Source organism: Staurois parvus, unplaced genomic scaffold (genome assembly GCF_062004578.1).
Source record: "Staurois parvus isolate SC_StPar_1 unplaced genomic scaffold, SC_StPar_1.0 ptg000371l, whole genome shotgun sequence".
In the NCBI taxonomy this organism is placed as follows: domain Eukaryota; kingdom Metazoa; phylum Chordata; class Amphibia; order Anura; family Ranidae; genus Staurois; species Staurois parvus.
This window is the reverse complement of record NW_028318167.1, coordinates 6,819,820-6,886,651: the sequence shown is the minus strand read 5'-3', so window position 1 is coordinate 6,886,651 and position 66,832 is coordinate 6,819,820. Positions and strand designations below refer to the sequence as shown.

The following is a 66,832-nucleotide window of genomic DNA, read 5'->3' as shown; positions in this document are numbered from 1 at the left end:
ACCAGGGGCGGACTGACCATTTGGAAACTCGGGCACTGCCCGAGGGCCCGGGGTCAGTAGGGGGCCCCATGAGATGCCCCTGGTACCTTTTTCATAGGCTTTTTTGTGTTTGGGCAAGGACACAGGGGCCCCATGATCTCCTATTGCCCGGGGGCCCCATGAGTTGTCAGTCCGCCCCTGATCTGAACCCAATCCTTTCACTATGAAAAAGCTTCACTGATGTATACCTTGCACTTGTGATCCCTTCAGCATACATTTTCATGAGTGTCGAATATTAGTCTAATTTATGAAGCCTTACCTTTTCAGTGCAACCAAGTCTGATGTCATAGTTGGTGCTATGCATTTTTTTCATGTTTCTGGATTTCTGTTGTAATTGGAATCTGTGTGATTGAATTTTATGCAGGAGTTTTTTATTACTTACCAAATACTTGCTATTTGTCTGTACCTACATTTATAATTCACTATACTCTGACTGAACAAGAAAAATCTGTAGTTTCGGTGCTCTATAGATCTGCAAACAATCTGAAGCTCCTATTACTGTTCTCTGCATATTATTTAAATATATGGCATATCAAGATTGGATTTAGCATTAGGGTAACCATACCCAGGCAGATGTCTCCTAAAGAAGGATAGGCAAGGGGGTCACATAATGTCCGAGTGACAGTGGTTTTTATCACTATCCATGGCTCCATTAGAGAGCTTTCCCTCTTGCTAACAGTCCCTGGGACAATGGTTTCACCAAAATCTGCAACAGCAACACAGAAGAAATGCTGTTGATGAGTAGGGTAAGGCTAGAACCTCTGTCAGCTCTTAATTTCTATATGTGTCGCTGTTGCCATTTTCAGTCATTGTCTCCTGTATTCACTGTCACCATAAGTGAGGGGAAATCTCTCTATCCGAGCCCTGATGGCAATAATAACTGATTATAAAAACAATAGTGTTGCACTAACTCATAACATAAATAAAATCACTAAATCATTATAATTATTATTATTATCATTATGAAAGTTCAAGCGGTCAGAAATCGGAAAAAGAAAAACATTTAATTTAAATTTGATTTAAACGATTACTGGACCAATCAGGTTTTTAAGAGGCAAAATTCAATTATTGACAGAAAAAAGGGAAAAAACCTGCGTTACACCCCAGACAATACAATATGTGAATAAATTTCTGAAAATAGTGAAACAATTAGTGAACTGCTGCTACTCTTTCCCTGAACACCAGAAAATACAAAACATATAAAAAATGAGTGCGATGTACACTAAAAAAATCATAAACAGTAATACATCAAATAAATACTGCTACATAAAAAAATGTGCATAAATTAATTGAAATGATATAAGTCCACATTCATATATTAAATAATTAAAAGTCCCAAAATCCAATAACACAGTGCTGTGTGCTAAAGAAATCCTCCAACAGAAAGTGCATAGGTGTCCACCAATGCTTGACACAACAGAAAAAATCAGCCTCTTACCAGACACTTTGATCTCCAATCAAGAGATCAAAGGAGCAGATGGTGTTCAGATCCCGCACTCACACCCTAGTTAGCCATATCAAGGAGATGAATAGAAGATGAATGGACAACTGCAGGTTTACTTGAATGAATCCATCACATCAGACAGCTCTCCACATCATGCAAGGAAAGGTTTAAAATAGAAGAAGAAAACTTCATAGTGCGACCCGATAAACCAACAAAAAATTTACTAAAGTATTGCACTTACATAGATAAGATGCATAAAGGCAGTGTAAACATTTAAAATTCCCGCGGTGTCAGACCACCGGCCAGAACAAGGTGATGTCACAGAAAGCTCCGCCCGACACGCGTTTCTAAAAAATGGCATCCTCTGGGATTGGAGAACATTTTTCTCCAATCCTAGAGAATGCCATTTTTGGAGAAAGGCGTGTCGGGCGGAGCTTTCTGTGACATCACCTGGTAAGAGGCTGATTTTTTCTTTTGTGTCAAGCAATTGTGGACACCTATGCACTTTCCTTTGGAGGATTTCTTTAGCACAGAGCACTGTGTTATTGAACTTTGGGACTTTTAATTATTTAATATATGAATGTGGACGTATATCATTTCAATAATTTATGCACATTTTTTATGTAGCAGTATTTATTTGATTTATTATTGTTTATGATTTTTTAGTGTACATCGCACTCATTTTTTATATAAAAGTTCAATTATTGAAGGACAGGTTGCATTCACTGATACCATACCACCCCAGAAAAAGAGGGGAAAGTACGTATTGAGCAAGGGGAGGTTAAGTCTCCTAATAGAGGCCCACCAATTAAGCCGGTGTTGCTGCAGAGTCAGCACCAGGGGCGGACTGACCATTCGAGCACTCGGGCACTGCCAGTCAGTAGGGGGCCCATGAAATGCCCCTGGTACCTTTTTATAGGCTTTTTTGAATGTGGGCAAGGACACAGGGGCCCCATGATCCCCTATTGCTTGGGGGCCCCATGAGTTGTCAGTCCGCCCCTGGTCAGCACACTGGCAATTCTATGTATAGGATACCAAAAAGATCTTTGAAACCGAGAGGCCCCAATGGGTTCCAAGGAAGACCTTATTGGAGAAACCAATGGAATAATTACAGACCCCATCCTATTTTTAATGGAGGGCCTAGGCAATCATATAGAAATTATGAGAGAAGTCCTTATTATGGATATACAGGTGAAAATCAAAAAATTAGCATATCGTGCAAAAGTTCATTTATTTCAGTAATGTAACTTAAAAGGTGAAACTAATATATGAGATAGACTCATTACATGCAAAGCAAGATAGTTCAAACCGTGATTTGTCATAATTGTGATGATTATGGCTTACAGCTCATGAAAACCCCAAATCCGCAATCTCAGAAAATTAGAATATTACATGCAATCAATAAAACAAGGATTGTACATAGAACAATATCGGACCTCTGAAAAGTATAAGCATGCATATGTACTCAGTACTTGGTTTGGGCCCCTTTTGCAGCAATTACTGCCTCAATGCAGCGTGGCATGGAAGCTATCAGCCTGTGGCACTGCTGAGGTGTTATGGAAGACCAGGATGCTTCAATAGCAGCCTTCAGCTCTTCTGCATTGTTCGGTCTCATGTCTCTCACCTTTTCTTGGCAATGCCCCATAGATTCTCTATGGGGTTCAGGTCAGGCAAGTTTGCTGGCCAATCAAGCACAGTAATCACATGGTCATTGAACCAGGTTTTGGTGCTTTTGACAGTGTGGGCAGGTGCCAAGTCCTGCTGGAAAATGAAGTCAGCATCCCCATAAAGCTCGTCTGCGGAAGGAAGCATGAAGTGCTCCAAAATCTCCTGGTAGACGGCTGCATTGACCCTGGACTTAATGAAGCACAGTGGACCAACACCAGCAGATGACATGGCTCCCCAAATCAACACAGACTGTGGAAACTTCACACTGGACTTCAAGCATCTTGCAGTGTGTGTTTGTTGTTCAGGAGCAGCTTGACAAGAGGAATACGACATTTGAAGCCCATGTCCAGGATCCGTCTGTGTGTGGGGGCTCTTGATGCACTGACTCCAGCCTCAGTCCACTCCTTGTGAAAGTCCCCAACACTTTTGAATGGCCTTTTCCTGACAATCCTCTCCAGGCTGCGATCATCCCTGCTGCTTGTGCACCTTTTTCTTCCACACTTTTCACTTGCACATAACTTTCTATTAATGTGATTTGATACAGCACTTTGGGAACATCCAACTTCTTTTGCAATTACCTTTTGAGGCTTTCACTCTTTATGGAGGGTGTCAATGATGGTTTTCTGCACAACTGTCAGGTCAGCAGTCTTTCCCATGATTGTGATTCCTACTGAACCAGACTGAGAGACCATTTAAAGGCTCAGGAACCCATTGCATGTGTTATGGCTTAATTAGCTGATTAGAGTGGGACACTTTGAGCCTAGAATATTGCACCTTTTCACAATATTCTAATTTTCTGAGATTGTGGATTTGGGGTTTTTATGAGCTGTAAGCCATAATCATCACAATTATGACAAATCACGGCTTGAACTATCTTGCTTTGCATATAATGAGTCTATCTCATATATTAGTTTCACCTTTTAAGTTGCATTACTGAAATAAATGAACTTTTGCACGATATTCTAATTTTTCGAGTTTCACCTGTAGAAATTTTGAGAGAAGTCCAAAACCTGTGTCTAATAGGTATGAGGCCTTGAGGTAGGAGGAGATATACAATAATATGCCTGGACAGTTAAAGATGTATAATAGGTTCATTGATGATGTCAGCATGTTATGAGAAGGGTAGAAAGAAGACTTAGCACCATTTCTTGAGCGGTTGAATTCAAATAGTAAGAGTATTGTTTTTACTTGTGTGATAAATGATATCAACTTCCTAGATTTGGAAATTATGTTAGAACAGGATCGTATACAAACAAAAGCATTCTTCAAGACAGTAGATCTTAATGGATATATACTCCTGAGTAGTTGTCATCATACCTCCTGGCTTATGAACGTCCCTAAGGGACAATTTGTTAGATTAAGGAGAAATTGTACTAGAATGAAGAATTAACCATGATAAAGCTAAAATTATTGGCCAGAGATTTATTGAAAAAGGTTATGATAAGTATTTTATACAAGAGAAGATCTATGAGATGGAACACTTATTCAGAGAAGATTTAATTAAGGACCACCCTGGTAAAAATCAATCAAAGAAATGATTGCCCTATTATTTGGGATTTTGGTTTACAATATAGAAAGATAGAGAGGATTTTCAAGAAACACTGGTCAATACTTTTGGCTGATAAGCATTTATCTAAGTGGTTACCAGCACAAGCCAAGTTCTTGTATAGAAGAGCTCCTAGATTACGAGATCGCGAAAAATGAGGTTAATACCCCAAAGAAAAATGATTTTTCTTTTTTCACTGGGAAAGGTTTATATATTTTGTAATATTGTAACTGGAATAATGTGTGCTAGCAGGGTGAAAGGTTTTCTGCAGTGCACAGTGTGCCACATGCATGCAACAATGGAGCAACAGCTCCAGGATGGATAGCGCTGCGACGGATGTGAGCGGGTTGCCCTTCTGGAAACTCGAGTTAGAGATCTGGAGGATCAAGGTGCAACACTGGGCAGAACCGGCAACCTTGAAAGGGGTCTTCTGCTCTCTGAGCAGGTAGCTAATGGTATTGATGTGGAGGGCAGAGGGGCTAATCAGGATTATCAGGTAGAATGATGGGTTACTGTAATGAGAGGGAGTATTAGGTGCTCACAGAAAAGGAAGGCTGGCCCTGGGTTTTTTGCACCCAAAATGATTGGCCAAGTTGGGTGAAGAAATGGGGGTGGCAAGCTCAGGGGCAGCAGCCCTGGATGTCACTGCTATCCCTAACAACCGGGAGGGCAGACCATTTGGGAGGGTTGGTAGACAGTTGGTGGTAGAAGGGGATTCTGTAATCAGGACTGATAGAATAAATTGTTGCCAGGATCGCCTCAACCGAATGGTTTGCTGTCTCCCTGGTACCGGGGCTCGGCATGTGGTGGACCGGGTTGATAAATTACTGGGAGGGGCTGGGAATGACCCAGCTGTCTTGGTCTATGTTGGAACAAATGACAGAATACTTGGAAGGTGGAGGTTCCTTAAGAATTAATTTAAAGAACTAGGCGGCAAGTTGAAGGGTAGGACCTCCAAGGCGATATTCTCTGATATATTACCAGTGCCATGCACAACTCAGGAAAGACAGGGGGAGATTAGAGAACTCAATGCATGGCTAAAGATCTGGTGTAAAAGGGAAGAATTTTGGTCTCTAGAGCACTGGGCTGGCTTTTCATAGGGGTGCAACCTATATGCTTGAGATGGTTTGCACCTAAATGGAAGGGGGTCTTCTGTCCTGGAGTAGAGGTTTATTGGAAGGCTAGAGGAGTACTTAAACTAGGATCAAAGGGGGAGGAAGAATTAGATTATAATGAGGTAGACCGATCAGATGGGGGTCAGTACTTATTGGTGGGTGGAATGTGCAAATATGGGGGGAGGGCTATGGCAGATGATAAGAAGGTTCCCATGTTACAAACAACCAGTGGATTTGGTACAATTTGTATGAAAAATATGCAAAATACATGTGCACAAGGTGTCAATGGATTAAATTGTTTAATCACCAATGCTAGAAGTCTGCCAAACAAGGATCGTTGCTGATCTCCGATCATTAGTGGTTTAGGAAACAGAGATGATCAGTGGAGAACATGTTCTCCGCTGATCATCTCAGCACACAGATGGCCAGTGTATGAAGGAGCGAAGTCAGCCCTTCACTGGCGATCTGTGTTCTCCCTCCAGATTCTCCAGCCCTTAGGTGGAGAATCGGAGGAACCGCAAACGAAGCAGTGGTAATTTACAACTGCTTAGTAAACGATGTTTGACTGATGTCTTACTGTAATCTCGCAAGATTATAGTAACAGCAGCCGCTTTCCAGCATTTAAAGCGTTTGTAGATCGTTTCTCCCTTCATTCGGAGAAGCGATCTACACCACTTCATAAAAAGGCATTCAGAGGAGAACTGTCTCCTCTGAGAATGCCGGAGAACTGAGCAGCAGTCATCAACCGAAGCGGAGTTCGCGAACCGAAGCAAACTTTTGTGAACTCTTCTGTTTGCGAACCAAGTTGTTCGTGAACAGAAGCGTTCGTGAACCGAAGTATTACTGTATTTATTCTAATAATAGTCAGGGGGACAATCCAAACAGTAGACAATTTTGTCCCCTTGACGTTTATCAGACTGAAGTTATATCTGTACCTGTTAGCAGTGGTCCACTGGTTTAAATTTTTGTTACATTACACTACAAGCCAGGAAACTGTGAAGATCCTCTGGGGTGCAGAAGCTGCCTGCCTGGAAAGCAGATTATTTACATCAACATCAATACTTTAAGATAACAATACCAGTGTGATAACACAATGGGCCCCGGGCTATTTTCCCATTTACCATAGCAATAAAAACTGACAGGTGTCATAAACTTTTTTATCTTTTAGAGTTTAAATGTCATCTTTATTTTTTGAGAAATCTCTTGGAGGTTAACTGTAATATCATGTGATTAATAAAAGAAGAGTAATTACTCCTACTCTTATTGCAACTACATCTTTTTTTTTTATTAAAGTTTCCAGGCAAGAATTTTGTAAAAACTCTTGGGATAAGCACTTAATCGTCTATTCCATTAAAGTAAAGAACCTGTAGGTAAGATCAATTTACCCCAGAAGAGATTAAGGCAAGGATATAATAGGGAGTTGGGTGGCAAAATTGTGTACAACAGAGATATCCCTATGTGCCCAGTTGAAGATTTGTGTCCTTGGTGCTGTTTGCTTCAATGTTCAATATACTGTAATTTGTATTCTCTTTAAATTGATTTGGGAGCATGCATCTTATTGTAATTATTAAATGGAAGGCAACACCACACATCATATTGTCCATCATTACTCATTTGTTTATTTAATGATCATTCCATATACTTGAATACATTCACGAAAATGTTATCTATAACTCATCAGGTGGAGTGGTGGAAATATAACTCATGGTTCTCAAAGTTCTGTGGTCTGTAGACCAAACCATGTCACATATACAGCCATCCGAGACTTCTTCCAGTTCTTAGCAAGAAAACAAAATCATCCCCTATTAATATAATCCTATACACAGCGCAAAATTGTGCGCAATTACTCACAGCACACACATCCCTATGTGTCCAAATAGGCCAGTTGAAGGTTTGTGCACATGGTGCTGTGTTTGCTTTAATGTTCAATATAACTTATATACTCTTTAAACTGATTGGGGTGGGGCAGGTAATACAACATACAGGCCAAAGTGAATCCTATGTAGTCTTTTCAGGTCCCCTGCTGGTGCACTTGGCTCCTTCCTCCTGCTGAGTGCCTCCATAGACATACAGCGCATGGCTCAGCCCCACCCCCGTTCCCTCTTCACTAGCCTTGAATGTCAGCAGTGGGAGCCACTGCTGTTACTGAGCCAGTGAGGAGGGAGACAGCCGGGAGAGCAACTGCTCTCATGTACATCCCTGGGTTGAGATCAGACTCAGGTAAGTACTAGGGAGGGTTGGGAGAGGAGCTGCACACAGACCAGGGGCATATTTACCATAAGACAAACAAGGCATTTGCCTAGGCCGCATTTTTTAGGGGGGCAGCACCGCCTCCCTAGAAGAAGGGACGGAAGAAGGGACACATGCGGCTTGGGGACCAGATGGGATTTGAGAAAGGCTGCGGGCTGCTTGACTCTTGTTCCTGGGGATGTCCATAACTGTGAGGGTGAGTGTCTTTCTCTCTCTCACTGGGAGAGGAGTGGCCAGCATATGGGGGTGATGGTAGTGGAAGGTTCTCTCGGGTGGGAGGGGCAGGGTTATTGTTGGTCAATGTCAGGCTCTCTCCGAGGGGAGGGGGGGTGTCAAATTTTGTGTTGCCTAGGGCAGCACAAAACCTAAATACACTAGTGACATAGACAGTTATTTGTCTTCATGCATAGAATGTATAAAGGTAAAAAACTTCAGTGTTTAGAACCACTTTAAATGGAAGGCAAACCACATATCATATTGCCTATCATTACGCATTTGTTTACTCAACAAACATTCCGAATGTTTGTATACATTGACCAAAATATTTTCCATTGGGTTCAAATAACCCTCCATGTGGAATGGTGAAGAGATATAACTCATCATTCTCAAAGTTCTGTGGTCCGTAGACTAAGCTATGTTACACATGCAGTGAGCCATCTGTTACTGCTTCCATTTCGAAGCAAGAAAAAGCCATAGACTATTAATATAATTCTGAACACAGTAACTGCTCATATTGAAATAATCTTTTTGAAAAGCGCTAACCTTTTAACAAACAGAACAGCATACTTTGCAAATGTGTTTATATGTAAAATGTCCGTTTCAATAAGTGAGCACTTTTGTTGAGCAATCAATAAATGATGTCTGGGTGGACAACTTAATTTGCTTGCCAAGTTTGATTTTCAATCATTGTTCTTTGTTTTTGTTTTTAATTGTTATTGTATTTTCACCTTTTCCTTCCTGCAGCTTTACTATGATGCCTCCATGCCCTCTATTCCTCTATTACGCTCTTTGTTTAATTTGGACAAAGGTAGTATAAATATGGCAATCGGAAACCCAGATCTAAAGAGATTCAGGAATAGCAATATTTTTATTGCATGGGTATGATTAATCATAAGTTTGAATGAAAAGAAATTCATGATTAAATCTGAGCTCCAGCCAGATAGAAGGAGAGAGCAGAATGATACAGTGAGGTTTATTCACTGAAGCTGGAAAGTGCAAATCAGGCTGCATAGAAACCAATCATTTCTAACTTCAGCTTGTTCAATTAAGCTTTGGCAATAAGACCTGGAAGCTGATTGGTTTCTATGCAGAAGTGAGCCTGATTTTGCACTCTCGAGCTTTAGTAAATAAACCTCAAAGATGGGTTCATCAGTGTGTTTCTTCTCCCTTTACTCTCTAGTTACCAGCTTCGGGAGGGACAGGAACTGTAACCATTAATTAACTGCAGTGAGAGAAAAACATCATGGCTCTTTCCCTGCCAAACAGGACTGTGTTGTTTGGCAGAGCTGTGCAAGTAGCTGATTTACTAAAACTGGAGAGGACAAATTTGGTGCAGCTGTGCATGGCAGCCAATCAGCTTCTAATGTCAGCTTGTTCAGTTAAGCTTTGACAAAAAAAACTAAAAGCTGATTGGTGTCTATGCAGCACTGCACCAGATTTTGCACTTTCCAGTTTTAGTAAATCAATCCCAAAGTCTATTGACAGGAAAAAGTGCTACAATACATTTTTTTCTTGTGAATTAACCTGGTTTTCAGAAGTTTAGCTTTAACCCACAGTTATAACATTTCATTAAATGAACTGGCACAACCTAATAATTTTAAAAATAATTACCATTAAAAAAGATTTACAATAAAATGTGTTATATCATCACAATACTTATATCTGACTTGCAATTAACTGTTTTTAATGTTTAATGAAGGTATTAGAGCTTATAGTTTCTGTATGACCTGGTGCCTTTCACATGAGATGTCCACAGCCTGATGTATGCAATTATGCACATTTACAAAAAGATCAGCATTGGTAGTTTTTCCTATAGTTATACAACTTTCTGCAATTAGGAAAGTGCCAATATAGCTGCCCCTTGGCTTTCACTTGTTTATGAGTCTGTTTGGTAAGTGCGGCGATTGTCTCCGATTAGCTGAGTTTTCTCGTTAGCATTTGTTGGCTGCATCACAATAGGAGTATAACCATCTAAAAAAACAAGCAGAGAACATTTAAAATATTTTCACTTGAAAACATATTACATTTTATTTGATGAAAGTATGGAGTTTCAGTCCCATCTAAACTAACTAATAGGTAAAGCAGATCTAATTCCATTCACTAAAATCTCATGTATGCTTTAGCATGTTAAAGGATAAGTTGACCTTTCCTAACATGCTACATGTTACACCTGTATTCAGGGTGTAACATGTAACATGTTACTGATGCAGAAGCCCTCCGGATCCTCTCCCTGCACCCGCTGTCACAATTTAAATTAACTGCAGCCGTGCGAGGCACCGCCCACTCGACCACGTCATTCATTCACAGGGTTCTGTGAATAGGAGAACTACAACTACCTTCAACCACTGCGACCGATGGCTTGTAGATTTCAAAGAACTACCAGGGTGCTAATTAGTGCTCTAGGTACTTCGTTGATGCTTGCTACAATTCAGTAACTATCTGACCATATCTTAGCCAGTCTGCAGAAGCCTGGGATTGCATCTGTGATCTGCTGATTGTGGGTGAAATGCTTTACAGGCTCCTATTAAAAAATATAATACATGCACTTTTTCTTACCTGCAAAAAGATGTGCATTTATTATTTTGTTTTACAAAGGTGAACTTATCTTTTCACTTCATTTAAAAATAGTTTTCACTTTTTTTAATCTTTTAAATCTTCATCTCTTATTCAGTGTCTGGTGATCCTACTATGCAGGTCCTTGATCAGGCACTGTTATTGTGTAATAACTGTCTCCCATTTGTGCTCCCTGTCACTGGAACTACTGACGCACATTGCACAGGCTTAGTCCACTACTGTTAATCTCTTCAAGTGAGTAAATCAGAGAAATGGGTGATGGAACAGGTACAGTATATTTTCACTCTGTTCTTTTAATTGGAACCCTTTTTTCCTTGGCTACAAAGCTTCTCTAAGCTAGTCACACACATTACAATGTGATTACAAAGTTTCTTTTAGATTTACTAATAACTATGTATTGTGAGGGCCTACCAAACTGGATATAAACTGAATGAATGTTTTTGGTAGGCCCCCACACTAAATAGCAGTTTCTAAATCTAAAGAAGGCTGGGAAACAAATGTAACCAGCTTTGGATGTACAAAGGTTTTTCAGACAGGCCTTAGGAATGGCCACGTACATGTTTTCCCATTTTTAAAATCATTCTACATCTGTATTGTGACCTGTATTAGACCAATGGGACTTAATATTATGCAAAACTTTATCAGTCCTATTCAGTAAATTAGATTCCAAATCAGGGGCGGACTGACAACTCATGGGGCCCCCGGGCAATAGGGGATCATGGGGCCCCTGTGTCCTTACCCAAACTCAAAAAATCCTATGAAAAAGGTACCAGGGGCATCTCATGGGGCCCCCTACTGACCCTGGGCCCTCGGGCAGTGCCCGAGTTTCCAAATGGTCAGTCCGCCCCTGTTCCAAATTTCAAACAGCCCATACATTTGAAAAAGTTCCCTAAAATCAGCTATTCCAAAGTAAGTGTGAAAAATTAAAAAGGAGAAGAAAGGTAGTGCTAAAATTATTTTGTTAACAGTAAAAAAATATACACTGCTCAAAAAAATTAAAGGAACACTTTTTAATCAGAGTATTGCATCAAGTCAATTAAACTCCTAGGATATTGAACTGGTCAGGTAAGTAGCAGAGGGGGTTGTTAATCAGTTTCAGCTGCTTTGGTATTAATTAAATTAACAACAGGTGCACTAGATGGGCAACAATGAGACAAACCCCAAAACAGAAATGGTTTTACAGGTGGAGGCCACTGACACTTTTTTCCATACTCATCTTTTTTGACTGTTTTTCACTAGTTTTGAATTTGGACCCTACAGAGGTTGCAGTCCAACTCCTCCAGGATGGCACATCAATACATGCCATTGCCAGAATGTTTGCTGTGTTTCCTAGAACAGTCTCAAGAGCATGGAGCAGTTTCCAGGAGGCATGCATTTACTTTAGGAAAGCTGGACAGAGCTGTAGAAGGTCCTAAACCCACCAGCAGGACCTGTATCTGCTCCTTTGTGCATGGAGGAACTGGATGACCGTTTTGGTGGTGGGTCAGTGATGGTCTGGGGAGGCATATCCATGGAGGGACGCACAGACCTCTACAGGCTAGACAATGGCACCCTGACTGCCATTAGGTATCAGGATGAAATCCTTGGACACATTGTCAGACCCTACGCTGGTGTATTGGTTCCTGGGTTCCTCCAGGTGCACGACAACGCCCGGCCTCATGTGGTGAAAGTATGCAGGCAGTTCCTGCAGGATGAAGGAATTGATACCACTGAACGGCCCCCATGTTTGCCTGACCTAAATCCAATAGAACGCCTCTGAGATTTCATGTTTTGGTCCATCCGACGCCACCAGGTTGCACCTTAGACTGTCCAGGAGCTCAGTGATGCCCTGGTCTAGATATGGGAGGAAATACCCCAGGACACAATCTAATGTCTCATTAGAAGCATGCCCCGACATTGACAGGCATGTAAACAAGTACGTGGGGGCCTTACAAACTACGGAGTATCATTTTGAGTTGCTGCAATGAAATTTCAGCAAAATGGACTAGCCTGCTGCATAATTTTTTCACTTTGATTTTTCAGGGTGTCTTTGAACTCGGTCATCAGCAGGTTGATAATTTTCATTTCCATCAAACGATGGGGCATCCTTACATTCCTAACACATTACCCAGTCCATATCAGTTTAGATATCCAGCATGATATTTTTCCCCATTGAGATCTGATGTGTTTTCAAAGTGCTCTTTTCATTGTTTTTGAGCATTGAATAAACCAAACTAAAACAAAATTGTGTAATCCCCCCTAACAATTAACACAATTATATCGCAGCAATCAGAATACACCAAATGCATGAAATACCCTTAATTATATAATTGTACATAAATGAAATTTCAACATACAGGTATATTGTAAATCTATATGGCCTCTTTCACATGGACGTCCCAGTCGGGTCAGCCTGCCCGTTTTTCAGACGGACCCAATCGGAACCTCCATTGTTCTCCATGTGTCTCAATGGGGATCTGTTACTCTTCTGTCAGACTGGATGGCAGCACGATGCCAACCACCGTCAGAAATGCTACCACTCATCACACCATATTTACTGGCCCCAGCAATGAAGAGGTCAGATGAACTGAATGTAAATATACCACCACCTGTGAAGATCCCATTACCAGAAAAAATGTGCACTCACCAAACAGTAAACTCCATTATTGCAGAGGTTACATAAAGCTTAAAGATATTTTAGCCAAGTTACAGAATCCTTATCAGGAATGGCAGTTCCCCTCCAGCAGTCAGGGTGATCTGATCTCTCCAATTGCCAGAAATATAACTCCTTCCAATGGATCATATGAAGACCAAGGACACTCTAATGGTGTGGCAAATAACATTTATAAAAATCCAAACAAAACTAAGTATATAAAAGCCTACAGATATGACTAACATAAAACTCTGCTGAGGCAACAGTACTGGTGCATTAAGCTCCTCCCATTGTGTTTCATTCAAAAGGATGTCATCAGGGCTCATCTGACCTCTTCATTTCTGGGGTCAGTAAATCCGGTGAGTGGTATCGTTTTTCAAGGTGGTTGAAATCGTACATCAAGAGAGATTATAGCTGGAGGACATTGATGATATCCATGTTATTGTGATTGTGGTTCGATACAATTTACGCACCTGGAGCAGCTATCAGATCCTGTTCTCAGTAGCCTTGCTTTGAATCTAACTAGCATGGACAATTATTTTATTTTATATTATTACAGTGTTACTAAACCCAGGACTCTGCATTCACAATATTTGGTCTCCCACAGTACACAGAACATGGAAATGCAATTATTTTAGTAAATATAAACTGCTAAATACCTTTTATTATCATCAGTTAGAGCAGTCTTGTGACTTCTATCAATGCCCAACTGAGCACTGGTTAAAGCTTGTGGGAGGAGTTTTCATTATCCCCTGATTGTCCTATAATGCTGCAGGACCCCTGACCCTCTGTGTGGATAGTGCTGATTGGCCATGTGCTGATCACATGCACTCTCCCAAGAAAAAAAAAACAACTTTTTAGCAATATACACTAAACTGAGCATGTTCAGCTTGCCCCCAAGGCTCTGTACGAACAGCAGATGGATTGGGGAAAGTAGAAGGGGAGGATCAGAGAAGACAGGATCAAATAATCTTTTTTACACAATGTGGAGGATTAACCCCTTAGGTTGCACAATGAGTATAGCAAGCATGCTTTACTGCATATACAGACTCATTTTACTGTTGTGAGTTTAGTAACACTTTAAGACAACGATATACACTTCCAGATGTGTAAACAAACACAAGCATCATATATATTTGCAGACAAATAATTCACCTTTATGGGCTTGTGTTTCCACCACATATCAGCCGCTGAAGCAGAAACTTACATAGTATACTACTGCTTTTAACAGAACCCCTTGGTACCACATACGATAAATAAACTCACATTCTTAGAGTACATACGGCATGCATGAAGACAACAGCTACTCCTACCCTACACATTTCATTATCCTAACTTCCTCAGGAGCATGGGAAACAGTATGCTCACAAAATTGAACACTATATGCTCAAATGACACAAGACCATGTTAATCACTAGGGACCCTAGCATGTATTAGCAAATTAAATATGCAATATAGCCTTAAAGCAGAACTACACTGTATCTGAAAACCACAAACCAAAAGCACTATTTAATTCCTTTTTAATTTTTCAAAGTAAATTCCCCCATCCATGTCTCCATACTTTATTTTGCTGAGAAATCACTAGCTGAAAAACATCCCCTAGCATTTCTGACCATGGCCATCTTAAGTATGAGCAAATGATTCATGTAGCATTGACTTCCTGGAACCCATCTGCCCTTAGCTCAGGCATGCAGACAGGAGGGTTGTCCTTGGCTGAGAAAACCCCTTCTCCCCTCCTAAAGACTCCTGACATGTATGATATCATTTGCCTAGGCATGGAAACTAGGAAGTATTTAAAGAAATGTAAAAATACCTTTCTGTCCCTTGGCCGGACCAAAGCTGACCCTCTTTTACTTCACTCTTTTTTTTTGTTTCTTTTTTTCTTATTCCTCCCTTTCTTCATACTTTTTGTTTCCATTATTACCTTTTGATGTATCTGACTTTAGTACCTGACTGCTGTTTGGTCATGCTCAATATTAATCATTTTTCATAGTGAAATATGTACTAGAACTCTGTTCATTGTTGTTGTTTACCCTTTTTATCTGTGGGTTACACCAGAGGGACTTCTTGGTCCCACATATGTATGCAATGTTCGTTTCCTCAATCTTTAGTACAATGCCAACGTTACCTATGTTCATAAGTGAATATTGTCCTGAGAGCTCAATATCTCACATCTTTTTGTACTTTCGATTTGTAAATTTGGTCTTTTCAATAACATCATTGAAATATAAAGAAATGTAAAAATTAAAAAAATAGAGTAAACCTGCAGGCAAAATCACGTACATGTACATAGGTTTGCCTACTTGGGCCAAATATGTAATTTTGCCTGCTCTGTCCACCAGACACAGTGGAATGCGGATCCCGGTACTCAGGGCTTGGTGATCATGTGATCGTGATTGCTATACGATCACATGATCACAATATCAACAAAGTTGTTCTGAATTAATTCATTTATAACAGCTGTGTTGACTATGTTGTGATAGGCCGACAGTTATCACATGGTACCTTAGCCAATAACAGCACCCTGTACCATGTCATTAGCTACAGCCAATCACAGATCACTAGTGATCACAGCCGTCAGTTAAAAACTTTGCTATTCCAATGATCTTCATTGTAACAGCAAGCAAAGTGTAAAAAAAAAAAAAATCCCTGATCACCCCCTCAGAGTAGTACAGTGTTACTATGGTGACACTAAACTACTCTGATGAAAGCATGTAAAAACAATGAAGAAAAAAAAGTTTTTAAATTTTAAAAAATGAAAAAAAAGTTTAACAAGTTGAATTAAAAAAATTAAATTTTTTACTGTCACCAGTAGGGGCGTTGATTACGATGATGCTGTACTGCACTGGTGACAGTATGTAAAAAATTATGACAAAAAGTTTTGACATTCCAAAAAGGGGTCATTTGGGGGGGAATTTGTACTGTCCTAGCATTTTAGGGTCTCAAGAAATGATTTTGATATATATATATACAGTTGCAAGAAAAAGTATGTGAACCCCTTGGGATTACGTGGAGTTTTGCATGAATTGGGCATAAAATGTGCTCTGAACGTCATCTAAGTCACAACAATAGAAGAACACAGTCTGCTGAACATAATACTACACAAACATTAGATGTTGCCATGGTTTAATTGCACATAACATGTAAACATTCACAGTGCAGGGAGGAAAAAGTATGTGAACCTTTGGACCTAATAACTGGTTGACCCTCTATTGGCAGCAATAACCTCAACCAAACGTTTCCTGTAGTTGCAGATCAGACCTGCACAATGATCTGGAGTCATTTTGGACCACTCCTCTTCACAAAACTGTTTCAGTGTAGCAATATTCTTGGGATGTCTGGTGTGAATGGCTCTCTTAAGATCATGCCACAGCATTTCAATCGGGTTGAGGTCAGGACTCTGACTGGGCCACTCCAGAAGGCGTATTCTGTGCTGTTGCAGCCATTGTTTTGTTGAATTACTTGTATGCTTTGGGTCATTGTCCTGTTGCATCACCCATCCTCTGCGGAGATTCAGTTGGCGGACAGATGGTCGTACGTTTTCCTGCAAAATGTCTTGATAAACTCTGGAATTCATTTTCCCATCAATGACAACAATCCATCCAGGCCCTGAGGCAGCAAAGCAGCCCCAAACCATGATGCTCCCTCCGCCATGTTTTCAGTGGGGATGAGGTTTTGATGTTGGTGTGCTGTGCCTTTTTTTCTCCACACATAGTGTTGTGTGTTCTTCCCAAACAACTCAATCTTGGTTTCATCTGTCCACAGTATATTTTGCCAGTAGTGCTGTGGAACATCCAGGTGCTTTTTTGCAAACTTCAAACGTGCTGCAATATTCTTTTTGGACAGCAATGGCTTCCTCCGTGGTGTCCTCCCATGTACTCCATTCTTGTTTAATGTTTTCCTTATTGTAGATGTGTCAACAAAGATGTTAGCAAGTGCCAGAGATTTCTGTAGGTCTTTAGCTGACACTCTGAGATTCTTCTTTACCTCATGCAGCATTCTGCGCTGTGCTCTTGCAGTCATTTTTACAGGACGACCACGCCTAGGGAGAGTAGCAACAGTGCAAAACTTTCTCCATTTGTAGACAGTCTGTCTTACCATGGACACATGAACATCAAGGCTTTTGGAGATACTTTTGTAACCCTTTCCAGCTTCATGCAAGTCAACAATTCTTGATGGTAGGTCTTCTGAGAGCTCTTTTCTGCGAGGCATGGTTCACATCAGACAGTGCTTCTTGAAACCAGTAAACCCAAAACAGGTGTGTGTTTTTTAAGGGCAGGACAGCTGTCAGCAACACATCCAATATCATCACACTGGTTGGAGTCAAGGTTGGCTCACTCCTGGCTCCAATTAGCTCTGGGAGAAGTCATTAAGCTAGGGCCTCACATACTTTTTCCTCCCTGCACTGTGAATGTTTACATGTTATGTGCAATTAAACCATGGCAACATCTAATGTTTGTGTAGTATTATGTTCAGCAGACTGTGTTCTTCTATTGTTGTGACTTAGATGACGTTCAGAGCACATTTTATGCCCAATTCATGCAAAACTCCACGTAATCCCAAGGGGTTCACATACTTTTTCTTGCAACTGTATATATATATATATATATATATATATATATATATATATATATATATACATACATATATACATACATACACACACACTATAATTTGTAGACGCTATAACTTTCACACAAACAAATTAATATACACTTATTGGGATTTTTTCTTACCAAAGACATGTAGCAGAATACATATTTTGACCTAAATTTATTACGAAATTTGATTTTATTGGATATGTTTTATGAAAGTAAAAAATATAGTTTTTTTTTAAATTTCGGTCTTTATTAGTTTATATTGCAAAAAATAAAAAACTCAGTGGTGATAAAATCCCATCAAAAGAAAGCTCTATTTTTGTGAAAAAAAATTATAAAAATTTAATTTGTGTAAAGTATTGCATGACCTCACAATTGCAAGTTAAAGTAGTGCAGTGCTGGATAGCAAAAAATTCCCTGGTCATGAAGGGGGTAAAACCTTCAGGAGCTCAAGTAGACTTCTAATTATCATTTTAGCATAAAAGTGACCTTATGACAAAAATTAACAGATAAAACTATCATAATGCATCGTGGCAGCAAATTCAGTAGTATATCATACATGCAGAGAAGCATATATAATAATATTACGCAAAGTACTATAAAATACACAGTACACAATACACAGCACAGCAAATACTGTAAAATATAGGTACAAAGTGGCAAAAACAAAATCAAACAGAATAATATACAGTACAATAGCACAATATTATAAGCCCCTTACGACTGAGAGAATCTAATTGATGAATCCAAAATGTCACATTTTTATCTCCCCAGTGAGATTTGAACTCCTCCTTTTGCAAAGCACCCTTTCAAATTCACAGAACTTCAAATCTATAGGGGTCCTTCCATTGCATTGTCTAAAGTATAAAGATAAACTGTGAGTTTTAAGTAAATTTTTATTTTATTGAGCTAATACTCTCTATATATATAATAGTCTAATTGAGCTACTATATAATATAATATAATATAATATAATATGTCTAATTGAGCTATTATAGTCTAGTATCAATTTAGCAGAATTAAAATGGATGAGCATGCACAGTGTGCTGATTCTGCTGTTTCCCATGCTCCTGAGGAAGTTATTATGAACAAATGTGTAGAGTAGGACTAGCTGACATCATCATGCACACTCTATGTAAAAGGTGCTCTGCTGATCTGTGAAAAGGAATTGTGAGCGTTTTGTTTTGTACGATAGCAGCTACACTTTAATGCTGGTTGATATGTACAGTAGTGCAGCACATGCACTCCAGAATGAGAGATTGTTTACTTTACATAGATCTTTTTACTTTTTGTTAAAAGTGGTATTATACTGTGTGAGGTTCTGCTTTGTTTGGTTGGGAGGGAAACCTATAAATGAAAAATATAACGTATTTGCCTATTAATACCTATGAAGCTTGTATTCATTTACATTTTCTCATAGGTCCTGGGTCTAACAAGGTGTTGAGTGGACACAGTTGCAATGTGTATGTAAGAAGATTGTCATCATTCTCATTTCATATTGTTTGATTAGGATCTTTATCATTTTATATGCTAAAATTTTGATTATGGACTGTTGTGTCTCAAAAGTACACAAGACTGTAAACAGGTCATCATCTGCTACTTTATTTTCTGGCTACAAACTAGTGAATTTGGCTTGTAAATCACAACCTATCATCAATTTTGCAGTCAATTCCCTAGCAGCGCTATGACCTGTAGTGTTGTAGAACAGTAGCTATAGCTTCGCTGAAGAGGAATCCCTCATGCACATTTGCCTTTAGGCCATTCTTAAATGTCTGATTAAAACTTTTCCACACCTCCATTGACCTGTGGATGGTTTTGTTTTGTTAAGAAGTGCTTTATCCCCTTTGATGTAAGTAAAGTCCCAAACTCTCGACATAAATTGCTGACCATTTTCAGTAATGATTTCCAGTGGTAGTCCCAACCCTGAGAATCATCCTCCCAAAGCAGCAATGACATCTCTAGTAGTCATGACTTCTGTTGATTATGACTTCATGAGCTGTAAGCCATAATCATCACAATTATGACAAATCATGGCTTGAACTATCTTGCTTTGCATGTAATGAGTCTATTTCATATATTAGTTTCACCTTTTAAGTTGCATTACTGAAATAAATGAACTTTTGCACGATATTCTAATTTTTCGAGTTTCACCTGTATGCTTTGTTTTCTATACCAGGCCTCTATGCTACTTCTCCTCAAATTTGTTTTTCCTGTACCATACCCAGATAACTTTCATGAGCCATTCCTTGAACTGGTTGTTTCTAATTGCCCAGTGACACAGTTTAAAAATATATCTGATTGCTTCCAATTGTATACATTTGCAGGTCACCATTCTCCTGATCTGCTTGCTTTAAGCTATCAACTGATGTACTTGGGGTGAAATTGCAACATTTATCAAAGTGCTTATCAAATATACCATCAGTACAGACACAAATCTGCTAATTGCATACAAAAAGCTGATCTCTTGTCAGTAACTCAATACCCTGGTTAATGTTTTGCACCAACAGTTTTCAGAGGGTTAACATTGCTTTAACATAATGTATAAATCTTTTTTGAATATACATGCTGCCTTTATACAATAGGTTGTTGTTTCTCTGTAATCCCATGGGGTTCGATTCATTTTGTTACAAATATAAATTTGGACGAAATAAATGATAACAAAATAAAATTTGCTTCATTCGGATGTTTGAAGCATCTGAAATATTATCTGCTTCCCACCCAGCAATTGCACATAAAGTGGGATCTTTCTCATTCTGAGTGGACGATCCTGAATATCCTGTCAGAACGTGCCCCTCGCTCGGCCTCAGGGCTACGCAGTGGCGTGATCCTGTGATGGCTGTATCCATTGGACACAGCATATCACAGTTTGGAACACGGACACTGTGATTGGCTCTCCCGATCATGTGATGGTTGTGTCCAATCACAGTGCGGGGGGGAGGTGCACCATCTACAGGGGGTGCAGGAGCAGGATGCCGGCACAGTGACAGCTGCCCCCGCTCTGGTGAAATGAGTATCCCCTGAAGCAACTGCGCATGGTCCGGTTTCAGGCCGAAGAAGCCGATTGCCAGCTCTGTGCTAAAGTCAGAGATCGGCTTCTTCGGCCTGAAACCAGGACATGCGCAGTTGCTTCAGGGGATACATATCTTCAAGGGATACTCATTTTACCACTACACCTGCACCGCTCCTTCCTCTCTGGAGGGGTGACTCCATGTGTTACCGCACCGGGTGACACCAACCCTAGGGACGCCTCTGATCTTCAATAGTGTTCCATTGCAACATCAACATCTGTCAGTGGATGATCAACATCTGTCACAATGTACAAGTGCACAAAAACATCTGTCAGTGTACCAGTGTCCCACCAATAAATAAATAAATTTTAAAAATGTAAAGGGCATCCGGTTCCGGCGCCATATGGAGCGGAGGTGAGCCATCCCTGCTCCCACCGCCCTCCTCCACCGCTGCAGTTCCACATCTTCTACAATTTGGGGGCCACCCCCCCTTTCTGCTCTCGGCTTTGGGGGAACACATGAACCACTTTGTGGAGTGGTCCCATGCCCGCTTCCCTTCTGTCCCCCGCCTGTCACAGGGGGACACAGCAACCGCTGAAGCTAAGATGGCCACTGCTGCAAGCACACACACTGACACAGGGGATCAGCAGAGCCCACAACAGCCACAGCCTCCTACTCCTCAGCCTCTGGACCCTGTCTCACCAGTGGGCATTGCCCACGCACTCATGGCACTCCTAACGCCTACTTTCATGGCAGCTTTTGACAGTGCTGTTCTTAAAGGGCTAGAATAGCTACATAAAGATCTCCATGCACAGGCTCAGCTCATTACACAGATGAAAGAGAGGATTTCCTCTGTTGAAGATGACTCATTGGCTGTTTCTGCTACAGTAGCCTGACTCTCCATGGTCCAAAGAGATCTTCAAGATAAGGTAGATGATCTAGAAAACCGCTCCTGGCGGAACAATTTGCGCATCACAGGCCTGCCCGAGACGTATTCTCCCTCCATGCTGATCATTCCAGGAGTACCTAGGCCTGCGACAGCCCTGAGCCATTGAAAGAGCCCACCATATTGACCCACCATCCGATTCTCACACTAATCCTAGGCCAGTGATTGTATGCTATCTGAACTACGCTGACAAACAGGCCATCCTTCAGAAATTCCGGTGCACACATGCTTTATCTGTAGACGGGCACCAATTGCTCTTGTTCACGGAGGTTATGCGACAAGTGATGTTCCTGATTTACCTGGGAAGCTTCTACCCATTTGTTAGAAAAGTTCTGCTCTTATTGTTTTGCATTGTTGTCTTTCACTGTTGCATTTCCCTAGGTACTGAATATTGTTCTGATCACCCTGGACTTGTTGGGGTGATGCTTGGTGTGGTTTTTCCTTATTGTAGGCCTTATCCTCTTTTCATACTAAGACAGACATGGCTCCACCTGATGACAAGGATCACTTGAAGGTAATCGTGGCATGTTAAGGGTCTATGCTCACCAAACAAGCGTATGTCAGTACTAGGCCACTTGAAATGTTTGGGGGCAGACGTGACATTGCTATCTCCACTCTATACACTCCCAATTCTCCAGTGTTTGATTTCATGGGCCTTACAGATTCCGGAATCCTGTCATATCCTGAGTGGGGAATTCAATGCAGTTATGCACAATGATATTGACCTAAACAGAGATCATCCCACACAACGTCCCGGACAACTGCCTCAGTGTCCCCCTCTACCGTTTCTATCGATGTGCTTAATCTTCATGACGTATGGCATTGACTATCTTTTTTGCTCATAGAATTGTCCCTGCTACGTAGAATGACTATTTCAAATATGGCCATTTCTGACCATTGTCCCATCCTATTACAGCTGTCTGGGTTGAAAACTCTAAAATCCCCTAGCCCTTGGAGCTTCCCCGCTTATTTAGCCAATAACGAAGACTTCAAGTCTCATCTATTTGAAGCGTAGCAGAAATTTGCGGACACGAACGGAGCACATTTAACCAATTCTAATCTATTCTGGGAAGCTGGGAAGGCATTCCTTAGAGGGCGCATAATCTCCTATACCACGCAATTTAAGAAACGGTGCCAACAGGGGAGCGAATCTCTTCGTCAGGCATATATTGCACTCTCCCTCAATCGCACACATGAGAATAGGCTGAATTGGAAATCTGCCAAATGAGCCTTTAATTATTGGGCTGAACACCAGAAGCAGCCAAATCGGCCTTTTCCACCTTAAAATTGTATAGATATGGCAATAACGCGGGAAAGCTGTTGGCATGACTTATTGCGGACCCTCGTACTCCCACTCATATCTTTGTGCTTCGGTATCTCGCGGGCAATGTTTTAACCCTGTCATCTGATATTAATGACCTCACATTCTATTACACTTTCTTGTATTCAGAGGACCCGATTGACTCTAGAGCTGCTGAGGACTTTCTAGCCTCTATAAATCTCTCCAAGCTTTCTGGATCCCAGCTAAGTGCCTTAAATGCTCCTATTACACGAGACAACATTTGTACCACTATCAAACAACTACCCTCGGCTAAAGCTCCTGGACCTGACGGTCTTAGTGAACAATTCTATAAACTTACTTCGGAATTCCTCCCAGACACTCTGTATCACGTCTATAAGGCAATGTGGGAGGATGGCACATATCTCCTGACTGGCTCCCAGGTGCATATTAAGCTCATAGCTAAGAAGAGGAAAAACCAACTACTCCCAAGATCATACCGACATGTCTCTTTATTCAATGTAGACGCCAAAATACTTTCCAAAATTGTGGTATCCAGATTGGCCTGCTGCTTCCTGAAATACTACATCCAGCCCAATCCGGGTTCGTGCCAGGTTGCACGGCAACGCTCAACATTTGCTTAGTATGTTCCATGCTAAAACAAACCCACAGACGGATCTAGCACTTATATATTTAGACGCTGAAAAAGCCTTTGACAACATGAGCTTTGCCTGGCTCTTCAGGTTATGAGGAGGCTTGGTTTTTCAGGGCCTATTTTGAACTTTTTGCTACACATGTACTCCTCACCTACAGCTAGATTAGTCACACCTGATTTTATTTCTCTGAGCATTACCTTGACCAAAGGCACCAGACCGGGCTGCCTGCTCTGCCCCCTCCTCTTTAACATCGCTCTTGAACCTTTGTCCAGACTGCTGAATTCGAAGTCAGGGATTAGTGGTGTCACGATTGGCGACCTTACTGTCCGCTCAGCTCTCTTTACGGATGATACATTACTGTTCACTTCAGATCCACCCAAAGACTTCCTACTACTTCAGGACCTGTTTTCAACCTTCAGTAAATGCTCCGGCCTAAGAATCAATTTTGATAAGAGCGAAGTACTCCCTTTGAATTCTACTACATCCCCGCCCTACATGTCCTTGGTGCGACCACACTCTACCTACTTTGTTTTATCGCCTTTGGGAATGTGCCAAATGTTTCCACCTTCTGGGATTGAGTTCCTTGTTACAATAATCATCTGTACTACATCTCTCTCACCAAAGACCCTATGCTCTGTCTCTTCAATTATCAAGATCCCGTGATGTCGGCAAGTCCTAAGGCTCTTCCTCAGTGGATCCATATTCGTTTATTGATAGCTCGCAAAGCACTCATGCATGCTTGGATACAGCCAAACCCCCCACAGCTCAAGACAGTAATACAGGCATTAACTGCCCTATTTAATCTGGAGCAACTGGACACCATTACTCAAAGTTTTAAGTTTACACGTCGCTTCATCTCTATATGGCGGCGCTTCATGGAATACTCCTGTGGAACTAGCTACTCATATGGAACCTTTTCGATATTCAGTTTGGTATCTCAAAGCTCAACTTACCAATATGTTGAGTAAACAACTCCTCTTGTAGCCCCACCACACAGCTCTCTATTTCCCAGTCGCACAATGGAGCCCATGCTCTTCCGTATGATTCTTAGTTCATACAACACTCTTTCTCAATTGTATTTTTGATAGAGATGTTATTGTTCAGGCCTTCATAACCAAACTTCCATTCCTAGGGAATTGCTTAATTTTTGCAATTCGGCTAATGTTGTACTGATTTGTTGTGTCATTGATGCCTATTAGGATACTGCCTTTTGTTTCCATTACAGAAGTTGTACTGACTTCTGTACTCACCACTCTTATGAAAAATGGTTTACAGATTTGTATATCAAGATATTTTTGTACCAAGTGTATAAGATTCAATAAATATTGTTTTAAAAAAAAAATGTAAAGCACCCCCGTGCTCGCATGCAAAGGTTAACGCGCATGTTGGTCTCTTACGCATATGTAAACAGCAATCGCACACATGTGAGGTAGTGCCATGAACATCAGAGTGAGAACAATAATTCTAGCACCAGACCTCCTCTGTAACTCTAAGTTGGTAACCTGTAAAGGCTTATAAAGCGTCACCTATGAAGATTTTTAAATACTGAAATTTGACGCCATTTCACAAGCATGTGCAATTTTAACTAGCTGCCGACCGCAGATAGCCGAATGACAGCTGCAATGCGGCCGGCCAGTTCTGGGTGGACGTCATATGACGTCCTCCCAGAACGCGCTCTCCTGCGCGCCCCAGGGGGCGCGCACCCGGCGATCTCCGTGATCGCTGTGTCCTACGGACACAGCTGATCACGTGATGTGGTAAAAGGCCAATCACAGCGGCCTTTTACCACGTGATCAGCGGTGTCCAATGACACGCTGATCAGAGGGAAATGCAAGTGCCGGTTCACGGCTGCACTTTCCTCACGCTGTCAGATCGTGAGGAAAGTACTGTCGAGAACCGGCAGTTGTCAGAGCGGGGATCGGCACCGATCATCAGGGCACTGATGATCAGTGCCCTGATGATCGGTGCCCAGCAGTGCCACCCGCAAGCTCCACCCACCTGTGCCCAGCAGTGCGCACACTAGCTCCGCCCACCTGTGCCCAGCAGATCACCCACCTGTGCCCAGCAGTGCACCCACCTGTGCCACTCTGCAGTGTCACACACCTGTGCCCAGAAGTGCCACCCACCTGTGCCCAGCAGTGCCACCCACCTGTGCCCACCCACCAGTGCCACCCACCAGTGCTGCCAGTCAGTGCCACCAGTCACTGCCCAGGGGTTGTGCCAGTCAGTGCCGCCAGTCAGTGCCCAGCAGTGATGCCAGTCAGTGCCGTCTATCAGTACCCATCATCAGTGTCACCTATCAGTGCCGCCTATCAGTGCTGCATATTAGTGCCGCCTATCCGTGACACCTCATTAGTACTGTCTATCAGTGCCACCTATCCGTGCCACCTCATTAGTACTGCCTATCAGTGCCCTTTAGTGCTGCCTATCAGTGCCCATCAGTGCCGCCTATCAGTGCCCATCAGTGCTGCCTCATCAACGCACATCAGTGAAGGAGAAAAATTACCTGTTTGAAAAATTTTATAATAGAAACAAAGAAACTTTTTTTTTTCAAATTTTTTGCAATTTTTGTATTTATAGCGCAAAAAGTAAAGTGCCCAGTGGCGATTAAATACCACCAAAAGAAAGCTCTATTTGTGAGAAAAAAATTATCAAAATTTCATATGGGTACAATGTTGCATGACCGCGCAATTGTCAATCAAAGTGTGGCAGCGCTGAAAGCTGAAAATTGGCCTGGTAAATAAGGGGGTATAAGTGCCTGGTAGGCAAGTGGTTAAACCGTGACATGTTTGGTATCTATTTACTCAGCCCAACACCATATTCTTTATTTTACTGAAAAATTGGGTATTATATTGTGTTTGTGTGCATTAAAATATATTAAAGCATATTTTTGCATTAATGTGTAAAATTGCGTTAAAAAACCCGCTGCGCAAATACTGTATGACATAAAAATTTGAAAAACCACCATTTTATCTGATAAAAAATATCTACTGTTTGGGGATTCTAAGTGCTAGCAAAATACAGATTTTTACTTGTAAACAAAAAGAGTCAGAAGAAGGGCTGGTCTTAAAACGGATAACGCCTGATGGTTGTCCTTGGATGTTGGGCCTCTCTTTGTGGCTATTTTTGGCTTTGTGAAAAAGTCTCACACATGTGGTATCGACATACTCAGGAGGTGTTTTGGGGTGTAGCTGCATGTATGCCTATGCCACATGTGAGAAATAACTTGTTAATATGACATTTTTGTGGGGAAAAAAACACATTTTATTTAATTTCTTCATTTTCCAAAGAATTGTGGGAAAAAACACAACTTCAAAAAACCATCATGCCTCTTACTAAATACTTCAGACTGTCTACTTTCCAAAAAAAAGGGTCTTTTGGGAGGTATTTGTACTGTCCTGGTATGTTAGTGTCAAGGTCCTACCTTTTCCCAGAGGTTGTGCTGCTCCATGTGCTGGCATCCATCTTGGGTTTCTGCAAAGAGCATGGTGGGAGTCTTTTATGCCTTCAGGCCTCTGAGGTCCATCCCCCAGAGGGGTGTGGTTGATTATATATTATTATTATTATTATTATTACTACGAGTTTATATAGCGCCAAAGGGTTTGCTCAGCGCTGTACAATAGGGGGGACAATACATGGCACAGTACAACAACAACAAACAACGTACGAGGGGTATATATAAGTCTGTTGTCTGCACATGCCCTTTGCATTCGTGTCTTGTGTGTTATTGTTGCAACAGCTCTGTGTATACTCTCGTGACTCTCCTGGAATCTGACTCGACTTGTGACTAGACCATACTTTGTGTTTTCCTTTGATCTGACCTCCCGTTGCTGAACCCGGCCTGTGACCTGTGATTCTTGTCTACTGTTCTGTACCGTTTGTCCCGTTGTTGTCGACCCGGCCTGCCCGACTACGCTATTGTCTGATTCCTACCAGCTACACGCCATTGGCGGTGGCCATTACCGCAGCTGGGGTGTCTCGGGGGCCACGACCTGGTTCCTGGCTCCGTCAAGTCCATCCCCACCATCAGGGGCCCTGGTGAAAGGCAGCCTGGGACTTAGACTCCGCGCCCTGAGGGACTCCGGTCTGTGGGTGGTGGTTGTCGTCTGTCAGTGCGTGACCCTGCCTCTAGGCCTGCCTGTCCGTTCTACAGCTCCTGCCCTGACAGTTAGGTCCTCAAGAATTGAGATAGGCCATCAGTACATCAGGTGTGATCAATTTTCAATGATTGGTACCATAGCTTGTAGACTAAAATATACACTGATATGGGTTATTTTTAGCAAAGAAATATAGCAGTATAAATTTTGATTAAAATGTATGCAGAAAAATAACTTATTTGCTAAATTGTATAACAGAAACTAAGAAAAACACACTTTTGTTTAGAAAATGTGTGGTCTTTTTTCATCTATAGTGCAAAAAAAAAAACCCAGTGGTGATTAAATACCACCAAAAGAAAGCACTATGGGGTTTATTTACTAAAGCTGGAGAGTTCAAAATCAGACTCCCTTCTGCATAGAAACCAATCAGCTTCTAACCTCAGCTTGTTCAATGAAGCTTTGGCAATGAAACCTGTAAGCTGATTGGTTTCTATGCAGAAGTGAGTCTGATTTTGGACTCTCCAGCTTTAGTAAATAAACCCCTATGTGTCTCAAAAAAAATTATAACAATTTCATATAGGTACAGTGTTGCTTGACTAAGTCATTATTCAAAGTGCAACAGTGTGTCAGGAATGGACTCAGCACTGGTGGTGGGACTCATCTGCCGTGTGGGCTGCAGTACCAGAGCTGACCAGCGGGTGCTCTCAGCAGCCAGAAGCTCACACGTGCAATCAGCCAAACCTGGGGCTGATTGCACAAAGGTGTATTTAAGGCATGACCAGGCCTGTGATCTGGGCCTTGGTGTATGTTTTCCCATGAGCCTCTGTTCCTGGTATCGTGTGTCCTGCTTCGTTGCTGACCCGGCTTGATCCTGACCTCTGCTGACCGTCTCCTGTTGAACCCCTGGCTTGCCTGACCATCCTTCTGCCTGATCCCCTGTACCGCGCTGCCCGTGAGTTACTGAACCCGGCTTGTGACCTTGACCATTCTCTGCCTGCTCCTTTGGTACCTTGCTGCTCGCACGTTGCTGACTTGGCCCGTCTGACCACGCTAACTACTCTGCCTTCCATCCATCCTGCACGGATCCAGCCGTACCTGCACATACCTCTGGCGGATCCCTCTACCACTAGCAGGTGTACTCAGGGGCCGCGACCTGGTTCCTGTCTGCTCCAAGTCCATCCCCACCATCAGGGGCCCTGGTGAATAAGCAGACTGGGACTTAGACTCCGCGCCCTGGGGAATCCTGTCCTGGGGACCACTAGAGGTACCACCAAACGGTCATTACAGAACCCTACGGCCGGCCTGACCGTTCCACCTCTCCAGCCCTGACTACGCCTGTGTTCCTGCACCTACTAAGATTAGTGGAAGGTTGGTTTGTTCACTGTGCGTTTATATATATATATCTGGGTAGCTAATAATAAACTGTATTATTATACTATACCTGAAACCTGCGTTTCCCTGTGTCAGTCCACACCTTTCTGGTCATTCCTAGATTCCTGACACAGTGCTGAAAGCTGAAAATTGGCCTGGTTAGGAAGGGGGTGAAAGTGCCCAGTATTGAGGTGGTTAAATGATCCAAATTTATTTGTTAACAGCTGGTTACTAAGGAATGCCAGTGAAAAAAATAAATAAAACAGCATGGAGGTTCTCCCCCCCCCCCCCAATCAATACCAGGCTTTTTGGATCTGGTTTAAGTTTTTTAGAGGAACCCAATGCCAAAATAAAATGGTGTGGGGTCCCCCCTCAAAACCAATACCAGACCCTCAGGTCTGGTATGGATTTTAAGGGGAACTTCATGTAAAAAAAAAAATCGATCTCCACTATCCCTGGCGCAATACTCTTCAGGAAACTCTGTGACTCTGTAGATCCACTTCATTCATACACCATCCTTTTCATAGGGTATTGGAATGGCCACTCGGAATATACAAAGGACAGAAGCTCATGGTGCAGTACCTCATAAAATCGTTGCTTTATTAAAACTTAACACACTTACAAAAGATGGTGTCCCAGCCGACACCAGCACAATCAGCATAACCAGATGTAAGTAAACATACCCAGCCTCATCGCATATGCGCTGTAACGACCACTGAGAACGCGCTGATGTCATACCACTCAAGTCCCGCCCTACGCGTTTAGTCATTCGCCGTCCTCACGGAGCAGATGAGTGTGAGACGTCCTACCCTCATTATATATGCACTGCACTCGAGTCGTGACAGCTGTCAGTGATCAGAAATCATGTAACAAAACATGACACGCCAATGATAGATCGCCGCGCTCGACATATTCTAAAGATGTAGCATTCAAGAAACACATCATGGAGGCAAGGATAACATTAAATATATATAGATATATCAATGGTAAAACACATAATATATATAAATAAATAAATCTAAAATCTAAACTGGTTACATAACGTAATCCCAATAAGACGTGCACAGAATATTGTTTCGTCATATTTGTTATGCTGAAGAGATTCATTTTCGAGATTAAATAAATATATCTAAAGATGACACGGACATTCCAAAATGTACACAACATGTGTGGAATTACAGGTTATCAAAGAATTGATTTTATATTCTTTGTTAGAAGAAGAAGAGGAGTTAAAGGATTTTCTTTTTATTCTGGATTCATATTTCACTGTTCTACATACTTTACACTTATTAATATTAATCCATAGGGCATAGCAATCCACATTAGTCCAATTAAAGGGCTATGCCCCGCCAGTAAAGGAGAGCTTCACTCAAAAAGCAAAAAATATATATAAAATCAAAAAATTATTAAATATATCTAAATACTATAATAATTGACAAAAGAAAAATTATATATATATATATATATATATATATATATATATAAAATATATTCCAGCCCCATGATGACATAATAAGATAAGACAATGCAAAATTAAAAAACTTAAAAATTTGTGAGAAAACAATTCAAATCTATATCAATATTTAACCCATAAGATTTCAAAGAGTTTAATTCATAAATCCAGTATGTTTCTTTTCTTGAAATCTCCTTAATCAAATCAGTCCCTATCCAGTGGGGCTTTACCATATCTATCCCATAAAAGGTTAACAAACTGGGATCACAATTATGTACCAACTTAAAGTGTCTAGAAATACTATGGTTTCTCAAAACCCTTTTTTATGTTTCCTATATGTTGTCCTATTCTGGTTTTTAAACATCTGCTCATTCTACCAAAATATTGAAGGTGACTCGGACATTCCAAAATGTACACAACATGTGTGGAATTACAGGTTATCAAAGAATTGATTTTATATTCTTTGTTAGAAGAAGAAGAGGAGTTAAAGGATTTTCTTTTTATTCTGGATTCATATTTCACTGTTCTACATACTTTACACTTATTACAGTGAAAGAACCCTTTTACGTTCAGAAATAAATCGACCTTTTTAGGAGGGTCAATCACATTATGAGCTATTCTTCTTAAAGATTTATTTTTTCTATAAATAAAATATGGTCTTTCAGGTAAGATATTTTTCAATACTTCATCTTTTAATAGAATTGGCCAGTATTTCTTGAAGATACCTTCAATACTTTTATTTAGCATTTTGTAATTAGTGATAAAGGGTACAGTATTGTTATCAAACTTCTTAACCACCTTTTTCTTACATGAGAGCGATTTTCTAAATTTTTTATTAATCTGATCTCTTTCATTGATGAGGAAGGTCCTCTCATAACCTTTTTCAATAAATCTGTCAATTAATATATTAGTTTGATCTATAAAATCTCCGTGTTCACTACAATTTCTTTTTATTTTGGTGAATTGGCTTCTTGGTGTACTATAAAGCCACCTAGGATAATTTCCACTAGACACGAGTATATAACTATTTTTATCAACCTCTTTAAAGTACCTGTCATTTAGCAAATTATGTGTTTGGGGGAGAGACGCTCGCCCAACGACAGGTAGTGTGTCCCTGGATGGAAGACATCATGTTCAGTGGGCTTGCGGGGTTTTTTTGTGTGTTGAGGGCATGTGGCCTCAAATTGTCAAGGAGGAGGGGGTGCTCACTGCCCCCCCCCCTTCCTGGCTTGCCCGGGCTGCATGCTCTGATAGGGAGCTTGTATGGATTTTGTATGGATTTTGGGGGACCCCACACCATGTTTTATATTTTGGTGTGGGATTCCCCTTAAAATCCATACCAGACCTAAAGGTCTATTATGGATTTGGGAGGGGGGACCCATGCCATTTTCTTTTAAATTTTGGAATGGGGTTCCCCTCAAGATCCATACCAGACCCAATGGACCTGGTATGAATTGTGGGGGGAGGAGCACTTGTTTGCTCACATTCTGCTGTCAGTGGTTGATAAGTGCACGGCAACTACCCGCTCTTTAACAACCAGCTACTCTTCACAATGAATTTGGATCCGATCTGAAAATATTGAATCTTTCCGATACAAACAAATATACAAAATGAATGCCAAAGGTACAAAACAAATCTCAAAAATGAATCTCTTCAGCATAACAAATATGATGAAACGATATTCTGTGCACGTCTTATTGGGATTACGTTATGTAACCAGTTTAGATGGCCTGTGGTTAGTATTGTGGTGTTAAGAAGTGCTTATTCCCTTGCCGCCCAGCCACTGTAGATACACGGTGGCAGGGCGGCACTCACAGGCAAAACGTGGTCCTGCAAAACAGGTAGGGGGCACGCGCGAGGCGCGTGCCCGCCCTACCTGTCCCACGGGTGTCAGCAGCGGGTCCCAGCCGCCGGGTCACGGCCAGTGATTACCGGCCGTTTGGCCGCCTTGAGCTGTGATCACTGACAGATAGCAGGGCTGCATTGTTTACACACAGCCCTGTTATCTGTCAGTTGCCATCAGCTCGTGACAAGCTGCAGAGGGAGAGAAGAGTTTCTCTCCCTCGAGCAGCTCCCCCCTCCAGCACACACCCCCGCCCCCTAGTAAAACACTCCCCTCACACAGTGAACACTAAAAATGTTAACCCCTTCCTCCCCATTGCCAACAGTACAGTGTCAGTGGTTTTTTTTTTAACTGATCACTGTATTGGTGTCACTGGGGATGTCAGTGACCCCAAGTCAGTTCCCTCCCAGTGTCAAAATGTCCGCCACAGTCCCGCAGTCCCGCCATAAGTCGCTGATCGCCGACATATGTCGCTGATCGCCGCAATATGTCGCTGATCGCCACCATTATTAGTATAAATAAAATTAAAAATCCCAGTATCTTTCCCGCCATTTTTAAACGCTATAACTTTTACGTAAACCAATTAATTTACACGTATTGGGATTTTTTTTAGCAGAGACATGTCGCAGAATGCATTTTGGATGAAATTTGTGACAAAATTTGATTTTTTAATTTTTTTTACTGGACATGTTTTATAGCAAAAAGTCCAAAATATTGTTTTTTTGTCTCAAAATTGTCAGCCTTTTTTTTTATAGCGCAAAAAATAAAAAACGCACAGGCGATCAAATACCACCGAAAGAAAGCTCAATTTCTGGAAAAAAGAGGATGTAAATTTAATTTGGGTGCAGTGTTGCATGACCACGCAATTGTCAGTTAAAGTAACGCAGTGCCGCAACACAAACCTCTTCTGTAACCGCTACCTGACCACCCTACAGCAGAAATACTGCTACAGGGCGGCATGGGTACGCAAAATCACATATATATATATATATACGTAATTCGCGCTCCCGTGGTTTTCACACCCCTCCCAAATAGCATCAGATTGCCCGACAGTACACCAGTCATCACATTTAACCCCTTGATTGCCAGGAGCACGCCCATGTACAATAAACCTCCATTGCTAGTATAGTGTCTGAACGGGTCAATATCTTTGATCAGATCAGCACTATACCAGCGTTCACATTAGTATAGCGTCCCCAAAAACGCAGCGTTAGCGGGATCAGCCCCTGCACCTGCCAACACCTGCGTTTAGCCCCTACGCTTACCCCCCCCTTCTCCCACAGCAAGTGCAGTGTCAGTAGGTCACTGTCACTTGATACATTGCACACAAAACCGCAGTGTTCGCAGAATCAGGCCTGATCTCTGTTAGCACTTGTCGGTAAATTTTGATGACTCTCATATGCAGCAGAGTGCCAGTACTAGTGCCGCTCTACCTTTTGGTGAACTGGCGAGTACCAGCGGTCTAGTACATCTTGCTCTTTCACATACCTCCTTGATTTTTGGAGCTGTTTTTCACGGAATATCTGTATGTGTTGATTGTGGATCAAAGCAGTCTATATGCACAACAATTTATCGCCGCCAACCCAAATTCAAACCTTGCCAGACCATTCGCATGGAAACTCATTACGGTTTTCAAATTTAAATTTTTTTTGGGCCTAACCCTCAACATGGGCATTACTAAAAGAAATGAATTGCGGTTGTATTGGTCCGCAGACCCGATTCATCATATGCCCGTGTTCTCTGCTGCTATGGCCAGGCATAGATTTGAGAGTATAATGTGTTTTATACATTTCAGCGACAATACACTCTGTCATCCTCGGGGTGACCCTGAATTTGACGGCTCCACAAAATTCAGCCCCTTGCAAATCACCTTAACCTAAAATTTGCAGATGTCTATACTCCCCAGTAAAACATCTGCATTGATGAGTCCCTGATTAATTTTTCTGGGCGCCTTGCATTCAAACAATTTCTCCCCTGCAAGCATGCCAGATATGGGGTCAAGATGTAGAAGACCTGTGAGAGGACAACAGGCTATACTTATAAGTTTCGGATTTACGAGGGAAAAGATAGTCACGTGGAGCCCGCCCGGATGCCCAGACTACATGGGGAGCCGTGGCAAGATAGTTTGGGACTTGGTGTCATCCTTTTTCCATATGGGGTACCACTTATACCTGGACAATTTTTATTCAAGCGTGCCACTATTTAGAAATTTGTTCAATCTTGGAACTGGGGCTTGTGGCAAAGTGTGATCTAATGTTTGCCCACCATTAGAAGTGAGTGGATGCAGGGTGGTATATTCTAATGGTGGGCATACCACACACTTTTTCTGGCAGAGATTTCTTCTCATTTTTTCATTCAGTCCACAGGCTGCATACAAAAAAAAAAAAGAACATAGCATATATACCCAACAAGGACCAGCGACGTACTGGTACATCACTGGATTTGAATGGTTATACCAGGATGATGCCTACAGCTGCAGACATCATCCTGGTATCGTTTTTTTCAGCCGGTGATTGGCTTTCATGTAAAAGCAATCCTAGTGGCTAATTAGCTGCAAGATTGCTTTTACAAGCAGTGGGAGATTTTGTCCCCCCTCCCCCGTTGCCTTCCACGGCCTTCTCGGGCAGTCTCGTGCCATCGGGGGAACCTGAGAATGCAGCCGGTGTTTCTGCCAGCTGACCATAGAGCTGATTGGACACCAGAATGATGCCAATCATCTCTATAGTCTAGGAATTCGGAAGCTACAAGCATTTCATCACTTCAGTTTCGCAGGATATAAGCAGCGCCATTTGTAAATTGGGAAAGCATCTGATCACACCGATTTTGGTTTGATTAGATAATGTAAGGGCAGAGGAGATATCTAGAGTCTGATAGACCCCAGATTTCTCAAAAAAGAATATATGACAATGCCCATTGAAGTTATAGGGGTTATTTACATTCCCTGTTATAGCATTAAAAGTGATTAAAAAAAAAAAAATGAAAAGGTACAATGTAAAAATAATAAAAAAAAAATCAAAATAACTATAAATAAAAAAAAAAAATTGCCCCTCCCATGTGCGCACACCTGTGTGCACAAGCCTTGACCCTGTGCCGTTATGTAAACAGCGGTTGAACCATGCATGTGAGGTATTGCCGTGAACGTCAGATCGAGGGCAGTAATTCTAACACTAGACCTCCTCTGTAAATCTAAAATGGTGGCTTTTAAAGGCTATTAAAGCGCTGCCTATGGATATTAAAAATGTTTGCAGTTTGTCGACATTGATCGTGGCATGCGCAGTTTTAAAGCATGTCATGTTTGGTATCTATTTACTCGGCATACCATTATCTTTTATATTTTACCAAACAATTGGCCAATATATTGTGTTTTTGTGCATTAAAAGTAAAAAAAGTGAATTTTTTTTTTAAAAAATTGCATTTGAAAAATTGCTGCGCGAGTACTATGTGCCATAACAAATTGTAGTACCCACCATTTTATTCACTAGGGTGCCTGCTTTAAAAAAATATATAATGTTTGGGGGTTTAAATTAATTTCCTAGCAAAAAATACTGATTGTTTTCATGTGAACAAAAAGACTTGGTCTTCAGGTAGTTAGAAGAGTGAATGAAGTGTGGCATAAACTTCTAATGCTGGGCATAAAACGACCCCTTTTTGGAAAGTAGTCACCCCACACTATTTGCTGAGAGGAATGTTGAATCAATAGAATAATTTATTTTTTTTACAAGTTTTTGGAAAATGACAAAAATATTTTTTTTTTTTTACACAAAATTGTCACTTAAATTATTTACTGCTCACACATGCCATGGTTATATGTGGAATTACTTCCCAAAATACATTTTGCTACTTCTTCTGAGTATGGGGGTACCACATGTGAGAGATGTTTTGGCAGTCTAGCCAAGTACAGGACCCCAAAATCCAATAAGCACCTTCAGGCTTTTAAAGGGCTTTATTTCCTCATTACACTTCCAGACTACCTATCACAGTTTCGGAGGCCCTGAAATGCCAGGATAGCACCTAACCCCCCCAAATTACCCCTTTTTGGAAAGTAGACACCCCAAGGAATTTGATAAGAGGCACGGTAAGTATTTTGCAGATCTCCTTTGTTGCCACAAGTTTTTGGAAAATGAAGAAAAAAAACAAAAACATTTTTTTTCTGTTCTTTTTTTATATTTCAAAACCTTGTGAGAAAAAATGAGATCTGCAAAATACTCACCTTGCCTCTTTTTAAATTCCTTGGGGTGTCTACTTTCCAGAAAGGGGTAATTTGGGGGGGGGGGGTTTGGGGCTATCCTGGCATGTCAGGGCCTTCGAAACTGTGATAGGTAGTGAGGAAGTGTAATGAGGAAGTTAAGCACCTTCAGGCTTTCAAAGTGGTCATTGGATTTCAGGCTCCTGTATGTGGCTAGGCTCCCAAAAAGTCTCACACATGTGGTATCCCCATACTCAGTAGAAGTAGCAGAATGTATTTTGGGGTGTAATTCTACATATACCCATGGCTTGTGCGAGAAAGAAATCATTTAAATGACAACTTCGTGTAAAAAAAAAAAAAGGAAAAAAAAGTTTGTCATTTTTCAGAAACTTGTGGAAAAAAATAAATCTTCCATGGACTCAATATGCCTCTCAGCAGATAGCTTAGGGTGTCTAATTACCGAAAAGGGGTCATTTGTGGGTGTTTGTACTATTCTGGTATTTTAGCACCTCAAGAAATGTGATGGGCAGTCAGAAAGTAAAAGCTGTGTAAATTCCATTATCTATACCATAGTTTGTAGACGCTATAACTTTCACACAAAGCAATCAATATACACTTATTGGGATTTTTTTTACCAAAAACATGTAGCAGAATACATTTTGGCCTAAATTTATAACTAACTTTGAGTTTACTATATATTTTTTATAGCTGAAAGTAAAAAATATTGTTTTTCTTCAAAATATTAGGTCTTTTTTTGTTTATAGCGTAAAAAATAAAAAGCGCACAGGTGATCAAATACCACCAAAAGAAAGCTCTATTTGTGTGAAAAAAAGGACGTAAATTTTGTTTAGGTGCAGCATTGAATGACCGCACAATTATCAGTTGAATTAGTGCAGCGCCATGTAGCAAAAAGAGGCCTGGTCATTAAGGGGGGTAAATCCTCTGGAGCTCAAGTGGTTAAGCAAAGTCTCAAACTCTCTTGACGTAATTTATAGACCATTGTCAGTAATGATATCCAGTGGTAGTTCCAATCCTGAGAATCATCCCACCAAGGCAGTGATGACAACTTTAGTGGTCATGACTACTGCTGTAGCCGCATCTGGCATTTTGAGTACAAATCACAAGCTAAGTATATACATCCACATGAATTATATTCCATAGACCTTTTAGGAGATGTCTGAGTCTGACCTGCAATGGAGCAGCTGTTTTCTTCTGAGTTTTGCCACTGACTAAGCATGACTCATAATTGTGAACTAAAGTTTCTATTTTGTTATTCAAACCAGGCCTCCACACTGCTTCTTCTTTTTTCGTTCCACACCTAGATGACCTTTTTGAGTCAGTGCACCTGCAATTTTGACATTTACGATTACAAAGTGACAGAGTTTAACAATTGTCTGTTTCTTTCCGACTGCTTAAAATTGAAGGTTATCAGATTCCTAATCCTGCTTTAAGTCATAAAAAGATTTACTTGGAGTAGCACGGCAACATGTAAGTGCATATTAAACACACCTCCAGTATAGACACAAATATGCTAACCGCATACCGAAAACCGATCTGTCAGTAACCTGGTGCTAGCCATGTCAGCAACTCATATCAGGGAAGGGATGCCTTCACACCACCAGTTTTCAGAGTGTTAAACTTTGCTTTAAGGTATAAAATCTTGTTGAATATACTCATCACCTTTATACAAGAGAGGTTGTTCTTTCTCTGGAATTCAACTGGGGGTTACATTATGTAACCAGTTTAGATGCAAATAGTTAATCTACAGATTCAACATTTCATTATAAAGGATTCTTCATAACTACAGCTTTTCTCTGTGCTTATATAAGTAAGTTATCCTAGTGGCAAAGCTGGCACAAGAGATGGTAGTGTAATTACTTCTCCTTTACCATTATTGTTCTGTGAAATGACATTTCAGTATTGCACACATATATTTTTTATGACGCACTACAATGAAGTCAAATCCCAAAGAGAAACTTTTCGAAAGGCTTTCATAACAAATATGCAGAATAATTTAGTGAATTGTTTTCTATATATATATTCATTTCATTTTTCAATTCTATCACAATCCTACTGCCTTCATTTTGAAGATATTTTTTACTGAGGTTTTGCAGGATCTTAGCTGAAATATTGTATTCTTATTTAGCTGGTTATGGAAAAGTGGCACATGACCACCCAGGTTAATGAATTATTTAAACTGTCAATTGAGTGGGTGATGTCAGAAATGTTTCAGTCCCATAATGGAAAATACTATGATGAAATAGGCACTATTGCTTGAAATCCAAAGCATAAACACCTATTACATTCTGGAGATGAAATTGATTTTATAGTATACAAATACAGACAGCAACAGTCTTCATATGATATGTCAAGCTCGGAGGGGTTGCATTTGTGTTTTTGTCATTGTAGTAGAAAGAATGAACTTCATATATAAAATGTTTTAAAATGTGTATGTGTTCAGGAAGTCCATAGACAAGTAACAAATATTTGTTATGCCGTTAACATTTTTAACCTACACAAGAATCTATGCAAATAAAAAGAAAAGTTGGCGACATATTGCAATGTCTATCTTTTCCATTCCTCAAGAAAGACCTTTAGAGCCTGCATGCTGGATGGAGAGTGATGCTCAACTTGTTTCTTCAGAATTCCCCATAGGTATTTGATTGGGTTCAGATCAAGAGATATACGTGGCCACTGAATCGCTTTCACCCTGTTCTTCAGAAATGCAACAGTGGCCTTAAATGTGTGTTTTGGATCATTGTCATGTTGGAAAAGTGCACGACGACCAAGGGCATGGAATGACTGTAGCATCTTTCCTTTCTATATAGAGCAGTCCATCTGTGAATTCATGATACCATCAATTAAATGCAGCTCCCCGACATCAGCAGCACTCATGCAGCCCCACAGAAGGACACAGCCACCACCATGTTGCATTGTAGGCACCATGCATTTTTTTTTGTACTCCTCACCTTTGTGACACCATACAGTTTTGAAGCCATCAGTTTAAAAAATATTTATCTTAGTCTCATCACTCCAGAGTACAGAGTTCCAGTAGTCTTCTTCTTTTTCAAGCACTGGCCCTGGCAAATTCTAGATGAGCTTTTTTGTGCATGGGCTTTAGGAGAGACTTCCTTCGTGGACGTCCATGCATGCCATTCCTCTGCGGTGTACACTGTATTGTGTCATGGGAAACAATAACCCCAGTTTGGCTTTCTACTCCTTTAGCTAACTCCAATAGTCTTTCAAGATACTGCATCCTCATGTAGAGTAGGAAAAGGAGGCAGCCCCTCGGGAAGCACACGGGGGGCAAGGCAGAATTACAGCTGCTGGGTTAATGGAAAGAAGATTCCATTCCTTCAAAGACCCTGCAAGAGATTGACTCAGTTGAGCGAGGGCTCTATGTGCGCAAGAGAATTTGAAGAGGGGACACAGAAAATAGCAATAACAGTAGTGAAAAGAGTAAATTGTTGAAAATTGTACTGCACAAGGATTGTAAAGTCAGGGTGTTAGGAAGAGGATATGCAGAGCCTAACCAAGACCTGCTATGTACCAGGGGCAGACTGACAACTCATGGGGCCCCCAGGCAATAGGGGATCATGGGGCCCCTGTGTCCTTTCCCAAACTCAAAAAAGCCTATGAAAAAGGTACCAGGGGCATCTCATGGGGCCCCCTACTGACCCCAGGCCCTCGGGCAGTGCCCAAGTTTCCAAATGGTCAGTCCGCCCCTGCCAGGGGCTAAGAATTTTGGATTTCCAGTTGGGAAAAGTTGCAGTATAGGAGATGAGAACAACTTCCAGGTTGGGGTTCCTTATCCTTCATACTGGGTATGAATTACCTCACATGATAGATTACGGAGTGTGGAAGAAATTATTTTCATGCCCCCAAAAAGAGAGGCACACCCAACCAAGCAGGTTGGAATGTGTCTTAACTGCTGAATATTAGGAATCTGGGATGCTGAAAGATCTATGTGTGAGTAGTCACTAAAGGTGTAAACATCAAGAAAACTGGTGCCAAGGTCTGTTTATTTTGAGAAGATGAAAGCAGAAGGACTTCTCAGCCCACAAAACCGATAGCCAAAAAGACTGTAGAAAAAAAGGGTCTGTTTAATTAAGTTAACCTCTAGATGTAGTGATATAGTGATAGGGTTCCAGTAACCTTTAGTGGAGAAACAAGAGTAGAACCTGAGGGCAACCTCACAAGGATGCAATGTGCCAGTAGAGGCATGTCATGAACATGGGGTCATTTATAGACAAATTGTTGTGCTAAAGTGAATGTAATTATGATATGAGGATGCAGGTGATACAGATACTATATAACTGACTGTAGAGCACACATTTGTGTCTGGCATTTTTTGCTGGCTGATAGCTAAAAAGAGTGGGAAATTTGAGTGGAGAGTGAAAACGTTTTACTTTTGACTGCTGGTGATTGCTGGTGCTTGTAGTTGTTTTATTTTCTTCTTTGGGTCTTGCTATAAGCTTTACTTTTTTTAAATCACTTTTTCTGTCACTTTTTAAATAGCATTTTTTCTTCCTTTCCTTGTCTTCCTTCAGTCTGCTAATTAGGGGAGGGGTTAATTGATCACAGGTGATACAGGTACTATATAACTTGCTGTAGAGCTCACTCTGAGCTTGCCTGTATTTTGCTTGCTGAACCTTTGCCTAAGTGAAGTTAAAAAACTGTAGTTGAAAACAGAAGATTATACCAGGAATCTACTAACCTGTAGGTGACAACTGATATTTGCTATTAATATTGTAAGTGGGATAATGTGTGCTAGCAGGGTGGAAGGCTTTGTGCAGTGCACAGTGTGCTGCATGTATGCAACAATGGAGCAAAAGCTCCAGGATGGATACCACTGTGGCCAGTGGTGTATTTTGGTTTTGTGCTGCCCTAGGCAAGACTAAAATCGTGCCCCCCATCTAAATTTGTCCCACCCCTTCCTGTTTAGGGCTCACCCCTTCATCTGTAAACTCCACCCCTTCCACTTTAGGCTCCACCTCTTCCGATTAGAGCTCCATCCCAGGAGACAGTCAGAGACTGAGGACAGGATACAAGAGACGGTCAAAGACTGCAGACAGGATACAGGAGAGGGTCCCCACAACCCCTCCCCTTGCATCAGGGTCCCCAAGTTCCCCCTCCTTAAATCATGGTCCCGGAGTCCCCCCTCCCAATAAATCAGGATCCCCCTTTAAATCATAGTCTCCTGAGTCTCCTGAGTCCCCCCACCTTATGTGCATCAGATTCCCCATAGCCCATCCCCTTATAGCAGGGTCCCCCAGAGCCCCCTCCTTAAATTAGGTTTCCCAGAGTCCTCCCTCCTTACATTAGGATCCCAAAATCCCCTCCCCCAATATATCAGGGTCAGTCCTTTACAACATGGTCTCCAGAGTCCCCCCCACTTTACATCATGGTCCCCATAGGCATTTCCTTTACATCATGGTCCCCCAGAGCCCCTCTCCTTAAATCCGGGTCCCCATAGTCCCTACCACATACATCAGGGTCCCTAGAGTCCCCACCAATACATCAGAGTCCACCTTTACATCATGGTCTCCAGAGTCCCCCCACCCATAAACCCTCCCCATACATCAGGGTCCCCCAGAGACCCAGATCCCCTCCTTAAATAAGGGTCCCCATAGTTCCTCTCTTCCGTTACATCAGGGTCCCAAAAGTGCTCCCAATACATCAGGGTCCCCCTATACATCATGGTCTTCAGGGTCCCCCACCTTACATCAGGGTTCCTAGAGCCCATTCTCTTTAATTTGGTCCCCAAAAATGGACGCTTACCTCAGGGTCCATTCCATTCATTCCTCCAGGCAGCTACATGAACTGGAAGAAGTCCTGTCCTTGCCGCCCTCCTCCTCCTCTGAATGTCATGGCCTGGGGGTGGGGCAAGCACCTGGTTGGTTGCTAGGACCGCTGATTTCCTAGCAACCAATCACGTGCTTTCTCCGCCCCCACTAGAGCTGACACTGACAACACAGGGCAGTGGCATGGCAAGCCGCCCCACCGCCCGAACACAGCCAAGCCATGCCCCATACGAGCACACATGAGATTGCCGCCCTGTCCAAGCACAAACAAGTCTGCCCCCCTCCTGAACACAGCCGTGCTCGCCCAAGCACAGGAGAGGCGTCCCCCGCCTGAGCACAGCCAAGCCGTCCCCTTCCCAAGCACACACGAGAACGCCCCTCCCCACCCAAGCACAGCCGAGCCGCAACCCCCTCCCGAGCACACACAAGCCCGCCCACCCTTCCCGAACACAGCCGAGCCCACATCCCCCTCCCGAACACAGCCAAGCTCGCACCCCCTTCCCAAACACAGCTGAGCCCGCCCCTCTGCCCGAGCACACACGAGTCTGCCCCCTCTCCCGACCACAGCCGAACCCGTCCCTCCGCCCAATCACACACGAGACAGCACTGGTCCCTTCTGCCTGGGAGCGATGCCGCCCCCCTAAAAAATGCAGCCCAAGGCAGCTTCCTTGATTGCCTCGCGGCAGATATGCCCCTGACTGACAGATGTGAGTGGGTTGCCCTTCTGGAAACTCGCATTAGAGATCTGGAGGAGCAAGTTGCAACACTGGGCAGACAGTAAAGGAAGGCTAGCCATGGGTTTGTGCACTCAAGCAGATTTGCCATGTTGGGTGAAGATGTAGGGGTGGCAAGCTCAAGGGTGGCAGCCCTGGATGTCACTGCTATCCCTATCAGTCGGGAAAGGCCTAGACAGCTGGTTGTAGCAGGGGATTCTATAATCAGAAGAACTGATAGAATAATATGTTGCCAGGATCGCCTCAACCGAATGGTTTGTTTTTTCCCTGGTGCCAGGGTTCAGCATATGGTGGACCGGGTTGATAAATTGCTGGGATGGGCTTGGCATGATCCAGCTGTCTTTGTCCATGTTGGAACCAATGACAGAATACATGGAAGGTGGAGGCTCCTTAAGAATCAATTCAAAGAACTAGGCTGCAAGTTGAAGGGAAGGACCTCCAAGGTGATATTCTCGGAAATATTACCTGTGCCATGCACAACTCAAGAAAAACAGGGGGAGATTAGAGAACTCAATGCATGGCTAAAGACCTGGTGTAATAGGGAAGGATTTGGGTTTCTAGAGCACTGGGCTGACTTTTCATTAGGGTGCAACCTATATGCTAGAGATGGTTTGCACCTAAATGAAATGTAATCTGCTGTGCTGGGGGAGATGTTATGGGAAGGCTGGAGGAGTATTTAAACTAGGATTGAGGGGGAGGGAGAATTAGATTATAATGGGGTAGACAGATCAGACAGTCAATACTTATTGGTGGGTTGAATGGGGAAAGATGGGGGAAGGGCTATAGCAGATTAGAAGGTTCCCATGTTACAAACAACCATTGGAATTGGTACCATTTGTATGAAAATAAAAGCTATGTAAAATACATGTGCACAAGGTGTCAATGAATTAAAAAATGTTTATTCACCAATGCCAGAAGTATGCCAAGAAAAGTAGATGATTTGGAAGCTTCGGTTCATGAACAGAACTATGATTTAATTGGTATTGCTGAATCTTGGCTTCATTCTTTACATGACTGGGCCATTAAAATTCCTGGCAATGTTCTCTTTCGGAGAGACAGGGTAAATAGGAAAGGTGATGGTGTCTGTCTGTATGTGAGAAGTGATCTCAGAGCAAGTGTGAAAGAGGACCTAGTTGATGGAGAGTGTGATGAGACTGAAGCATTATGAGTGGAACTGCACATGGGGGTGCGTACTTCCTTTCCTTGTCTTCCTTCAGTCTGCTAATTAAGGGGAGGGGTTAATTGGTCACAAGTGATACAGGTACTATATAACTTGCTGTAGAGCTCACTCTGAGCTTGCTCATTCTTGAGCTTGCTTGTATTTTGCTTGCTGGACCTTTGACAAAGTGGACATTTGATAAGTGGAGTTAAAAAACTGGAGTTGAAAACAGGAGATTATACTTGGAGTTTACTAACCTGTAAGTGACAACTGATATTTTGTACAGTGCACAATGTGCCGCATGTATGCAACAACGGAACAACAGCTCCAGGATGGATACTACTGCGACAGATGTGAGCGGGTTGCTGTTCTGGAAACTTGTGTTAGAGATCTGGAGGAACAAGTTGCAACACTGGGCAGGGCTACGGCAGATAAGAAGGTTCCCATGTTACAAACAACCAGTGGAATTGGTACCATTTGTATGAAAATAAAAAATATGCAAAATACATGTGCAAAAAGTATCAATGAATTAAAGTGTTTGTTTATCAATGCCAGAGGTCTGCAAAGCAAAATAGATGAGTTGGAAGCTCTGGTGAATGAACAGAACTATAATTTAATTGGTATCGCTAAATCTTGGCTTCATTCTTCACATGACTGGGCCATTAATATTCCTAGCTACGTTCTCTTTCGGAGAGACAGTGTAAATAGGAAAGGTAGTGGTGTCTGTCTCTATGTGAGAAGTGATCTCAGAGCAAGTATAAAAGAGGACCAAGTTGATGGAGAGTGTGATGAGGCTGAAGCATTATGTGTGGAACTGCACATGGGGGTGTGTACTACAAAGGTAATCATTGGAGTTTGTTATAGGCCTCCCAGTGTTAATGAGGAGGTGGAGACTCAGCTCTTTGCACAGATCAAAAGGGAGGGCTGCAAGGGCTGGGACAGTGATAACAATGGGGGATTTTAACTACCTGAAAAGAGACTGGAGTAATGGTACTGCAGGAACAGTTAAAAGCAAAAATTGTAAACCTACTACAGGACAATTTTATGGTACAGTTCATAGAGGCCCCAACTAGGAATGATGCTCTGCTGGACCTGGTAATCTCAAACCATGCAGAGCTTATTACGAATGTCCATATAAAAGAACATCTGGGTAGCAGTGACCATAACTTGATTTCATTTATTGATAATGGAAATAATGTATACGAGCGCACCTACAAATGTAATAGCAGCTGTACACCAGGTAACCATAAACCTAATAAGACAATAATATAAATCAAATGATGCAGCGCTGGACAAGAGGTACTATAGGTAAATGAATAAATGAATATAAACAAGCAGTTCATATGGTGATATCAAGGTGACTTCAGGTGCTCTCATCTATTCCTATCCTCCAGGTGACTAGATGCTGTGCGATATAGTGCAGAAGAAATGCACACTCACCAGAACGCACAGTTAAGTGAGCGTTTGTATATATATATACTGATCCCTTGAGGTCATCAGCTGGTCAAGGTGGGGTCTGGAATCCAGTGGTCTCCCTCCAGTACTACTGGGTATTGTTGTTAGGACATCAGGATAATCCCTCGGATATGAGCCTGTGATCCTTTGCCGTAGGTGGACATGTTTGGAGACGGACACTCCAACGATGGATGTGTAAACGGAGGACTAGACTATGGGGGACACTTCGATCAGATTCCTGGAGTGGGGGGGGTCTCTTTCCCAGACGATGGGGGTACCGTGGATCTAATGCTCCTCCTGTACCGGGCGCCCCTCTCTGTACTCCGCCACCGCTCTGGATGCTTCATTTATTGTTAGCTTTAAACAGCAAACATTTACAGGATAAATAATGCTCAATTTTAAGAGAGCTAATTTTTCAAGGCTGAGAGCTGCTATACAAGACTTAGACAGTGAGAGAATATTGCCATCAATGAACACAACACAGAAATGGGAGTTCTTCAAAAACACTGTATGTGAACACACTGCAAAATATATTCCCATGGAAAACAAGTTTAAAAGGCTAAAAATCAAACCTATGTGGCTTACGCCCAAAGTTAAAAAAGCTATAGATAATAAGAAAAGAGCTATTATTAAATATAAAAATGAAGGAATGTTATCATCGTTTCAGTATTACAAAGAATATAACAGAATATGCTAAAAGGAAATAAAGGCTGCAAAAATTGAAATTACAGATTGCAAAAGATAGCAGGACCAACCCTCAAAAATTCTTCAAATATATTAATAGTAAAAAGGTCCGGTCCTGTGTATACAAAGGAGCATGGGGAGCTCTTGTCCATAATGAGCATGGTATTGACACAGCTCCAGATGATCCACATGGACTCACAATTGATATGATCCAAAAAAGTTTAGACAGAATAAAGATGAATAAAGCACCTAGATCAGATGGCATACACCCACGGGTCCTTAAAGAATTGAGCTCTGTCATTTCAAAGCCATTGTTTTTAGGGACTCTTTATTGACTGGCATAGTACCTCTAGATTAGTATAAAGCCACTGTGGTACCAATATTTAAAAAGGAGTCAAAATCTTTACCAAGTAATTATAGACCTGTTAGGTTAACTTCTATAGTTGGGAAGATACTAGAGAGTTTAATAAAAGACCACATAGAGGAGTATTGCTAGCAAAAAATATTTTAAACAGACAGCATGGATCCATGAAGTTGTCAAACAAATCTGATTTTTTTTTATGAGGAGGTGAGCAAAACCTTGGACACAGGGGTGGTGGTGGACGTGGTAAACTTGGATTTTGCAAAAGCGTTTGACACCGTTCCCTACACACGGCTAATGTATAGGGTAAAGCCTACCGGCTTGGAAAAATCCATATGTAAATGGATAGAAAACTGGCTAAAAGATCATATTCAGAGAGTAGTGGTAATTGATTCATACTCTGCATGGTCTAGGGTTGTCAGTGGTGTACCCCAACGTTCAGTGTTGGGACCCTTACTTTTTAATATTATTATAAACAATATAGGGTCTGGGATTAAAAATCCCATTTCAGTCTTTGCAGATGACACCAAGCTGTGCAATGGAATAACGTCCTTACAGGATGTCTCCAGTTTACAAACCAACCTCAATGCACTGTGTAATTGGGCAACTCTGTGGCAAATGAGGTTTAATGTTGATAAATGTAAGGTTATGCACTTGGGGGCTAAGAATATGCATGCATCATACATACTAGGGGGAGTACAACTGGGGGAATCAATTGTGGAGAAGGATCTGGGAGTTCTGGTAGATCACAAGCTTAATAATGGAATGCAATGCCAAGCTGCGGTTTCTAAAGCGAGCAAAATCTTCTCTTGTATCAAAAGAGGTATAGACTCCAGAGAGAGAGAGATATCATTTTACCCCTGTAAAAATCATCAGAAACACCTCATCTGGAATATGCAGTTCAGTTTTGGGCACCAATTCACAAAAAAGAACATTGCGGAACTGGAGAAAGTACAGAGAACGGCAACCAAACTGATAAGAGGCATGGAGGAGATCAGCTATGAGGAATGATTATAGGAACTAAATTTATTCTCTCTTGAGAAGAGGAGATTAAGGGGGGATATGATCAACATGTATAAATACATCAGTGGTTCATATAGTGAACTCGGTGTAGAGTTATTCACCCTGAGGTCATCACAGAGGACAAGGGGGCACTCTTTATGTCTGGAGGAAAAGAAATTTAATCTCCAAACACGAAAAGGTTTATTCACAGTGAGAGCTGTGAAAATGTGGAATAGACTCCCTCAAGAGTTGGTTCTGGCCAGCTCAGTGGATTGCTTTAAAAAAGGCCTGAATTCTTTCTTGGATACACAGAATATAACTGTATATAACATTTATAGGTAAAGTTGATCCAGGGAATATCCAATTGCCTCTTGGGAGATCAGGAAGGATTCTTTTCCCCTGCAGGAGCAAATTGGATCATGCTTTGCTGGGGTTTTTTGCCTTAAATTGGATCAACTGTGGGTGTAGGATTATAACTTTTTTTTTTTCAAATGGTTGAAATGGATGGACTTTTGTCTTTTTTCAGCCAGACTAACTATGTAGGATTAGACCCAGATAAACTGAGCAGTACAAGGTCGGGGGAAGGACCATGAGAAAAGTGCAGTGTCAACTGCAGACAGAAGTGATAGCATCAGTGTTTGGACCTACGGTCAAAGATTTGAATCAGGAGCCTTTTAAGAAACAAGGTCTCCAAGGTACCCAGGGATATGAAGGCTCAGGGTTTGATTGAGGGTCTAATGATATAGCACAATGAGTATAGCAATGTAAAAACTACCTTGAAGTGTGCATAGATGTTTTTTTTGGAGCATAAGGGGGCATGCATTGTTGAATGAGTAAGTATCACTGGATTTTGAAAAATCCTTGTAATCCTCCCTAAAAGGATTGTGATTTAAAACTGCAAGAATGTGTAAGAAAAACAGTTTGCCTAGTGATGCAGCAAGTAAAAATGTGTAACTGGAAAAAAACCAATAAAGTTTCTTTGTGTACCTCTTTGAAGGACAGAGTGCAATAAAAGGATTGGACATGTTTTCTCTAATGTAAAGCAATTGTTAATAGACTTCCCCATTTTTTCAAGGAATGGTGGCAACTTTTTAGGCAAAAAGGGTTTTGAGCAGATCCAGAAGGCTTAGAGGTGAGAAGATTGCCATGAGGTGAAGGACCCAGAGTAGATAATGACTCCTGGGGGAAACAGATCGTATCTGTATGGTAGAAGAGGCCTATTCAATAGGGAGGCATGACTGCAGATAGTGAGGTAGTAACCCCCCTTCTTTAGTATCCCCCTTAATGTAGTTCTCATGGGAATTTAAAAAAAGAGCTCACCTTCGAAGGGCATGCACAAAAAGCATCTTTCACTAAGGTGTTCTCCTGACCAGGCTTTCAGCCATTTCTGCACATATGCACAGAATGTAAGGACATGCTGGAGACCTGACAGATAATGTTCTCTATAGTGTCTACACAGAAGAGCAGTGTTGAGGGCAAGAGTTGTAATCTTGCAGCAAAATTAGAATCCTCTATAATCAGAGAATGTTCACTATTTCTGCAGTCCAATTTGCCATGGTCTGGGAAATGGACAAGCTGGCAATGCTGGGCCTGCCAAGTCAAAGGATGCCTTCAAAATAGCCCCCAAACACATCTGAATCTTTAAAGGAGGGAATACCATCAATGGAAACAGTAGACTGATTAATTAATGCAAGAATGGCTGGGTCAACAGTGGGAACAAACCATCTCTTCTTAAATTACCTTTCTATACTGTACAATCCATTAATATTATTACACGGAATGACATCTCTGAGTTGGGCCAATCTTTATATAAGGCCCACTTGGCTTGATCATCAATATGGAAAGTCTTTCTATGAACTGCCTTCTTTTTTTGTGCTCAGAAAAAATATGTGGGGGATGAACAATACTAGGTGTATCAATCCAGAGACTAGAATGAGCTGATTCCCCCAAGAGTCAACAGTAGCCAGCATGTGGCGAGAAGTTGAAGTTAAATTCTGGTAATGAAAAATAATCCACAGCCTCTGCTAAAAAGTCAGCCACACTAGGCAATTTAGGTTGTAATACTTGAAAACAATAAGAGGGTATAGAGGCATTACTTAACTCTATAACTCTATAACCACTTGTGTACATAGCACTGTGATCTGTTTTGTAAGATAAGGGATATAGTGTAGCATCTACTACATATCCAGGAACTAATCCAATAAGATATGTGTACCCAGAAGCTGGTATGTATAGGTACAGAGCAACCCTGTCTTAGCTTATCTATGCTTTGCCCATCACATTGAGCATACCCTCATTGGGGTCTTCAGGGTATATGGATATATCATGGCCCTGGACCTGTATAGCACCCTGCGAGTAACTCACTCATTGCACCACATACCAAGATGAGCACAGAACACAAAAACTAGAGTTCAAAGCAAACAAAACAGGTCAACCCTGCTGTTGCAGGGTCCAGGTATGGTTCCAAAGATGAACATTGGGGTAAAAGGCAGTAAGCAGTTGGATCGTGATAGAAAAATCAGTCAAAGAATGAAGGAAAAGTAGTGAAAAAAATTATCTCAACAGGAAAAGGGGTCCATCACCTTGGCACATAAGAACAAACTGGAGCTTAATGGAGTTGGTGAGATTATATGTGTACACTGGGGGGCAGTTCCCAACAAAGCTTTTGCCAGTGTCCAATCATCTAAAAATAGTGACATCTAAACCATAGTCTGAGAATAAACTCATGTGTCCTGTTCTGTACGATTTAGATAAAAGAAGTTGCACAATTATTTGTTAAAATCATTACAGAATGCATAGCTTATCTGAAAGATATCTATGGACTTTGTGCAAAAAAAAAACATCTGTCAGTGGTCATCACTCTTTCCCCACACATGTATACCTCCAGCCAGCTAACATGTTGTCCCTGAAGACATCATCCCAGTCAGAGCACCCCATGTTTTGAACTGTCGCCTCCTTACACTCACTTTTAATTCTAATTGGTTTTTAAAACTATAGCAAGTCACTTTTTGCAATGTCATCAGTCCCGACAAATATTGCTCAAGTGATTTCTGGACAGGATTTTTTGGGACATGATATCTCTGCTGAGGAATCATCAGTTAGCAACCATTGGAGCTTAATGTAGGATCTTCTTACTACTGCTGCTTTGGTTCAGTTATAGCCTCCTTGCCTTCTGGTTATTTCTGTGACAGGGTACATGAGTAGTATGTGCTCTCTTGGTTAAGGCAAGGATTATGAACTACTATATGGAATGCTATCAATTTTTGTGATAAATTGCAGAACTATGAATGTGTAACAGTTATTGTACACACATTGTTCGATGGAAGTTTTCTTTAAAAATAATAATAGAAAACCTTGATTCAAAATATGTAAACCCAAAATTTCATATTCCTGATATGTTCCTGCTGCACCATATACTTGTATAAAAAGTATCCAGTTCTCTTTGTATTACTTGCATTACTTCCTTTGTGGGAAATCCCTGGTGTTCCCTCCAGTCCCTCAGCTTTCATATCAAAAGCTGACCACACTAAGCACTGTGGTCAGTACTCTAGCTATGCTGGGAACTCAGTCTGCTCTCCTCCAATGATTAGACTTGTTCTGACACCCCCTCCCCTGCACAGCTTTTCACTGGAAAGATGAGTATGCTGCTGGTTCTCTTCCCCTAGCTCTTATGCAACTGAGAACAGAGGGAATTTGATCACTTATAAAAAAAAAAATGGAAAAAGGGTATTTCTATGTTTTTTATTATATGTTTTTTTTATATCTATACACAAATGTTTTGCTGTTCGTTTCTATTTTAAACTGAATGGGCTGTTTAACAAAGTTAAGGGTTTACAATCATTTTAAATTATTCAAAGAGCAGTTGAAATTAACAAAAACATACAATAATAATATTCTACAAGTGACATTGCAACTCTGCTAAGGTCAAAAAATCCATCCAATTTACCTTTAACCTAGGTTTTATATAAAACATTACGGCCAGATTCTGTGGACTCTCCACAGTTCCTTAATTTTTTTGCTGCTGTTTGTTTACCTGTTCACTCCCAGCTGTCAGTTCTGTAGTAGAAATGATTTCAGCAGCTGTAAAGTCTACATGTAAGGTGCCCTCCCACCATGTGTACTTGGGTTACCTGTCTCTCCAGGTTGCCTGGGACCTCTGTGGCAGGTGTGAGGATGGAAAACAGTACAAAAGGATGGCCACTGCCCCAGTCTATACCTGGCCTGGATAGAGAACATCCTGCCCCGATTTCCCCTAGGTATTATGACCCTGGATGCGCTTAATTCTGAACACTTCCAAGTTTAGTGCTGTCAACCCCCCGACCTCTCTGCCCTGTAAAAAAGCTGATTGAACACTCTGTGCTTGATCAACTTTAACAGAGAGCAGAGGTGACATTAGGGCCCTAATAGACCTCCAATGTCTCATTAAAGAGAAACTCACCTTCCCTTTGCTTTCAGCTTGGGGAGTAAATTGTGTTTGTATGAACTAAATATATTTGATTTACTGAAATATATTTATTTACTGAAAAAATGGATTTGATTAAGAGTAGTGCAAATTTCACGTAAAAAAATGCAGCTACCACAATTTTATTCAACATGGTCTCTGCTTTCAAAAACAATATATTATTTTGGGGTTTAAAGTGTATTTCATGCACAAAATGTGCATTTTAAAAATTGCATATTAATTATAAAGGAAAATTCAAAAGGCTCCAGTAGTGCAAGGGTTAAGCAGAATCTGCACACTTGTTTGCTGATTCTGATCTCTGAGAACTGTAGAGTGGTGCTTCAGTGCTTAGAATGTGAAGACTTGAACACGCTAGCGGCTCTGCTTATAAAGGGGTAAATGTCAGATTCAACCAAGAATTGCCATAAATGTGCTGAGTTTAATACATTAATACATGCTGTTAATTAACTCCACATTTAGTCATTCAAAAAAAGATTTACAACACATTGGGTTTTTGTATTTTTGGTACCTGTGCAGGATAGCCTAATATTTTGCGAAAGTAGGGAATAAAAGGGGATAATAATGTTAGGGGTTAGGCTTGGGTTAAAGTGACCTTAGTGACATTTCCAGCCACCACTCACTGATTCAGGGGATCACATGACTGGACCAAAACAGACTAAAATTAGGTAAATATATACTGTACATTCTACTTCAAGTGTTAAGCTATTTAAGTATCATATGGAGAGTTAATCTAGGGTGAGGTAAAAATATCTCTAAACACAGGAACAGAAATGTAATATATCACAATTCACTAGTCCTTAAATGTAGTGGCTGCATTTTTTTCAGGTTAATTATGTTTTCTGCAAGTACAAAAAAAATACCTGTTGATCCTGATAGAAATCCAGAATCCTTGTAACTTCCAGTTTTCTGAACTAAAGTTATATACAATGTTATTTTTTCAAGCTATCATCTGTAAAATATACAACTCTTCCTCCTTATGTAATGGAATTGAAGAAAGGGGGTAATGTTTGCAATCCAAATCAAGAGATCAGCTTATGTCAGGAATGGATTCAGCACTGGTGGTGGGACTCTCCTGCCGTGTGGGCTGCAGTACCAGAGCTGACCAGCGGGTGCTCTTAGCAGCCAGAAGCTCACAATCGGCCAAACCTGGGGCTGATTACGGAGGGGTGTATATGGGGCATGGCCGGGCCTGTGCTCTGGGCCTTGGTGTATGTTTTCCCATGAGCCCCTGTATCCTGTTCCTAGTTCCTGTGAGAAGATACCTTGTTGCCGACCCTGCCTGATCCTGATTCCTGTTGACCGTCTCCTGTTCTGACTACTGGCTCATCCCTGACCATCCTTCTGCCTGATCCTCTGTACTGCGCTGTCCGTGAGTTACTGAACCCGGCTTGTGACCTTGACCATTCTCTGCCTGCTCCTTTGATACCTTGCTGCCCGCACGTTGCTGACTTGGCCCGTCTGACCACGCTCACTACTCTGCCATCCATCCATCCTGCACGGATCCAGCCGTACCTGCACATACCTCTGGCGGATCCCTCTATCACTAGCAGGTGTACTCAGGGGCCGCGACCTGGTTCCTGTCTGCTCCAAGTCCATCCCCACCATCAGGAGCCCTGGTGAATAGCAGACTGGGACTTAGACTCCGTGCCCTGGGGAATCCTGCCATGAGGACCGCTAGAGGTACCACCAGGCAGTCGTTACAGAACCCTACGGCCGGCCTGACCATTCCACCTCTCCAGCCCTGACTACGCCTGTGTTCCTGCACCTCCTAAGATTAGTGGAAGGTTAGTTTGCTCACTGTGCGTTTATATATATATCTGGGTGGCTAATAATAACCTGTATTATACTATACCTGAAACCTGCGTTTCCCTGTGTCAGTCCACACCTTTCTGGTCACTCCTTGATTCCTGACAGCTTAGGGTAACAATGCTGCTCCTTCATAGAAACAGTGTAGTTATCTTAGAACAGGAAATGTGTTTTTGGCGGGATAACCAGGTAAAAAAAAGGATAAAAAAGCCTTAAAAAACTAGACTAAGAAAGCAACCACATCTGGTAAGCTGCAATATCAGTGGCATAACTGAAACCTTCAGGGCCCCAGGGGAAGAAACCATGAAGGGCCCCTAGGGCCCTTCTCCTCAGGGCCAGGGGGCAGAACGCTAGGGCCCGGTTGCAAGTGCGACCTTTGTGACCCTGGTAGTTCTGCCACTGGTGTCAGTATTTTTTTGTTTTTATTCTTTTCAGTATTTTTTAATTTTTTACTATTTTTTTTTTAAATTATTAAAAAAATTTTTAGGAGCCACATTGGGGGGCTTTGGTGAGATATCAGGGGTCCAAACAAACCTCTGATGTTCCACCTTTGAGACAGAGAAAAGAGATTGAGGACAGCATCAGCATCTTCAGCATCAGCTGTACTGAATGAATGGACATAGCTTCCTGATTATTTACAAAATGAAACATAGTAAACAGAGTTTACTATGTTTTTCAGTTATGAATGGACAGAGTCAGTGATCAGTACTGGTCAATTCAGTAAATGAATGGGCCAGTAAATTACATTTTTATCAGCCCCTTCCCTACTCTCCATCCTGACACATCCCCCTCAGAAGCTGGTGGTAGAGGGGAGGGGGGAGCCGGTAGAGCTGAGAGGGGGGGGGGGCAGGAGAGACCTTGGGAAGAGCTCAGGGGGGCTGGAGAGCACACAGGGGGCAACAGAAAAATGCTGGATAGGTAGCACAGCGTGGGGCAGCTGTGTGTAGAGGAGCCAATTTCTCCATGTTCCTCCTGCAGCCCCTGAATGCTGGTTTTTCCTCCTCTCCCTCCCGCAGGGATTCAGCAGCTGCAGGAGGATAATGGAGAGATTGGTTGATTTGTATGCAGCCGCCCACTCTGCTCCTCGTATTGTTGAGGTATAAGTTTAAGATTTTATTTTTTTTATTTTTTTTTGTGTATATTTTTTTATATATACCTTTTCTGTATGTGTTTTTTGACATCATTATTATTATTATTATTATTATACGTATTGCCATTTTTATGAGTATTCTCATGTGTATTGTTCTGCTCATCTACAGTATCACCACCTGTTATACCATTTTGAATATTCATGATTCAAGTAATATTTTGAGGGGAATTTTGTATTTGTTTTTTTGATCAGCTCTGATGAAGAAGGGAGCACCCTTCGAATCGCGTTAGTTTTTATCCCCCCCTTTGGATTTACCTGTAACCCTGTGTGGATATGGTTTACTTATGCCTGTTTTACCGTCACCTTTGTGAGTATATTTCCTAAATTAAATAAAATTAGTCACTATTTATTGAGGTAATGCGCAAGGTTTTTGCGCTCTTTCTTTCATCCTCTTCTACAGTTTTATCAAGCTTCCCCAGCTTCATGATAGAGCTGCACAACCTCTGATCACCAGCAGATAAACACTCTGTTTGTTACTAATGCCCGTTTGATCTGAGTCTTTGAGCGCAGGAGATAATGGATCTTTGGTGACAGTTTAAGATTTAGGTTCAGGGTAAGATGTCCTAGAGGAGGTAAGGTTTTATAGGTTAATTAAGGGTTAAACCAGCTAAATTAGTATAAACCAGGATTCAGATAATAGGATAACTGTGATCATAATAGGATTTATTAACTAGAGTAGGTTATGCATCAAATAATTGCCAAGATGACAATAATACTCACTGAGCTGGAAGTAGTAGTAATACCCTACTTTAATTTTGCTAGCCACCAAGGTAACTAAATCAAACATCCACACAATCAATTTTTAGTAAGAAACTAATATAAAAAAACCTTACAGGATTTGAAAAGTGTCCAAAAACAATCATGCAATTTCTAATTTTCCAATTAAAAATGATAGAATGCTCTCATTGCTCATGTAACATCTGCTGCACCAAGATGGGACTGAAATTCCCTGCCATAGCTGACACATAACAATCATTTTGAGAACAGGATAATATCACACGCCTGCAGGATCCCCATGTCTATGGATGGTCAAAGTTTTTACTTTTCACTCATTTCTTTTTTTTTTTTGGGGGGGTGGGGTTCTCCAGTAACAAAGTTACTACTGTCTCTTGCTCTTAGCGTTCAATGACTCACTTCATTAACATTTAATTCCTTTCCTAGAGCCTTTGTTTTGACCTATGAAGAAACAATCTTTGCCAATAAACTGGCAGGCATGAGTGTCTATAACACATATGGGTGGCTTTATTACATTAGCCACATTTCATGAACACCTTCAAGGAATTTGGCTGCTTTAGAAGAATGCATCTGTTTCAAGAAAGATTGAGTAACAGACTCACTATATCAACAATGGCAAATAAAACTTGGAGTGAAAAAGGTATAGAACAGTAAATAATCTCATGAAAACTGTTAATATCTTGTACTATATCACCACCACCAAATGTTGTGTATTTTGTTTTGTATTAAAGTACAAACTCTGCACCCATTATAACAAATACAAAAACTTTTGACTGGATAAAAATATTATTATTGTTATTAATAATAATAATAATAATATTCACTGGATAGTCAACTGGTCAGCAAATTATGACACACAAGGCAGGAAATCACGTTCAGGTCTGACCAGGATGGCTTTGATCATTAACATCAAAGGACTACAAGATTGACATTGAAACAGCTAATTTCATTTTAGGGCAGATCTATAATTACAATACAAGTCATCTGTATAACAATTGACAATGGTTTGCTTAAAGTAGGATATCCTTCTCATATTACAAACACAGCCTTCATTAGGCCGGCTAAATAGTATCATTTACAGATGTACTGTAAATGATACTATTAATGTATGTTAATTATTTTAAAAGTGGTGTATCTTTGTATGATTATAATTGTTTATGTACATAGATTTTCCATATTTATGTATTACACATGGAGGCTTTGCTTCCCTCTTGATAGTGGGAATAGTTGAAAGTAGTTGTGTTCCTTGTCACAATGCAAGCCTAAAGCTGGCCATACATTGACAGGTATTTTTTTTTCTTTATCAATCTACAGGTACAGTATACAGAGTGGATAAATGAATTTCCCTCTGTGCATATTGTATTTTGACAACATACCCAAACAGCAGCTGTTTCTGATTGGTTTAAGTCATCTTTCGGCTGACAATTTTCATCTTGACTTTTTCAATTTCTCTAACCAGAGGATGAAGGATGAGGGGCAGCCACACACTAAGCCATGGGTGCTCAACCTGTGGCCCTCCAGCTGTCACAGAACTACAACTTCCATCATGCCTTTTTAAAGTCATGCTTGTAACTGTCAGCCTTGCAATGCCTCATGGGACTTGTAGTTCTGCAACAGCTGGAGGGCCACAGGTTATGCACCCATGCACTATGCGGATTTCCTCAAGAACTGGCTGAGAGCAGAAGGAGCCATTGAAATCCTATGATGAGGGAGCAGGCAGTGCAGCTCCGGATCAAGCACACATGCAAGCTGCTTCCTATTGTGGCACACCATGAAGAGAAGGAGAACCGAAGGGGACCCGAGAAGAGGAGGTTAGGGGCTGTTCTGTGCAATTTCATTGCACAAACAGGTAAGAATAAACCTGCTTGTTATAAATTAAAAAAAATAATAATAATAATTTTAGACCTTGCAATAACTTTAAGCAGGAAGCCTGGATCAATGCAGAACTCTCCCTAGGGGTTGAACATTAAATCTCAGTATTTAAAGTAGAACTGAAAATCTCACATAAGATTTGTAGAGCATTGTAAGTAAAACAGGACCACATTTTTGGCAATTAAAACAATACAGTTTCCCCATTTCTTTGTTCAAGAATAATTTCTCTGTACAATAATCAACAGGTAGATTATTTGCATGAACTTCCTGTGGAGGTGTGCGTGCTCCAGTGCTGACTGAACTATGCAGTTTTACTGTAGTGACTACAGCAAACATGCTAATACACTGAGCTTTGGCATGGCTGCTTATAGTCCAACATGGGAGCATGCAAGACAGAGTTATTGAGTTAGTGTTGTCACCCTGGAGAGGAAGTACCTGTGGATACACCTTGCTGAAAAGATCACTTGGTATGATTTAATGAAAAGCAGGAAATGTTAAAAAAAAACGACTAAACCTATTGACATTACATTAACATGTGCAACAATATATTTTGGTTTAAATTGATATTAATTTAATGCTGTTGGCTAAATGAGCTGCTAATAACAGAACTTACATGCTTTTGTTTTTATAATTGTTCTCCTCTACGTTTTCTCCTCATACTGCCCCTCTCGGCCATGTTGCCTGACTCCAGGTATATGGGTGTCCCCTGCCGAACACACAGGCAGAGCGAGAGGGAAACACAACCAAAGCCATGCCTCTCATCCTCCTTCACAGTGGTGATTGAAAATTGTTCCTGAACCAGCATGGCTTTGGCTCTGTGTCCCTCTCTGGAACTGCTGCAACATAACATTGTAATTCGAAATGGGAGCGCACAAGTAGTCGAAAATCCAGTTAGACTCCATAGGTCCTGGCAGACACAGGGGGCACCCATATACCTAGAGTCAAGCAGTGTGGCTAGGGGGCAGTATGAAGTGGAAGATCAGAGGTCAAAAATTATAAAAACAGCAACAGCATGTAAGTACTGCAATTAGCAGCTCATTTAGCCAAAAATAAAGTCGACTGTAATATCACTTTAGGTGATTAGGTTTGAAAACACTTCAATCAGATTAAAATCATAAATGTGAAAATCATATAAAAATGAATTCAAAGTAACAAATAAAAATAAATAATATGCGCTCACTGAAAATATACTGTACTACCTCTTTAGGACATGTACAGAACTATATATAGCACCTGATTCCATGTCTGTTCTGATCTGCTCCTCCAGGTCTTCCGGGGACACATAGTACTCATAATCTTCTCCAGCTGATGGTTTTGGTTTACATTTTCCAAAACAACAATTACAGCAACAGCAAAGGCAGCAGCAGAAGTAGCAACCGGTCAGAAGTCCACAGATCGCAAACAAGCCCTAGACAGAATGAGCAAATTACAAAATGCGATCAGGGAACATTGTACGCAAAATTAATGCATCTACTGTATTTTGTTAAAATGTCAGCCGGTGTGGTTGAATTTACATGGGTGTCATTGAAGAGGTTACTCAAAAAAGTACCCTTTTTAGACCTTGTTCACATCAGTGTACAGAGACGTGAGTTTTTCTGCACACGTTCTGCAAGGGCACAAAGAAAACAATTGTTCTCCATTTGCCCTGTTCACATCACAACATTGGTATCATGCGCAGATTTTTACTTCGCAGGAATCTGCAACATGTATAAAACTCACTAAACCTGCATATATTTTCCATCAGTTTTTCTGCACGCACGGTGTGAACAAGGCCTTAAAGTATGCAAGGAATTCATTCCACACAAGATAAGGAAGATGGAAAATTTTAATACATGTTTGGTGACATGTGGGATACACCAAGACCCTGTCCAGCAGAGGTGAAGTCAAGTCAAAATCACCTAAAGATGGAAGGAAAGGGCATAGCAGCTGAATTGGAGATAAAAACTTCCTGGCTTTATATATATATATATATATATATATATATATATATATATATATACAGTATATATATTTAATTTAGATGGAGTAGGGAATGATTAAAACATCTCTCAGGTTTATTGCCACTGGATTGGGGAGATCTTCCTTGACTTCCTGTTCTGCAGACACATCAGGACACATATTGTCTCTCACACTGCCACTGACCACCAATGCAGAGGGGAAATTGATAGCCATACCACTGATGATCAGTATGAGATAGGGGGTGAAATCTTTGCCACTGACCACCACTGAAGGGGGTTTAAAATAGCACTGCCAATTAAACCAGGCCTGGTGGTTATTATTGCAGCCACTAACACAAATTTCTGTGAATAATTAATACGGTCACTGAAACCTATAATAAAACTTATTTTACTGCCTCTTTCTATTCGGTATACATTTTACTTTCTCATTGAATGAAATGGGAGCCTCCTTAAGCCTGTTTGAATCTTGGGTTTCAGGAAAGAAAATCACTTAATTCCCCTATCAACACTCTCAGTGTTGATTGGGGAATCCCTCCCATGGAGCCATTGTATTCTCCCAGGGGGTACATTCAGCTTGGGTACATTCAGCCAGCCCATTCATAGTTCGAATCTAAGCTGATCCCTGCTGAACTGCCCAAGATTTGAACCATCTATGGCCAGTTTGACTCTTGTTTCAGAGCATTCGTAATGTGCTTTGCCAGGGTGTCTATCATGGACTTTGTTGAGAGGAATAAAGGGATTCATGTATGTCCTTAAAAATCTCTGCTGAGTCTGCAGGTGAACAGGAGTCCATGCAGCTGGATGGAAAACCTTGTTCAAGCAAGTAAACAGACCACGAAGGTGAGCCTGGTCTAGGTGTAGCAGTATCTGCTGCTTCTCATAGGGGTCTGGCAGAGTCCAAGGACTGAACATAATTGGCAGCTTTGAACTGCTCCCTTGTCGGTTGAGGGGTTGCAACACAATATCACAAAGTGACCTTCATAATATCAGGTATTGTGTGTTTGCTGTCTCTTTTACTGAATGTAAGCCTGTAACCCATAGCTGCACCAGCATTATAACAAAAATGCATTGGGTCTTCAGGCACAAACTTCCAACAGAATAGGCTGGGCAGGCTAATGCTCCTCTATGTCAGCCCCTAATATAGGGTTCTCACCTTTTGGCTCATGAAAAACCATATCAAAAATAGAAGTGGCTTTTCTAAAGCAGGAATGGCTAAAGAGGTGTGCTTTATTCAAAATGAGCACATGTGCATCGGAAAACAGAGTTTTAAAAATTAAGTTTTCTTAGACATCATTATAAACAAAGAAACAACATTTTACAAATAACTGATAAAAAAACTACGTTAAGCAGAGAGGGGTGGCAATGTGTTAATTAGTTAAAGTGCAAGTAAATACTAACTAAGCCTAAATGTACTCCCACTCCCATTCTAACTACTCTGCAATGGCAAGAAGCCTATACTTACCTATGCTAAGGGCGATCTGGTCCAGTCACATGATCTCTCCACCCGCTGGCTTCAGTGAAGGAGAGATTGCTGAAAATAGATGCAAAGCCTGGGCGATGATGTCATATATAGGCTTCCTATGTGGCATCTGTTGTCAGTTGTCCTTCCTCTACACTGAAACCAGCAGGGGGTTTAGGACTCCTTTCACAGGGTAGATAGAATAGTCTTGGAATGGGGATGGGTGTAGGTTTGGGCTTCATTTGAGTGGAATTCCACTTTAAAGTCAAACAAATGTTCGTGTTTTTTTTTCTTTTACACTTTTTAGGTTTGCTGGAACAAACAATATGTGAATATCAAAGAACAAAATGACTGATAAACACTGAACGGTTTATTGTACCAGTTGTAACATTGCATTTATGAACGAAACATGCAATGTCTGCATGCTCCACTCACTTAGAACTTCCAGTGTTACATGCTGTATTAATTTTTAGGATAGTAAAATGTTTGCTAAATATATAAAGGTAAAAACTGCAGTATTTATAACTGTTTACCTTTGCCCACCAACTAGATAACATGAAATATGCATTGACATTCTCTTCTCCAAACTGCTCTGCAACATACAATCCCAGGGATCCATACTTGTCATAGATATTCCTCTTCGATAAGTCATTCAGTATGGAATGAGCATTATTAATCTCCTTGAATGTTTCGGCAGCTTCAGGATTGTCTGGATTTTTGTCTGGATGATGCTTCAATGCCAGTTTCCTTTGATGATAAAGAATAACAATACAAGTTAAAGGGGCTATCTAATTTACCAGAAAATGTTTCCAATTAAAAAAAAAACAGAAGCTTTGCACATTCTGAAGAACATAGTTCAGTAAGGATAAATATTCAAATAGTGGGGTATTTATTAAGCAGTAAATGTGACATTTACCAAATATTGAATGCAAGTAATTATTATAAATAAACATATTTAAAAAAATATAAAAAAAAAAACAGATGGCTACAAACATGGCATTTTTGCCTGTTTTCCATTAAGCTTTGACTGCAAGTAGCATTCAGTTTCTCAGATTTGGACTGTTAATCAGGGAGTCAGTGCATTTACAGGAGGCTGCCTGACAATGTCTGTGCTTTCTTCTTTGGACCCCCCTTCCCCCTTTTTTTATTATTTATTCTGGAGTACTTAAAGAGTATACAGTATTTCAGATTATAGACACTACAATCCATAATGCCAAAAATGGAAAAACTCAGCCATGACTGTGGAAAAAGTAAAGCCAGTGCTCATGCTCATGGAAAAAAAAAATGTCTAGGAGGAAGTGGCACCAACACAGGCAGACTGGCATCAACAACATGTGTGGTGTTCTAATTTTCTCAGAAAGAAATAGCTAGCTCCTCCCATGCTCGTCTCCAGGACTTCTCCAGGGCTTCCCCCATCCTCTGGAATTCCCTACCCCAATCCATCAGACTATCACCTACTCTGCTCACCTTTAGGAGCACTCTGAAAACCTATCTCTTCAGGAAAGCCTACCCCGCCCTCTGCTAATTACTGAACTCCTCCACTCTTCCTACCACTCCATCCCCCACAGCTATATCCTCCTGTACCACTATCCACTCCCTCCTAGATTGTAAGCTCCAAGGAGCAGGGCCCTCGAACCCCTCGTGTATTGAATTGTATTGTTACTGTATTGTCTCGTGTACTGTCTTCCATCATAATGTAAAAAATGCAAACTGTCAGCGCTATATAAATCCTGTATAATAATAATTAGCTCACTTGCCAATTTTGAGGATCAGAAATTTACCTGGTAGAGCATGTTCTAGACCCAGTTCACAAGAACAATTGCCAAAGTGTATTATAAGTGATTCGCTCATCTGTAGAGTAAATGTCCTGCAAGTGATGGTGAACTGCAATGGGTTATGTAGGCACTTACTTTCCAATATATTCAGGGCCAGGACAAGGGGGGGCAAGGCCCTGGGTGCAGTGTAGGTGGAAGGCCAGCAATGTGCTGGTAAAAACTTACTGGACAAGTGTACACTGATGTACAAAGCCTCCCACCACCGACCGCACTACAATACTTGCAGGCAGACCCACAGAGCTGAAACGCTGTGCCCAGTGCACTCCTGAACCCAGCACAAGCCTAGGACTCTCCACCCAACAGGCCCTTCTTAGTCCCAGCTCGGCGTGGCATCATTGAGAGCCCGGGAAAGCGGGATGAGGAACAGGAGTGCTTCCGCCGGTGCTGTGAGTGTGACCTAGAGGAACCACTGTGCTGAAAGTAAGCTGACGGGCATCCGCATCTGCAGATGAATTGGTTAAATCTTTGGGGGGGGGGTTGTGAGGGGTGGTTAATTGCCAATGGTATTTGTAATGCAGCATGAAAGGGGTTGATTAAATAACAATGTAGTGCCCTGCTCCACTATCAATAAATAAACAACTTAAATTATCTATCACATAATCTATTGAATAAGTGTCCATGCATGATCCATGTTTTTTTCCATCCACTATTATGTAGAAATGGAATGCTTCTTAGTTCACCTTGTGTAATGTATTGAAAGCAATATTTTCCACTAGTTGTGCTTTCACCTTATGTTACAATCAAACCGCTAAGTAAGGTCATACATAGAATGTGTCCCTTAATTGGACTGTAGTGAGATGGCAATGCTGTCCACTGGGTCTGGGTCTCCTTTAATGTCCTAGTAATCCTCCTCCATCAGATAAATGCCAAAAAAGATAACCAAAACATAGTGCTTTATCCTTACAAAACATTTTAAAATATGCAGTATTCCACTCACATGTAAAATGTAAAACAATTCCTCGAGATTGCCACTATCGATCTTGTTTAGCCTTCCTTCATACACAGCCAGCTGATATCCTTTACTCCTGCTTACCGAGCATTGTGATGACAAAGCCCCTCCCCCACGCGTTATGCCACAGGGTCACATGGCTTCATCAGGGAGAATGATTGGGCAGCAGGGCATTCATCCCTTATATATATGATCCACCTCAGTGCCATTTTGCTGTAGTCTGTATGGAGGTGGCCATATTTCTTTAGCCTGCTGTCTATTGGATAAATTCCAATACAAATTATCTGCACCAGGAACTATTTTGAGCAAATGTGCAAAGCTATGTTACTGGCACTTTTCAGTTCACTGTATTCTGTGTTGTCTAAACACTGCTAACTTGGACCATGTGTATATTGCTAAGCATGGTAACTACTACAACCCTAAATTATACTCCATACTTTTAAAATAGCATGTATATATATATATATATATATCCAACAGGTTCTATACAGTGTACCATAATTTTACATATAAATGTGTATACAATATGTACAAAAAATACAAAATAAAATGTATTAAAAGGTAAATAAAACATCACTTGCAGTTTATATATATTATTGTCATGTATTACTAATAAAAAAGGTCAATTCAAACTCTTTATTTAAACCTAGTAGTGCTAAACATTTCATTTCACGAATCCACCTTGATTCTTTTTTGCTGAGTTCCCTAATTTTGTTATCTCCCCTCCAGTGGCTAATATATTTCTCTATTCCCCAAAATTGTAGTTGCCTGGCATCTCTATTATGTGCTATGTAGAAATGCTGTGATAGAAAATGATGTTTATAATCTCTATTTATATTATATACATGTTCCTGCATTGTATCCTTTAAAGCTCTTTTGGTCCTACCTATATAAAATGAGATCACACGGACATTTTAAGGCATATACTACCCTTTTGGTATCACATGATATAAATTGTTGTATTTTATATTCCTTACCCGTAACAGGGCTTGAAAATGCAAATCTCTTTTTTAAATTATTATTAACACTACTACAGCTGTAGCATCTTCCACAAGCATATAAACCTATACCCTTGAAGAAACTGGTTTGGGGTTTGCTATTATTTATTTAATATTTTATTTCAGGTACTTATATAGTGCTGTCAATTTGCACAGCGCGTTATACATTCACATCAGTCCTTAACCCTTAAGAGGTGTACAATCTAAGGTCCCTAGCTCACATTCATACATACACATACTAGGGTCAATTTAGACAGGATCTAATTCACCTACCAGCATGTCTATGGAGTGTGGGAGGAAACTGGAGTACCCAGAGGAAACCCACGCAGGCACAGGGAGAACATGCAAAACTCCAGGCAGGAGGTGCCGTGACTGGGATTCAAACCAAGGACCCTGTACTGCCAGGCAGAAGTGCTAACCATTTAGCCACTTAGGGGGTTCAATGACATTCCTGACAAGTTTATCTCTTAAATTAGGGGCTTTCCAGGGTAATTTCTTTCTTAGCATTTTCAAAAATGGTTTCCTCTTCCCATTTATAAATTTTCAATACTGGAAGCAAACTTTGCTCCCATTGTTACTCCTGCTATTTGCAAGTAATATTCTCCCTTGTACCAAAAATAATTGTGTTTAAGACAGAATGTTAAGCATTTGATAATAAACCTTTGAATAATGGGTCTTCCAGGGGGTCGTTTACTATCTTCATAAATTTTTGGGACCATGTATATACCCGGTAATTTATATGTAGATGGAATCAAATATTATTTTTTTTTTATTTAATGTAGCCTTCCTACTACCATATTTCACTATTTTTTCCTGTTCTTTCTTGTATAGTTTGGTAGGGTTTTCTTGCAAAATAGCATACGTGTTAATATCACTCAACATTTTACTCTTTTTCAGTTCATAGTATTCTTTTGATAATATAACTATCCCTCCTCCTTTATCCGTGGGTCGGATGGCTATATTCTTCCTTTTTCTTAATGGCTCTATATCCCTTTTGACTTCTAAAGTGTCTCTATACTTTTTGATGAGTAAACTATCTAAATCCTCAATAACTTTCTTGAGCGTATCTATATATCTATTATCTGTAGCCACTGGATTGAACGTAGACCTGTTTTTGTTTATGATACTCTCCCATTCTACCATCATTATGAATGGGGGTATGAGTGGGATTTTGAGCATAATATTTTTTGATATTAAGATTCCTTACTAATTTCTGAACGTTAACATAAGTTTCAAACTTATTAAGGCCTTTGGTTGGAGCAAACTTTAAACCCTTACCCAGATCCTGTATTTCTTACTTGGTGAGTAATATTCCACTAAGGTTATAGTTACCTTCACCTCTTATTCCCTCCTTTTTTTTGTTGTGTTCTTCTTCCTCCCCTGCAAACTCTCTTTCTGGTCTTTCTCTGTGTTCCCCCCTTTCTTGAGATTGGTTCCATACTAAAAAAGGGAGTTGGAGTGCGGAATTCCGACTCTTCATGTGCT

At 41.0% G+C, this 66,832-nt stretch overlaps 1 protein-coding gene across 1 annotated transcript; it reads right to left on the bottom strand.

The window, feature by feature from the left end:
• Positions 1-7,408: 7,408 nt before the first annotated feature.
• DNAJC5B (DnaJ heat shock protein family (Hsp40) member C5 beta) lies at positions 7,409-64,461 on the bottom strand. The gene is made up of 4 exons (XM_089685339.1): positions 64,338-64,461; positions 62,099-62,312; positions 59,382-59,556; positions 7,409-10,252 (listed from the first exon to the last, which is right to left on the bottom strand). Coding segments are annotated over exons 1-4 (486 nt in total). The 5' UTR covers positions 64,340-64,461; the 3' UTR covers positions 7,409-10,157.
• Between the last annotated feature and the right edge of the window lie 2,371 nt (positions 64,462-66,832).

Bases quoted from the DNA above. Each gene is read 5' to 3' on its own strand.
- DNAJC5B (XM_089685339.1), bottom strand. The intron at 59,557-62,098 runs GTAAACAGTTAT...CATTCTGTCTAG, and splicing joins TATCTAGTTGGTGGGCAAAG to GGCTTGTTTGCGATCTGTGG. The intron at 10,253-59,381 runs GTGCTATATATA...TTGTTTTTTTAG, and splicing joins CAGAACAGACATGGAATCAG to ATGGTTATACTCCTATTGTG.